This window comes from Dermacentor albipictus, chromosome 1, assembly GCF_038994185.2.
Source record: "Dermacentor albipictus isolate Rhodes 1998 colony chromosome 1, USDA_Dalb.pri_finalv2, whole genome shotgun sequence".
In the NCBI taxonomy this organism is placed as follows: Eukaryota; Metazoa; Arthropoda; class Arachnida; order Ixodida; family Ixodidae; genus Dermacentor; species Dermacentor albipictus.
This window is the reverse complement of record NC_091821.1, coordinates 477,146,752-477,217,967: the sequence shown is the minus strand read 5'-3', so window position 1 is coordinate 477,217,967 and position 71,216 is coordinate 477,146,752. Positions and strand designations below refer to the sequence as shown.

The 71,216-nt window shown below is 45.7% G+C and overlaps 4 protein-coding genes across 6 annotated transcripts; 2 read left to right on the top strand and 2 right to left on the bottom strand.

Moving 5' to 3' along the window:
* The first annotated feature begins 15,723 nt into the window (after nt 1-15,723).
* On the top strand, nt 15,724-19,818 carry LOC135900325 (uncharacterized). The gene is made up of 2 exons (XM_065429811.2): nt 15,724-16,240; nt 18,145-19,818. The coding sequence occupies exons 1-2, from the start codon at nt 15,782-15,784 to the stop codon at nt 18,670-18,672; spliced, it is 987 nt and encodes a 328-aa protein (XP_065285883.2). The 5' UTR covers nt 15,724-15,781; the 3' UTR covers nt 18,673-19,818.
* A 10,761-nt stretch (nt 19,819-30,579) lies between these two features.
* Nucleotides 30,580-44,447, bottom strand: LOC135900229 (prisilkin-39-like). Its single transcript, XM_070537957.1, has 4 exons — nt 44,310-44,447; nt 34,496-34,655; nt 32,317-32,466; nt 30,580-31,190 (listed from the first exon to the last, which is right to left on the bottom strand). Exons 1-4 carry the CDS (start codon nt 44,378-44,380, stop codon nt 30,606-30,608), a joined length of 966 nt encoding a protein of 321 aa, XP_070394058.1. The 5' UTR covers nt 44,381-44,447; the 3' UTR covers nt 30,580-30,605.
* A 174-nt stretch (nt 44,448-44,621) lies between these two features.
* Nucleotides 44,622-70,934, top strand: LOC139059540 (uncharacterized). Of its 3 annotated transcripts, none has more exons than XM_070537964.1 (3): nt 44,622-44,760; nt 59,070-59,636; nt 70,817-70,934. In XM_070537964.1, exon 2 carries the CDS (start codon nt 59,178-59,180, stop codon nt 59,622-59,624), a length of 447 nt encoding a protein of 148 aa, XP_070394065.1. In that variant the 5' UTR covers nt 44,622-44,760; nt 59,070-59,177; the 3' UTR covers nt 59,625-59,636; nt 70,817-70,934. The 3 variants fall into 3 exon arrangements, with proteins under 3 accessions (XP_070394065.1, XP_070394068.1, XP_070394069.1); XM_070537967.1 differs by lacking the exon at nt 70,817-70,934 and adding an exon at nt 67,823-68,575; XM_070537968.1 differs by lacking the exon at nt 70,817-70,934 and adding an exon at nt 62,223-62,351.
* LOC139054523 (prisilkin-39-like) lies at nt 48,389-57,919 on the bottom strand. The gene is made up of 4 exons (XM_070531613.1): nt 57,859-57,919; nt 54,075-54,139; nt 50,032-50,181; nt 48,389-48,916 (listed from the first exon to the last, which is right to left on the bottom strand). The coding sequence occupies exons 1-4, from the start codon at nt 57,917-57,919 to the stop codon at nt 48,389-48,391; spliced, it is 804 nt and encodes a 267-aa protein (XP_070387714.1).
* Nucleotides 70,935-71,216: the final 282 nt, after the last annotated feature.

Sequence of the window (71,216 nt, the reverse complement as noted above, 5' to 3'; positions counted from 1 at the left end):
ACAAAGGTCACAATGTTGACTGCCAACTTGAACTATCTGAACGAAGACCAGAAGACAGCTCTAGAAAGGCAGGATAGAACATGTCGCACGTGGAGTGCCGACACAGTAAAAAAGGCACTGCAACTCAAGTTCGCCTGTGGAGGTACAGGTTATGACCTCCTCATAGAGCAAGGCTACCCCCTGCCATCACGGCGCACACTATGTAGAAGATTGCAGCATCTGTCTTTCAAGCCTGGCGTGCTGCATGAAATATTGTCTGCAATGCAAACAAAAATGTCTTCAATGAAAGATATTGAAAAAGATTGCATACTATTTCTTGATGAGATGGAAATCCGGAGTGGGATAGAACTTGACCGTGGCAACGATATTCTGCTTGGAATGATAACATTGCCTTCATCTGACCAGCCAGCAAAGCATGCGCTTGTCTTTATGGTGGGTGGCACAAATACCCGTTGGAAACAAGTAATTGCTTTTCATTACACAGGTGCTTACGTCAGTGGAGATGTGCTCAAGGACTTCGTATTCCACCTTATCAAGCTCTGCACAGACATTGGCCTTCGTGTGCGGTGTGTCACTTCTGACATGGGAAGCTCCAACCGCGCGATGTGGAGGTCACTGAACTTAAGCAGCTCTCGCAACGCTGTTACAGTGTCCAGTGTGCCGCATCCCTTCATAAGCAACGAGACACTACATTTTACGCCAGACCCTGCCCATGTGCTGAAGAACGTGAGGGGACATTTTGTTCGGAAAGATCCGATGCACCTGAGTAGCGAGATAGTTTCACGGTTCAACTTACCGACAACTGAAATAACAGTCGAACACGTTGAGGCTCTTTTGAACTTAGATAGCGATCAGCTACAAGTTGCACCTAATTTAACCCATGTGCATGTGTCCACTGGGCACTTTACAAAAATGAAAGTAGGAATAGCTGTACAATTATTTAGAGAGTCGCCTGCAGCTATTCGGTATTATATCGAGCAGCGGCTACTACCACCTGAAGCTGAGACAACTGCGTGGTTCCTTGAACTGATCTCAAAGTGGTACTCCCTGATGACAGCTCGCCACCCAGTTGTGGCTCTTAGCTTCATGAATGAAGAGAAATACAGCGAAGCAATTTCAGTGCTAAACCTCACTGTTGAGGTCATTAATAGCCTAAGCATTGGTGTGAAGAAGGTATGGAAGCCATGCCAGGCAGGTGTTGTTATGTCGACGAATGTTATTTTGCAGCTGCACATTTTTCTCCTGAAGGAATGTGGATACAAGTTTGTATTAGCAGGACGGTTTGCACAGGACTGCCTGGAGAACTTATTCTCTGTCATAAGAATGCTGAAACCAGTCCCGAGTCCATATGACGTGAAAAATGCCATAAAGATTCTTTCCGTGAGCCAGTTCTTGAAAGTGCCAAAATCCACCAGTTATGACATTGATGACAGTGAGTACCTCGTAGACATTTTTTCTGCGGAAATTAGGCACGTACAGCAAGAAGTCCCAGTTGACGTAAATGATTTTGATTTTGAAGATCTTCAGCCTCTTTCTCATATTGAAAGCAACATTGTGGCCCATCTAGCAGGGTTTCTGGTGAGGCCACTGCTGTCATCTGTAACTTCTTGTGCTGTGTGCACAAATGCGCTTACTGCAGAAGAAGTAGGAGAGGAACATGCTCTTGTACAAATGAAGGAATATGTGAGTGGTGGAAGGAACCTTACTTACGTTAGTCGAGGAGTACTGAGCCTCGTTGAAAGCTGGGAGAGTGCCTTCAAAAAGTTTTCTGAGGAAAGTGACATATGCCGATTGAAAAGCCCCATGAAAACTTTGAGGCGCATCCTGGAAGAATGTGTACCTCCTTTTTCGGTGCACTGCAGTGACCACCCCACTCTGAACAAAAGACTACTTGAGCGCTTTGTAACGCTGAGGCTACGCATCTATTTGCGTTGGCTGATGCAGCCTGATGATTCATGTGACGGATATGGCAGCAAGACAGCCGCTGGTGCTAACCTTGAATAAAATTTATGTTGCAAAGTCTATATACATTTTCGCAAGCTACCTGTTTTCTGTAAACCTCACTGAGTGCATGAAACGACCGCTGTCATTAAAAACACATTTAAACCTCCGCATTTGCTTTAGAGATATGCTTATGCAGAGTGCTATTATGCCACCAATACACTAATTGGAAGCTCAAAATTGTAGCTCATGTGTAATCTAGACTCATCGTGTACAGGATCACTGTGAAATAAAAATACGGCTGGGACTCTGTGATATAAGGCCGTGAACTGCTGTTAAACGCAGCAAACGAAACATGTGCTTCAAAGTTTCGAGGGAGCCTACCAACACGTGAACAGATAAGCGTTGTGTAATTTCTCAAACGGTTTTGTCAAAAAATTTTCCACCGTCCAAACGAAATAATATTGCGACAGTGAAAACTCAATTAACATTCCGACTCGCCAATCGCCTCTCCTTGTAACACCGCAGCGCTCTGCCAACATGACTACTGTGCTTTTTTACAACAGAATATGAGCTCTGTATTTCAGCACGAAAGCATAATTCCACACATGCCAGAAATGTTCAGCTTCCGATGCGATTGGTGAGAATCCTGCCCTCTGCAACGATAGCTCGGCGGGCGCGCGAGGCGCTTCTTCAAACCAATATGGCGGCTCCGCGGGGCTGTCACCACCCTACAGCTCACCGTCGCACGCCTTCACTAGCACACGCAGCGTACGGCGCGCGAAGACGATGTTATCACGAGACAAATCAGGTGCGTACATGGATCGCAAAGAAAACCTGTAGCAACCACAGAACACCTACATAAACTTAGAGAAAGGAAACTGTACCTTCCGCAGTGCAACGGAAACAAAAGCATCGGTGGCATTGTGAACCAAAACATGCGACCGAGAGATGGCGCTATCAAAATCGAAACTAATATCATCATTATTATGTGGTGAGCAATATGGCCGCTACGGTACTGGCTAGTGGGCTCGCTCTCTGGTTTTGAGCGCGTTGTTACCGCTTTCGGGTCGGTTATAGTGTGTACGATACTCTAACATGACTACAGATATCTTTATTATCTCGCCAGCTGACAGAGGGTCCTCAACTGGCAAAAGAAAAAAAAAGCGCTTCAAACAAGTAAGCTCATAATGTTTAGTGTCAATGGTGACTGAAGCAGCCGTTCCTGCTAGCATAATTGGTGGGCCTCCTAATCAAAACAAGGCTCCAGGGCCCGCAGCGAGCTCTTCGTGGTAGGCCAGCCACAACTGAGTTGTATTCCAATCGCTAATTTTTGAAAGCACCACAAATCAAGTTTTTCTGCACATGTGTGTGTTGTGACAGTGGTATAGTTGTTGCAGCCATCATTTAGGCAAAATAAGTTATTTACAACACTGTTTACAAGAAAGATTTGTTCCAGAGAAAATTGCGAATGTACCTTTTTTAAGTTCACATTTCCGTCCTAGTCGTAGCCTGTTCTTTCTCTGCGCTGCATGCTTTATTTGAAACTCAAGCGTACTACTTTAACTTATGCTCTGAAAAAAAAAAGATAATTACCCGTCTATCCGTTTGATAACTGCATTATTTACCAGTGTAATTAAGAAAATTTGACTTTTCTTTCATTAATAATTAATATCTTTAAGTCCTCTTTAAAGGGGTTGCATTTACTAAGGACTCAATGTATTATTCATGCTCGTGGCAACCAAGCTAAATCACATTTGCATTTATGAAATAGATTGCATTTCTTACGGCTCCCTTAAATGTGTGAGCCATTATGCAAAGTTGTGTCTGTGCAGAGACAGGAAACAGCCTTTCTGCACGCAGTTTCATATTGCTCAATACGTAGCCTCCACACACGTCCGCTCACTTCTGCGGCTATTAGTACTGAATGCAACCATTTTGAGTGCAGTTTACGTGAGGCGATAGTGGTATTGATTGGCTGTACTCATTCGTGGAAATGGCGTGTGTGACTTTTGCATATGATCCATGCATTTTATACCGGTACAAGTCTACTAGTACATAAGATGGGCATGCAGTGCAATCTACTCGTGATCTGTAGAACAAGGGAAATAGAAATTAACGTCCATATGTTGCAACATTTCAGACAGACATGCTTATTGAGTGCACTGCTACAACTAGAATTCGTGGTTGAGAATGTTATTACTGATATCACAACACAATGGTTCTTTCTGACTGAAACTGTATTGAAATTTATAGGTACCGGGCTCGAACATTAAGAATGGCTCAATAAAATGAGTGCACTGCACCGTATTATCTGCACTCAGTGTGTGCATAGGCTGAACAGCAACACCTGTTTAAACTGTATCTTAAATCCTTAAAAATTAAGGGGCGTAACTAAAGGCTGATCTTTCTTCCACACATGCATAGCGGTAGACGTCAGACTTTGGCTACTAAGCAGAAGGTAGCCGGAGCAAATCCCGGCCACGGCGACCATATTTCGATAGGGCGAAATGCGAAAACACCCGTGTACTTAAATTTAGGTGCGCGTTAGAGAACTCCAGGAGGCTCAAGTTATTCCGGAGTCCCCCACTACAGCGTGCCTCATAATCAGATGGTGGCTTTTCCTTGCATTTCATTTTATTACCTTAAAGGCCCCAATAAATGTGGTGTCACACAATGAGTGGCAAGAATAAAAATACGTAGTCACAATACCAGGATTTTTTTTTTACATTTTCGACGAACTTCGTTGGGCACATGATGACAGCATCGTCGTTAGGAAGGCCGTTCCTATCTGCAGCTGTGCGAGGAAAAAAAGAATTTGAAAAAGTGACAGTGCGGGAGCGTGGACGGGCAACCTGTAGCTGATGGCTGGTGCAGTGAGACATGCGTGTAGGGGGAAGGATATGAGGTGCGATGCGCACAGGGCTATGAAAGAATTTGTGAATCAAATATAGGCTGGGAGCGCGACGACGGAGCGATAAGCGGGATACTGCTTATGTAGTTTTTATGGAGGAAACGCTGTTATCAAAAGAATAGGACGAGTGAATGAAACGAGCGGCGCGATTTTGTACAGATTCGATATCATTAATAAGGTATGCTTGATGAGAATTACAAATAGGTGAGGCAAATTCTAGTTTGGACCTGACAAATGATTTGTAGGCTAATAATTTTGGATGTTGAGGAGCATGACATAGATGGCGTTTCAAAAATCCTATCATCCTGTTCGCGGATGATATTATGTTAGTAACATGAGAATTCCAAGAACGATCGATCGAAAGTGTTACTCCTAAATACTTCCTATGTGGCATCTAAAACGCTATAATTTGTTTTTTAGATGTGAGGCTTTCTATGAAAACGTCCAATAATATTTCATTGCCAGTTTTGGCACACAATAATGTTGATGAGGGCCGATGCTATTTGATCACTAGAAATACTTATGCTAGAGCCAGCTTAGGCAAAAGTAGGTTGTCTTGCAGCTTAAAAGGATTGTGAGGGAGAACAATATGTACAGGAGAAATACACTTCTTTGTGAATGTTGGGATAATTATATGGTGCTGGTGATATTTATTGACAATAAGTATTTAGTTGCACTGTATATATTACTTCTTTAAATGAATATTAATGTATTATTTGCACAATATTGCATTGGCAATAACCACCAAGGGCTTTAAAACAACTTATCTGGTTGGAAATTGTCACAAGAAGGACACTGACCACAGTAAAAGTGAACTTTTTACTGTGGTCGTTTCCTTTCTTGTGGTTTTGTAGTGACAGGTAAAATAATAATTCAACCTTGCAGTACGTAATCATGGTAAGTAAAGTTAACTGTACCACCCGCGAAGCTCAAACAAGCCTAAACTTTTAATGTCTGCACTGCATATACAGCAATGCTTTCCAAGGCGGCTACAGTCGTAGGTGGAGGGAACATTAGCTGAGCTACCAGCTGGCTTGCTGAGGTCTATGGCTACAGTACAGCTTACAAAAGGCGACTACTAGCTGTGGCCTTAGCTACATAAAGCTGGAAGGTAGACGACTACTAGCTAAGTACTTGCTTCTTGGGCCTGTTTTGCGCTAGCTGATTCCAACTTCTTCCTGCGAATTTCTTAATTTCTTCATTCAACCTAATTTTTTGCCGATTTGGACTGCGCTTCCCTTCCTTTGGCACCTATTCTGAAGCTCTAGTAATCCACCGTTACATAGCTTGTCCAGCTCTATTTTTTTCTGTTGTTGTCAACTAAAATATTGATTATGCCCGTTTGCTCTCATTCACATCGGTCTCTTAAAGTTACGCCTAACATTTTTCATTCCATCGTTCTTTGCTCATTCCTCAACTTATGCTGGAGCATTTTGCTAACCTCCAAGTTTCTGTCGCATCTTTTCGCACCGGTAGAATTCAATGATGGTTCATTTTTCGTTTTAACAGTAGTGGTAAGCTCCGAGTCAGGATTTCATAATACCTACCCTATGCACTTCAACCCGCTTTTATTCTCCTGTAAATTTGCTTCTTTTGATCAGGGTTCTCAGAGAGTGACGGACGGATATATGTATTCCTGTACACACTCTACAGGCTTACTGTCGATCATGAATTCTTGTATTCTTACCAGGCCATTTAAGAATACATCTGTCTTCTGCATATTAGTCTGCAACCCTACTCAGTTTCAGTTATTTTCAGCTAGGGTCCTTAATCATTTGTTGTAATACATCGCCAGTGCTGCTGAGCAGGACAATGTCATCAGCAAACCGAAGGTTGTTGAGATATTCGCCGTTGTTCCTCACTCCTGAGCCTACCCAATTTAATAGCTTGAATTGGGGGTGAGCACCACCACTGGAAAAGCTGGCGCTGTGGTCGGCGTGACGTGGTATGAGGGATCACGTGGGCACAGCGGCCGCATCGGCTGCTTCGGAAGCTCCGAGGCAAGCTGAAAACGTAAGTTTAAGGTCTCACTGTGCAGCGGTTCTCATTAGGTAGGGAGGTTTTCCTGGTTCGGGTGTCTACTTCACAACTCTTTCAAGCACTATAATAAGTAGTGGCTGCCTTTGAAGGCGTCCAACATGGTGCCACAGTGTCGGACGTAGTGAACGGAGCCTGGTGTCAATCTTGACTCGTAACCGCGGGACAAGAAGCTGCGTGAAGCTTGGATCGTGAAACTTAGAACCGGCAAGCAGCCATTGGCTACAACTCGGGTGCGCAGCAAGTACTTCCGCGAGGAAGATTGCCCGCTTTGTGCTACTCTGGCGAGTAGCAGAAAGCGGGCACTGCCCAGCTAACGTCTGATGAACTTCTTGATGTTAGGTAGTGGCAAGTTCACTGGAATGGAAAGGCAATAGTAAGAAGCACATTATAAAAAGGCATATGCTCATGTTTATGTTAGCACCAAACAATGAATGTAGTGGATTAAGAACAACCTGCAAGAAATTGCTCGCTGATGAGACGGATAAACACACAGTGCGAAGCAACCTGAGGAATAATGATACTGAAACGTCCAATAATTTAGAAGGAAAAAATATAAGATTGAATCATCCAAACGGCACATCACAAGCCGCCTTAGGTATTGAAGTTTCTAGTTATAATGAAATTCGTTTTGAACTGCTCTGATGGTCCACGCAACAATGGTTGCATGTGTACTGTTGATCAAATGCTCGTATGTTGCAGCCTAAATGTCACGGTACGAAGCGAAACATTGTGCGCGGACATGTATGCATACGCGCAGTCGGTCGCTCAGGACCCTTGCGATCGCTGCATTGAGGCTTCATACTTTATGCTCCGTTTGGTTATACAGATAACCCCCTATAAGAGCACATTTTACATAGTTTGCTCTCAGTGACTGCCTACCTTTCACGCAAGAACCTGGTTCGGGAGACTCCTTCGCGGTGACCGCGCAGGGTGTGCCTGCACTGTACGTATACGGTAAAGAGATAGCGTCTATGAACCATTATGTGTTTTCTGTTTTCCGAAAATTATTATTTTGACAGTAAAAAACTTTCCTTGTTTCGATAGTAATTACAGAAATGTCCAGGAGTACTCCTGTGTGTTTATATTGAGCGCCGACAGCCAAACCTACGAGGAGCGTGCCGCGTTATGCCTCTTACTACGCAAGGGAGGCGCTTCCGACAGACGGCGACTCCCCAAGTCCTCGGCCGCACTACTTCTAAGCATGAAGGGAATGTCATTGGAGAGACTGTGCCTTTTCACCTGACTGCTTTCTTGATAGGTGATCTACTTTTCTTGTGGAGAAACAACGTACCTGTGGAATGTTTTTAGATATATTTCCCAAGATATTTCCCAAGATATTCACGCATGCTACCTGTACTCCTTGATTCCGCAATGACTCCATGAATGCTGGTATCTACTGAATCAAATACCTTTTTATTTTCAATCATCTCTATATATAGAGGTTAATTGTACTCCGCAGATTTCTCGATTACCTGAATGATGACATGGACATGATTCATTGAAGAAGCATTCTTCCTGAAGCCAAGCTGTTCTCTTCTTTAGGTCAAGTGCAGATTCTTTTAGAAATTGACGTGGTAAATTATTTATACAATACTGAAAGCAAGCTAATGGGCCTATATCGCTTCACTTCGTCACTGCCTCCCTTCTTATAGATTCGCATAATATTGGCATTCTTCCATATTTCTAGTATATTTGACGTCGTAAGGCATTGCGAATAAAGAACCGCAAGCTTTTCAAGCATAATATCTCCTTCATATTTGATTAAATTAAGTTAATGTTATTCCGCGCTCTCCTGCCGCTTTTCGCCGAAACATGCCTTGCAAGGCCCATCAAACTTAATCTCTAGATATTGAATGAGCCTCTGTATTCTTTTTATCACTTCTTGCAATAACCGTTGTGAGGCTGCTCTAGGTATTGTGCCAGTTAGTATATAATTCTACTGGTTTTATCATATCATCAGAATTCCTGATAAGATTACCCTGCATATCTTTCTCTTCGTACTTCCTGGGCTGTTCTATACCATGTTTTTTTTATCACTTATTTCATGCTATTGCCATTTTTACTGCTTCCGCAACCTTTCCAATGTCTAACTGTGATTATCACTTACTTTCTTGTTGTTTATCAGCTTTGACAGTTCAGCGAATTTTATCTGGTCTCTTGAGTTGCAATCCTTCATGCTTTGTCGATTTTTTATCAAGTCCTTTGTTATTTGAGAGAATTTACCAGCTCGTTGCCACGGTGCGTTACCTCTCACTTCCAATTTCTGCGTCTGAAATCAGCCTAGTTATGGTTTTATTCATCAGCTCTATGTTATCTTTATCTTCCTTTTCTAGATCTGCATATTTGTTTGCGAGCACCAGCCTGAATTCGTGTGCTTTTACCCCTACTGCGTCCAGGTTGACCTGTTTCTTTGAACTTTCTCTCTTCAAACTGCGAGTACTCGAACTGCGATTGCCAAATTCTTGGCCGTACTAACCTACGATGACTACAATTTCCGTGCCACATCTCCGGCACTAGGCTGAGGTAGGCAGAATGTATAAAATCTATTTAATTTCTTTTTTCTCCATTAGAGCTTTTCCAGGTCAACTTTCTGCTCCTGCGCTTTCTGGAGAAGGTGTTCACTATTCGGAAACTATTCGTTTTCCCGAATTCTACCAACATCTCTCCTGTACTATTTTTAGAGTCGATGCCGCAGTTTTTAATTGCTTGTTCTCCAGGCTGCTTTTCCCCTCACTTTTCATTGAGGTCGCCCTCGAATACAGTACACTGACTTGGATGGATGGAGTAACTTTATAGAAAGGTCCTGCGAGCTGTGGGGCGCAAGGTCCCATAGAGCGGGCTACTCCCACGTTGGGACCGGGAGTTGTAACTCCCTGGCCGCATCGTGGGCTCGCTGGACGGCCCAGAGCTGCTCCGACAGGTCCGTGCTGCGTAATGCGTCTTGTAGCCTGGTGGAGTCTTGATCCTTGTTTGCGTGGGTCCGACCACACGGCCAGAGGAAGTGATGTACGTCTAGTGTGCTATGGCAATTTTCGCAATATGATGTTTTGTATAGGTCAGGCATGTAGTGATGCAGTCTACACTGACTTCACACCTTTCTCATTGTCTTGTCTTGTCTTGTATGCTAAACAGTGGCGCATATCCACTATGGGGGATTGGCCAAGAAGTAGGCGGTTTTTCGTATGCTTATAAGTAAAACCAAACTAAGTTTAAATAGTGGAGCGTGGGACTGTAGAACTGTAATTTAGACGTGTAATGAAAATATTGTTAAGAATTTTTATAAAGTAGGTTACCGTAAATAAATGACATAATAATAATTATTGATAATTTTAGAAATTCAGCAAGGTACTCTTTTTGTCCGTCTAATAAAATTGTAAACTGCAAGAAAAGCATCCCTGTGGCTGTATTCCAGTGAAGTCGCCCCAAAAGAAAGAATGGTTGGTCAGGTTAGGGATATAACAAATTTCAGAAATGAGTAGTCTAGTAGTTTTCTTTGTCTGAGAAAGCGGCGGCACGAGAGAAAATAATGTTCGATAGTTTCAGGTGCGCTGCAAAAAGTACATAGAGAGGACATAACGAGACTAGACCTGTGTAAGTAAAAATTTAGAGGAGGTATACGACATCTCAATTCTGTAAAACAAACTTCCAGTTGCCTTGAAGGACACCAATTATTATTCCATGTGAAGTGAAGATGGTGGAATTCAGAAGACGATGTTAGCATGGATATTGCAGAGTTTTGAGTTATAGAGAAATGCCTGTACCTAGCCGCGGTGATATAAGCTGATGTCGGCAACACAGATATGATAGGGCCGTTCAGGGATGCTTGTGCGAGTGAATCAGCCATTTCATTCAAGTGCAACCCACGATGTACTGGTACCCAAACAAACATACTTTCCGTAAGTACAAAGTTACCATCGAACGAAATGTTCTTTGAATTCTCGAATTTAAAGATGCAGTAAGGGCTGTACATACACATAGTGAGTCGGTCACAATAACAGCTAATGGGTCGTTTTGGGGGAGTTTTCGTAAATGCTAATGTAATCTCTAATAAATCTGCCGGAAATATAGGTGTGAAGTAGGGAAGGCAAAGGGAGTCAGACCATTGAAGAGATTCAGAAAAGATCTCCATACCTGCCTTCTCATTGCACACAGAATCATCAGCAGCTATTACATTGTCAGTGATTAGCTGGTGTAGGTGGCCGTGTAAGATAATAATTAAATCTCGCCTTGGTAATAGTTTAGCATGATTTCGAAATATGATATGAAAATATGTCCTCGAACTCAATTTTGAGGTCTGTTAAGGCATCATTTGCATGGCAAACTTGGCGTTGGACACATCCAATTTTTGTAACTGTGCTTGCACAAATATCTGAGGAGTGTGGAATCTCGACCGCGATACTTGAAAAAAGTCAGACGGTTCAATGATAAATGCATATTGCGTACGTCTTTTTGAAAAGTCATAAATTTTTAAAAATGTCTGAATCGTAAGCATATGGAATCTGCAATCTAGGGTAGGTATATGAGCTTCCTGATATAGAACAGCACTGGCAACAAATCTAGGTAGCCCGAGGCATGATCGTAGAGCTTCTCTTTCTAAAAGTATGAGATATTTAATTTTGTAGGTTGGGCTCCCGGAAAATATTACCGAATTCTAATATGGGCCTAACATACATTTAAATATCTTCAGTAAGGTATTCCTGCGTAGCCCAGAGCGACGGTGACTGAGCTGGCGGAGCATAGCTACGGCACGTTCTGCCTTTATTTAAATATGTTCAATGTGACTGCGCCAGGTGAGCTTGCAATCGTAAATAACACCAAGGTACTTGATTTCGGCAACTAGAGGAATGATTTCATGTCGGTATTGTAAAGATATATGCACCTGTGCAGTTAATGAGAATACTAATACCGCACTTTTGCTAATATTTAACGACATGCATAAACCCTCTAGCCATGTCTCCAGCATTCCTAAGTAATCCTGCAACGACTGTTGTGGTGAATGCATATTATTTGCGGATGTAAAAAATGCGCCATCGTCCGCATAAACATGAACATGTACTTCCGGAGACAAAGGAATTGTGCTTAGCAAAATGCTAAATAATATAGGGGTAAGAACGGCACCTCGTGGTACACCTCTTGTCTGCTTGTGTTTGGACGTCGAAATACCGTGTTGCTAACAATAAAACTCTCTATCCTTTATAAATTCATAGATCCAAGCGGTTATATATCTTGGGAAATTCGTAGACTGAATCTTATCGAATATAATACAGTGTTCTACAGAGTCGTATGCTTTTGATACATCTAGTGTCACCAAAGCTGCGTACTCTCGTTTGCGGTGGGCAAGATTAATGCGGCTCTCTAAATCTACATGGGCGCACCATATGGAGTGCCCGGGACGAAATACAATCTGACAAGGACTGAGAAGGGTATCATCCTGCTAAAATTTGTTATACGGCCATGAAGGACTCCTTTTATTACATTGACGACATTGGAAGTAAGAGAAATTAGTCTTATTCTGTCTAAGTGAAGTCCAGCTGATTTTTTCTTCAGTAGTGGAACAATTTTAGCTACTCTCCACTCTCCAGGAACCCATGAATTCTTGAGAGAGAAATTTATATTTAGCAGGTCTTCAGGCGCATAACCAAATAAAAATTTTAGCATTCCTGTTGTAATTCCATCTGGACCTCGGGCTGACGCCGGTAACGAACTAATAATGCCTTCAAGCTCTGTCGCTGTTACTGTTACAAAGTCGTCTCCCAAGGGAGGTTGCTTTAGTCCTATCGGAAATTTGTGTTTGAAACATTGCGAAATTCCTTGAGCAATAATTTTCTCAAGTGATTTTGATCATTATTTCGTTGATAGAACGACAGAGCCGACATTCACGGGTGCCGGTATGCCTTACGATATCGAAGCAATTTAAACAGGGCTTTTTTATTGCTAGACTTCGAAATGTATGTGTAGTGCTTGGAATCATAATCCTCCTTAGCTTTTTAGACTGTTCGTTGAAATGTGGTAGCTATATATGTATAATCAGCCCAACAGGACATTGGTTCTGTAAAAGCTTTTTCTATGCAGCTTTTCTACGTCTGAAATCTCGCTCGCAGTCATAATTCCACCAGGGTCATTATTATACACTCTTAGTAGATTACACAACAAATTGAGCTTTTTTTGATGATTGTTTCAGAATTGAACATAGGCATATTGCTTTATTATTCCTCTCCATGCCCTCCTGAGCGTGGAAAGGTGGTTCTAACCCATTTTCAGATTTTTCGTAATTAACAGAAGTACGTACATGACTATCTAAACTAGTTAACGGGGTAAGCAGTTCAAAAATTATAGGGAGGGGATCACTGTTAGTTCCGGAATCTACAGTCTTCCAGGAGGTTACAGACATGCTCGAGGTAGAGAACGTAAGATCTAGGGCAGATCGCGACTGACCGCGAACGAAAGTGTGTGCTCTCGAATTTAAACAAGAATAATGATTCGTGAAGACCCAATCCCACAAGATTTGGCCCCAAATGCTCGTTCAGAAACCCCACGATACAAGATGAGAATTAAAATCTCCCACTAGTATGATATTCTTCTGACTGCAAGCAATAGAGGTGTCTAGATAACGGGTATCTTGCACTAAAGCGGCGAAGTACGTGCTAATTATAGAGAAAGGTGTGCAGCCAGGAAGTATCATATCCAGTGCAAAGATTGCACAGTTTGGGGAGATTATCTGGTATGCTGTAGTAGCTATATGGCAGATTTTTGATGAGACAAACAAAACTAAACCACCGCCTCGTGATAGGCGATCCAATCGAAAACATCGGAAATTTTTTAGATGAAAAGTCTGGCCAGCAGCAAGCCAAGTTTCCTAAAATAGTAATACCTGGAGAAAACTTAGAAATAAGAGATAATAAATCTGTTGCAGCGGAAAGTATGGAACGACAGTTACACTGAATGACTGTTAAAGTTCCTATGGTGAATAAATCATAGCAGCAGAGACTGCTCGGTCTAAAACGCTGTTTTAAGAAGTCCTTCTTAGTCAGAATTTCTTTAACGTGCTTTTTTGCCTTGGAGTTGGTGGGAGAGCTAGATATTTTCTTTGTCGGTGACCTTGTTCGTTTGAGAGATCGGAGGTCCATATCTACATCTTGATTTTCCATGCGATCTGTGTTGGAGAGACAGATGTGATCGAGTTTCTCAGAAGTTGATGGCTTTGATGAATCGTTATTCGTGAATGGCTGCGCGGTCGATATTTCGATAGGTGGATTCCGCGGTAGACTCGACACCGGAACCTCAATATTGGCTTTATTAGTTAGTTGAAGCTACGGAGCTAGTTGTGAGGACAGCACCTGAACAAGGGTGCCGGTGAGATTTGTCACAATGCGCTCTATTGCTTTCTCCAACGACTTTTCTACGGAAGCTGCCACAGCCTCAGAGATTGAGTTTTTCATACACAGTGTTTGACGGGCCGTTATACCAGCATACCCTTGAGTCCTGCTCTGAATTTCCCCAATGGCCTCACGACGAGAGCATCGACGTCTATCAATTATTTCAATGATATGCACTTCTTTCGGCCTTGCAGGGCAACTAGGCTCATCTGCAGGTAGGGACCACTACAAAGGCAGCAGGACTTATTTTGGGAAGAACAGGCATTTGAATTATGGCCTTCTCCACCAATTCGGCATCGTGTGTTGGACCTGCAACCTTTTACGGAGTGCCCGAACCTCCAGCACTTTATACACTGAAGGACACGAGGTTATAGAGGCTCTACTCGGTATATAAGTGGCCATGCTTTGACTTCCGATGAGTGGTTGATTCCGGCAAAAGTGGCAATAACTGTTTCTGTGTGCATGCACTTATTATCAACGACACAGCTGCAGCAATACACAGAAATCGCGCCTGCCATTGAAAACATTTCCAATATTTCTGCTGGACATATACTTATGTCGACACCGCGAACAAGGCCTTTGGTACATGCAAGGTGACGAGAAATGAAACTGCTCACCGGATGTGTCGCAAAAATATCGCACTTCAGTAAATCTTGAACACAAGCTGGTCTGACGAGCAGCAAAGAATGCCCCCTCGGCCAAACTTTCAAACCTAGATGATTTGTTGAAAATTGGCCGAGGCCATCCGGAGTGCGGTTTGAATTGTCCTGGGATTCTTCATGCCAATCACTCCGTCATCAGTCGGAATCAAAACCACAGGTACGCTGCTCGTTCCACTGCGTAAGAAAAGCTCCACCGGAAAATCAGAGTTAGGAACAGAAACAGGCCAGGTGGAAGCCGCCTGGCCTGGCGATGAGAGTGTCGTTGTAGAGAAATAGGAAATTACTGTGGCAAGTTAACATATATTGAAACAAAAGGCCAAATACAATTACGTTAAAGATACAGATGAAAAGAAAACCGCCAGCTACTTGACCAGAACCAGTGTTCGGGAGCTCAGGCACAGGCACGCTTCGAACGTCCTCACGCAGGAGTTCGCAAGGTCATTCCTAATTAAACATCCTCACCAAACTGTTCTTTTTCTTCATCACCATGACTAGAGGTTTAAACTTAAGCTTGTGCTAACTGTAATCTATATCTCCTACTTAACTTTATTACGACGACTGCTACCTTCCAATTATTGATGTAGAACGTTGCCCATTAGGTCATTGTGGATGAGAATTATGGCGAAAGTGGCTTTTTGTGAATGCAGGTCGCAGAGGTTTATTGTAAACTCTTTATACCCTCCCTGTCTTCATTCTACTTACTGACCGAGTTTCGAAGCACACCGATATCATGCCAGCCATCATAAATTTCCTTCGTGTGCTCGTGGCATTCGGGACAGAGGAAGAAGAAGCCAGCAATCTTGCAGGACCGCCGTTCCTGAAGACAAGTGTTAATCATCTGTAGCGAGATGGCTGGAAAGCAAGGCCCCACAGGTGCAGGAGTGCGGCCTCCACACCCTGCCATCCTCGCTGCAAGAGGCGAGAGGCAAGAGTCTCCACCGCCAGTGCTGCAGCATGGGGCGGCAGCGGTGCCAGATATTCCCGGTCCGGGACTGCTTGCCCAAGATGCTGGCGCAGGATCTGCAGCTCCAGCGGTGCCCAAACTTACAGACGCGCTTCTCGCGCCGCCGCTGCATGAGCATGCCCACCTGCCGGCGGGTGCAGCAGGCACCATGGCCGCTGCGCACCGGGCCAAGACTTCGAAGCACAAGACTGCAGGCCGGGAGCACCGGGCGGGGGCCAAGCAGATTAGGGCAATAGCAATCGTTCCTGAAGAGGTCGAGCAGACGGACGAGCACCTACGCGTGTTGCCTGTGACTTTCGAGTCGCACCACGCGGTCGCTGCTGAAGACCAGCCTCAGGCAGGGGTGAGTGAGCTGGCTGGTTTACTTAAAATTTGATGCAGGTATATTTCGTCCTGGACAGCCTGATCCATTAAGCGCTGTTTACGAAGCCCATAAGTTCGGCAGTGTGAAAAAACTCTATGACAATACTGAACAGCGCCAAATAAAGAAAAAGCAAGAGTTGAATGTGCAAGCATTTACCTCTCAATTACTTTTCTGATGAATTAGCTGAACTTTCTGGAATGCACGTAGGCAGCAGCGTTTCGTGTACGTTGCGCAGAAATCCGTCACACTTTCTTTACACTTGAAGCAACGAGAGCAAGGCAGCTGTTGCATTGCTTCAGAGCACATTGTCTTGTTATTTTGGAATTTATTGACAATTACTTTCTCAGCAAGTTACCGCACCTTTCCATATCGGGTTACTGGACAGCCCAGCTCGAGGATAGCGCAGTCTAAACATGTCGGCCCATCCCTATGATAGTGCATTCGGAAAATGTGCGCTGTTCCTGTGAGTATGCGCATTCTAAATATGAGAGGGGAGTCAGACGACGACGAAAAAGAAAAAAACGCGGTTTTGAATTTCCAGCCCACAGAAACGTCAGAAACATAGCGATTAATGGCTGTTAGTACAGTTACAAAACCTCTCGCGGCTCGTACTCTGATAGCAGACAGCGTGTGCGCTCGTGTATAGTTAAGGAACGGGGGGAGTGTCGGATGAAAGTGGTTTCTTCCCGCTAGAAACAGGCTTCAGCGCATAACAATCTTCTACAGCCGCGAAGTTGACCCAAAAAACTGTCATTATGCAACGCACTCTCCAACGCAGCTGTCGATCTGAAGCGAATTGCGTTAGACCTGCACTGTACCTATACCGGCCGCGCATTCAACTCTCACTTCGGCTAGCTTCCTAGTTTATAAAAAGGATTAGATGCGGCTGTGCTGCATGACGCTGTTCCTTTTTATTATTTTTTTGCGTATGATATGGGGTAATCTTCGGGAGGGTTATGGCCGTTTCCTTGGAATGGGGAGTATTGGTTGAGTTCGGGAGTGTCACTGACAAATAGACAGAGTTGTCAGGTATGGGGCTATGAGCTACGTGGTAGTGCACTGCGTCGGTGTAGTTTATACCACTTGCAGTTGTTTAAACTGCCCACAAATTCAAGTGCACGAGTGTTTCTTACATTTACATAAAGTTTCAAGATTAACCCGGTTTCCAACTATCGCAGCAGGCAGCTGAACGCGCCACCTCGTGCTCAGTAGCGGAACCCAATATGCACCAAGCCGCACCATGGCGTGTATCTCTGTGGACCATTACTGAACTTATACGCACACCGCGGACATTGGCAGAAAGGCGGAGACTTGGAAGTAATCAACACTCGTCGAACACGACATCGCCTCTGGAGGCAGTGTTACCAAAAGAGAGCTTGTTTTCGTCGCTGCTCTCGCGAAGGCAAAGCTCGTTGTCGAAACGCTGGTTGCGGATCACATACCTTATTCGATCGCTGTTCTTCACTTCGACGCACGTTGTCACATTTACATGCCGGCTTTATCGCTAGTGCATTAACGCAAACATTTGGGTTTGTTGGTGTGATTCGTATAGGTAGTTTAGCACCTAACACGGAATCAGGGACTTCCAAGAGAGAAATTTTATTTCTGATCGACTCTTAGTCTGAGCAATCGCTGCGCGATTCCAGCCGGGCCTTGAGCTCGTTCGATCCCGTTCATCTGTTTTGTGTGGGCCACGGACATTGGCTATAGTGTAAGCTGGGCCTAGCTATTGGGATGGAGCCGTCCAGAGAGAAAAGACGCGTGGCTTGTTTCTCGTTGTAGTCACTCGTTTCGTATAGCTAAATTGCCAGATCATTCTGTGTAAGGCATGCTAGCAATCTCTGCTTTCTACTACATCCATCGGCGGACAATTATTCTCGCAGCAACAGCAGCCGCCACGCCAAAGCCACGGCCGCGGCCCGTACGCTCGTCCTCGTGCCCCGCCTCCAGTGTGGCGGCCTTGGCTACCGCTGCAACGTCGGCCACCGTCGTTGTGGGCACCCGCAATGAGGGCGCCACTGGAGAAGCCAACCCTGTACTCGGGCAGCGCCAGCGCGGTCGTGGTGCATGACTACATACAGCCGCCTCCCCAGCAGCAGCAGCAGCAGCAGCAGCGCGCAGGCGTAGTTCGTGTAGAGGAAAGTGCCGTGGACCTTTTCTGCGCTGTTTACATGATCGCCGTGCTCATATTCCTTCTGCTCTGGCTCTACCTGGCCATTAGCGCCACCTTCCGGAGAGGGCGAAGCGTGGCCGCCATCGCGGAATTCTCGACGACGGACGCTGACGAGCGGGAACTGGAGATGTTGCTCGGTGCCGAGGAGGCCGCTGCCACGACCGAGTCCGTGGCTCGTCACAACGTGTCGAATGCGTCGGACCAACACAGCAGCGCCGTCATAACTGCCACTATTTAGACTTGTTGTACGAAGTTATACCGGAACTCAGTCTTTACTCGACGCTCTTACGGAGCAATATATCTGGAGCAGCGCATCGTACCACTCTTTACTACTCCTATTCTTATCTAACCTTTCTGCTTAATTTGGTGTTGACTTACTTTGTCCTCTCTTCTCTTCTCCATTGACGTTTGTCCTCTTTCTTGACGTTTGTCCTCTTTCTCCATTGACGTTTGTCCGCCGACCGGTAGGACAGTCGCAAAGACCGCGGGCTGCACTCCTCTATTCATTCACTTAAAACAATAAAGGACGTGGGTCCATCTGGTTAATTTGTGGTCTACGTGATGCGTAGCAATATTTACATACAAAATGAAGGAGGAGACGCGTTCTTCATTGCGTACTTGAATTCAAGCCCAGAGATTAAACAATTTCGATGTTTTCTTCTATTTTGTCAGCGCTAGGAGCTCAAAGTTAGTTTTCCAGTGATCGGTCTTAACTTGTTCAGTAAGCTCATGGTGTAGAGGCTATAGCTTTTTAGAGGTAGGCTTGGACTTCCCAGTGTAGGTACCTATTTGAGACTCCGTCTTTTGCTGCAATAATGTCGGCAGTCTTAAGCTTTAATAATTATTCCGGCCAAATGTAGGCGAAATATTGTTATTGTAGTTAATCTTGGCTATTCTTTAGAGCAGCAAGTGTATTCGCGTAGGGCCGCAGCCGCAACTATTGCGCCTCAATAATGATATCGAACACAGTCGCCCGACGAAAGCGACGACGACGAACAGACGCACCGGCAAGCTATGAATAGGGCTGGCCTGCATGTTGATTTGGAGGGACGCATTAAACTTGCTCGACACAGGCCGCTGTATGCAGCGCTGGAAACTCGTGATACAACTACGGCATACGTTACTGTGGAGCGTGTAATTCTCCTGAATATCGCAGAAGAGCATGTAGTTTCCTGTTATAGTTTCATGTTATACAAATTGAATTTGTGATAAGTTCTGAGGAGTTCAGAGGAGTTCAGAGAAATTGATAAGTTCAGAGGAGTTCCGCAAGGTTCCATTCTTACCCCCATTTTGATGCTTATATAATTTTAGCTTCATTGTAGGATCACGTACAAGTGTGTCTTTACGCAGACGGAGTTGCATTCCTTGCGTCAGCGAGTGACATTCGCCCATTGCTTAGAATGCTGTAATCATATATATCAATATATGAAGAGTGGCTTGAACGTTCTCATATGCTAATAAATGTTAGCAAGAGTGCGATGATTGTATTTCTCTTAACTATACCTGGTAATGTCTCCCTCCAATAACGTCAAGAGATAATCCCTCAGCATAACTTTTGGAAATATGTAGGCGTTATATGCGACCCCAAATCTCGCCGGTGCAACAGCATCGAACATGTTACGTCTATCGCAGCGCCCGCTGTTGGCATGATTCGCAAACTCGACCGCCGCTGCTCTAGGCTCTAGGCATGCATTATGGTTTGTAGAATGTATGTTCGATCCGCATGGGAATTTGGGTGCGTTTTATTATCCGGTGGGCAAGCATACAAGATTAAGCTATAGTTATAGAGCGAGAGGCTCTGCATATTTGTCTTGCTGGGCCAAACGTTGTTGCTAATAATACATCCAGAAGACCGATTGTGCACACTTGTTTGCAGATTCCGCTTTCTAACAGCAAAAGGCTACTTAAATATTTACGTATCTTTATTGAAACGATCGTAGTTTGTACTTATTAAGGAAAGATCCGCGTTGTTTGAGAAAGCAGTATCCCCTCTGTACAATACGCTGGTTGCTTTTCGTGCAAGCGCAACTAGGAGAGTACTTTCCCGAAAAAGCCCTTAAATACTCTTAAAATGGAATTTAGTGATATATGTCTTTCAACTACTAATTTGTGGGCCACTAGATATTTACGCGGACGGTTACAAGATCATTTAGCGTAATTGAAAATCAATAGTGTAATAGCGACGGATGCATCCATGTGGTAAGAGATAACGGGTGTGGACATTTTTTTCTTACGAGCTATCCGAGTCTTATTCATTGCGATTTCCCGATGTCACATCCATAGTTGAGGCAGAATTATTAGCAGTTAATTTAGCTTTTGAATAACAGCTGTAATAATGACCGATTCATTGTCAGTGTGCAGAGCACTCACCTCATCCTCAGGCGACACACTTTTTAATGTATTCAACCTCAAACCCTTCGACATTCCGTCTGGAGCGTCTGATATGTGTACCAGGTGACCGTGGTTTACTTATAAAATGAAACGGTTGACACACTTCCGCGTACATCTCTACATGGACCAGTCATGTATGTTCTGCCGACTTGTGCTTTCATCACGGGGCTAGATTTAGAAAATGTTCTTTTTTAGAATACTCTGCAATAGAGATATTATAAACAGCAGGCTTTAACTATTTGCTTTTCATTTGCGATAATAAATGGTGCGCTACACGTGAACAGGAAATGAATCTTACAAAATTACGATATCGTATTCATCCAATCAATATTAATTTCCATGTGCAGGTTTGGCCTGGCGCCGTCCCTCTATGCCATATCTCCAAACATTCTGAAACCATTGATTATGTTGTATTAACCCGCCATTGATGTACAATCAGGAGAAAAAAACACTGAAAACATTCTCTCCTTCAAGGCATCCACATTGAATTTTTGCCACAGGAATGTATGCGTGGCGGTCTGCGAATTCCTTTGTCACACATGGAGAATGTCGGGCCAAATTACTGATTCATTATTTGATGTATCCAAAAACATCAGTTTGAAATTTATTAAAATTTTGTACCTTCTAATTTGCTATCTTTGCATGAAGGATACGTTTTCCTCCAAGAAAAAGAAATGTCTCTAACAGTAGCTTTTCTACTTTCATTCCTTTTGTACAATTTCAGCTTTTTCACTGACATATAATTTTTCTCTCATGCTTCCTCTCCCCCCGCCATTTGACCGCCGGCTACGCGACAAGTCCCCCGTAATGGGTAGGTGCCATAGTATAGTCATTGCTTCCTTCGTGCAATAATACGTTTAGCATAAGTGCTGGATTTTAGAAGGAATATCGAGGAGGAATGCAGGTAATGGTAAATAAATTATGTAACATGAGAAACGCCATAAGGACCGCATTAGGCAGCGTAAGAGCAGATTATTCAACAAAAAATAAAAATTTAGTTAAAAAAAACGAAAAAATAAAATCAAATAAAACAGCACAAGTGCAATATGAGAGATTATTAGTAAATTGATAACCAGAAAAGTCTTTTAATTTATGGCAGAAAAAAATGTTCTCACTGTAGGCTGCCCAGTGAGCCATGTAGGTTAGCACAGAATTCAATGTAACGAATCGAATCTTCAGATCGGTTTGTGTTACAAAACAAATACACAATAAGAAGTAAGTTGGTGCGTTTGACTGTGCGACAAGAATGAACACCGAAGAGAGAGTGGGAAAAGACAAATAAAAAGGCAAGCAGATGGACGAGGGGGCTGTTCTCGTTGGCTATTCTTCACGAGGAGAGGAGGGCAGAAAGAGAGGGAGAGAGAGAGAAAGTGAAGCTGTTCAACTATTGCTTCGATAAAGTCCACGAGTATACCGTCTCGTTGCGTGAAATTCTGATACGCACGTGTGTGTTGTGACGAGCTAAACGATAAATTGTCAGCAACTACGCACGGTGAAATATTGCCGTCGTAACGGTATTAAGTGAATTTCATTCGTTATTTATTATCGTGTGCATACTGAGGAGACCACTCAATGGGTGTACTTCATTGTCCTTCTCATTGTCCAACACCTCTTATGTACGACTGCGCCTATTGTTCTCCACAATGGAATGCAGATCAATTGCTGGCGCGCATATCTAAGTCTATGCCTGCATCACTGCCCTGCTACTTTGTATTGATTTGCGAAAATTGTGCAGATCGACAACCCACATGTTGAAATCCATGTGCAGCGAAGGTTCAGTAAAGCGGCATGTATTAAATCGTATACAACTAGCGGCGGTGCGTGCAGTTTTTTGACGTGCACGCTATACAGCGTGCAACTCGCGCGATGTTTACCCGCAACAAAGGGCACCTCTTTATTTTCGATATTTTTTACGATTATTACCTACACCGATCATAATCTACACGGTAGTGGAAGCCCTGTATCTGGTGGATCCACAGACTGGCATGCCCACGGAGCGATGCCACGAGGGGGATAGCGTTGTATGACAATTGACGAAGGAGAAATGGTGGTTACAAGTGTATGGCGCATTTAACTGTCACAAATGACTTGCTACATTTAAGCATTCTGTACATCTTATGTCACAGTGGCGCAAACTCGTTGTAGAGGGTTGGTCAAGAATGTGCGCGCAGCCATCGCTACATACCAAATGGCTAAATGAAGGAAAATTATGTAAAGCAAATAATCCCATTAATATATGGCGCATGACTATTCTATGGAGCGGTCAGTGTGCTTTAGAGGATACCGTAAGTTTTATGTAGGAATTATTGTTTTATTACGCAGAACAGAGCTGCGCTTAGTTGCACTACTATGTCGGTCAGCATATGGAGGTTATGTACATTTGGTCGTACTTGCATTCGCCGCACATGTAGCCTTCCTATATATTGTGACACGCTGATGAAGGAGACGTTTTTAGCTTGCTCGGTAAAAGACGACTCTCTGGAATTTGCACGCTGTCTACTATCTTGTCAGCTGCTACAGTTATTGTAAATATCCTGTATATATACACCTGACTGTTTTTAATCCCCTAACAATATGTCTAGAAATATATCCTCCGAGATACCAACCAACCCAGCAGCAGGAAGCAGCGACTCGAAACCTGGGAGGCTAGGCAAAGAAAGTGCAGCTGAAAAAAAAAAATAGTAGGCAGTGTTATGTGGCGCAGCTGCAATGGTGTGCGTCAAACGCCTCGGGCGTGCTGTTATTGGCGTACGGGTGCTAAGGCGCAGAAATTACGCATAACCGCATAAAGAAGTGACATTTATTCGGGCGTTACGAAGCTTCGTTACGATGCTTAATTTAAGATACGCCTAGTAGTGGGGGTCCTACGATCTAGCCTTGCAATCGAGCTCGCTCCCTATTTGTTGTGCGCCCACCTTAGCAGAAATACTGAGCGCGGACTGGCATCGCTCTTTCTTGCTTCCCGAGACTTTTCGCGCCATTTCTGGTACCTACGAGTGGAACGCGCGGGGGAGGGGGGCGCTATAGTCGGGCAACGTAAAATTTGTGCAACCAATGGCGCAATTGTAAGCCTTATAACCCCCAATGAGCACAGGTTTGAGATTGGTGGATACTACCTAGTACGGCAGAGCGAGCTCTCTGAAGCGCGACTGCTAACGCTCGGGTCGATTAACGCAGTGCCGTGCTACACCTCCTCATACGCCGAGTAAGAGGCCAAATTTAGCTCCCACTGCATCATGCGTGGTGAGACCACAACGCCACCTGTGCACGCGACACATGGATGATTAAGTAATACCTTTTTTTCCTTCTACACAGCAATACGAAGGTAAGTCACGTGGCTGGTACGGTTGCAAAGACATAGGCGACATTTGTATCGCATGTTTTGTTTATACTTTGTTACAAACATGTAGCCTTACATGCGGCTACATGCGATGGTCGGCCTTCGTGTACTTAGCGCTGCGTACTGTGCAGCCATTACCTGTACGAGCACTCAGCGGCCACGTAATGTATCGGCATTCTTGCAACAGTTCAAATCACCAGCGGCACAACTCGCAAAAGATGAGCAAGCGATGCGCCTCGCGGCCTAGGCGCAACATAGCGCAACTGAGAGATAACTAATTGCGTAAGCGTCATCAATATTCGCCATGTCCGCATCGCTACCGCTTTCCCGCCTGGTGCACGCGTCGTTTGCATAGGCGCTACTTGCAGGGGGCATAAGCGTCGATAGGTTACGTCAGGAGATTCTCGAAGCATTGGAAGTAAGCCATACAGCAGTAGGGTGTGTAAACACACCGTCAGTGGCCTTGACAAGAAAAGCAGGCCTTTTTTGAGAGAAGCCCCAAGAAGTTAGAAGGGAAGAGATTTGGCGACGACATAAAAAGCACGGGAACTTCAATGGACAAAGCAGGTGCCAGTGAGTGAGTGAAGAAACTTTATTGTAGGTCCTGCGAGGACGCGAACTCGTCGCGCACCCGTCTAGCCTCACGTCGGGACCGGCAGGTCTAGTCCACCGGCCCGGTCGCGGGCACATCGGACACGCAGGATTTGCTTTTTCCGGAGCGGAGCTAAGCAGAAGCGAGTCTCACTTTTCCTTGATGAACTTGGGTTATGTCAACCCGCACTCCCAGAGCATGTGTGCTAGAGTGGAGGTCTACCCGCAGGAGGGGCAGGCGTCGTCGCGATACACGTCCGGGTAAGCCTCGTGGAGAACGGATAGACACGGATAAGTGCTGGTCTGCAGACGTCTAAGCGAAACAGCTTGCGCCCTATTCAACTTGGAGTGAGGGGGTGGAAAGAACCTCCTAGACATGTAGAAGAATTTTATAATCTCGTTGTGAGTAGGGGAGCGTCTCTGTGGGCGTAGGGAGGAGGGGAGTCGGTGCTTTTTGCAGAGGAAGCGCGGTCGGTGAGGTCACGCGCAGCCTCGTGAGCAGACTCATTGAGGTACAAGGGAGCACCCTCGACCGATCTTACGTGAGCGGGAAACCAGTGGATTGAATGATGCGTTAGAGCTTATCGACTCGAGCTGCAAAGAACACGAGCAGCTTGCTTGTCGATGCGACCCTTCTGAAAAGCCCTAACTGCCGTTTTGGAATCGCTATATACCTCGGACCCACGACCGTCTAGCAGGGCGAGGGTGATGGCGGCTTGCTCGGCGACTCCGGGGTCTGAAGTGCGAATGGAGGCGCTATTGGAAGTCTTGCCGCTGGAATCGACCACAACGATGACAAAGGTCTTCCCATCGCTGTACTCCGTAGCGTCGACGAAGCTTGCTGTAATATCTCGTTGCTTGATCTGTTTGAGGATGGCTGCTGCTCTGGCCTTGCATCTGCCCTCGTTATGGACGGGATGGACGTTTCGGGGCACAGGGGCCACTTCGAACTTCTCTCGAATGCATCTAGGGATCGGGGTACTGACCATCGGGAATCCCGCAGGGTGGTAACCCAGCTCTGCAAGGATGTGTTTCACTGCCGCTGTGGTGCTCAGACGAGTGAGTTGCGCGTGTTCTTGGGCTTCAGCGATCTCCTCGGCAGCGTTATGCACCCTCAGCTTGATGAGATCCTCGGTATGGGTCCTGATGGGTAGCCCGAGAGCCCTCTTGACCACTTCACGGATGAGAGCGTTGTCTCGCTCCGTTCTGAGCCAGTTGTGCAGGAAATTTTGGACGTAAAGTGACATAGTGCGAAGGCATTGATAAACCAGAGGAGATTGTTTTTCTTTATTCCTCGGTGTCGGTTTGCTATTCTGGGAACGAGGCGGAAAGCGTTGTCCGTCTTTGCGATGATCTTGCGGATAGCCGTTCCGTTCCCGCGTTTGAATTCGACAAAGATGCCCAGTACCCGAATAACGTCGGCCCTGGGTATCACCCCCTCGTCACAAATGAGAAGACTGATGCTGCTTTCGGAGACTGGCTTCCAATCTTTCGGTCTGCCTCCCTTCTCTTTTCTGTAAAGCAGAAGCTCGGACTTGGCGGCGGAGCATCGAAGTCCGTTGGAGCGGAGATACTCCTCGATCACGTCGATCGCCTCCTGCATGGTTTCTTCGACTCTGCCCTCGCAGCCGCCGGAGCACTATAAGGTGATGTCGTCGGCGTATATGGTGTGCTTGACACCCTCTACGCGTGCCAACCTCTCGGAAAGACCAATCATACAGATGTTAAACAGTGTGGGTGAGATGACGGGGCCCTGAGTAGTGCCCCGCCCTCCGAGGGCCACATCGTCGGAACGGAAGTACCCAATGCGAAGCTTGGCCTTCCTGTCCGTTAGAAAAGAGCTGACGTAGCTATGGAATCTGGAACCGAGACCCAGGTCTAAAATGGTCTTTACTATGAAGCTGCGGAGCACGTTGTCGAAAGCTTTCTCAAGGTCCAGGCCGAGCAAAGCCTTGCCGTCTCTGGAACGGCCATCAACAATATGATGCTTTATTACCTTTATTGCATCCTGCGTCGTGAGTCCGGCGCGGAAGCCGATCATGTTGTGCGTGTAAAACTCGTTGTCTTCGAGGTACCCGTTGACCCTATTGAGGACGACGCGCTCCATGACTTTGCCGACGCAGGAGGTTAGAGAAATCGACCTGAGGTTCTTGATGTTCGGGGCCTTGCCGGGCTTGAGAATGAGCACCATGCAGACCATCTTACATTCTGCAGGAACAACGCCGCTATTCCAGGTTTCGCTGATTTTGTCGGTCAGAAAGACGATCTTCGTGTCCTCGAGGTTTCTCAATATTCTGTTGGTGACTCCGTCCGGACCCGGCGCAGACTTGCGGTTGAGCGCGAAGATGGCCTGTCTGACCTTTGCAATGCAGAAGCCTTCGCCGAGCTCGGGGCGTGGAGGGCCTCGGTAGTCCGGGAGCAGGGTCACCGGATCTTCATCGTGACGGACGGGCAAGTACTTCTATACGAGTTTTGAGACGAGATCATCAACAGTGTGAGACCTGGTGGCTTCGTGAAGGGCCCGCGCCAACGTATGCCTCTGATTTGACTTTGAGCCGCTTTCGTCGAGAAGGTGCTTCAGCATATCCCAGGATTTGCCGTTGCGCATCTGTCCGTCAATGGATTCGCAGAGCACGTCCCACTGCTGCTGGCCTAGCGTCTTGCAGTAGTCATCGATGACCTTGTTGAGCTCCGAGACCTTTTCCAAATCTGCGATTTAGCCTTTGACCCTTCCATCGGCGGAGCAGGGTGTTTTCGGCCTCGATCAGGTGGACAAGTCTGCTGTCGATCCGCTCGACGTCGAGATCGGTTTCCACTTTCTTGGTAGCCGCGGAAGCGCCGTTTCGGACGCCTTCGCACCATTCTTCGAGAGTGGCGGTTGCCCTGGCTCTGCCGGGTTCTTCGCGAATCTCGCGAAAGTGGTCCCAATCTATGAACGTGATTTCTTTGATCCTACTCCGAGACACTTTGAAGTTGGTCTCGAGAATGTAGTGGTCGCTGCCGAACTCCATGGCGGTGTTCTCCCAGCCCATGTCCTCGCCGTTCCTGACGAACGCGAGGTCGGGCGTCGTGTCTCGCCTGACGGAGTTGCCGATGCGCGTAGGAAAATCCTTGTCAGTGACCAGAGTGAGATCCATCGTGTAGGCGTCTTGCCACAGGTTGCGCCCCTTGGTAGTGTCGTTGACGTAACCCCAGATGTCGTACGGTGCGTTGAAGTCACCGATGACGACCAAGGGTCGAGGGCCGGCCAAGTCGGTCGCTTTCTGCAGGATAGTCTTGAACTGCTGGTGCGAGTCCCTGGGGTTGCTGTAGATATTGAGGATGAACACGCTGTTTCTGCGGTGATTCCGCTGCTGTACGTCGACCAGGATCTCAACCATGACGTATTCAATTCTACCACTCGCCAGCTTGATGTCGTGGGTGAGATGAGTCAGCCTTTTATAAATCAAGGTGCAAATCCCTCGCCCCCGGGCCGGCCCGACACGGCCCTGTAGCCCTGGAGTGAGGCAGCGGAGACTAATGCTTCCTGGAGAGCAATGACGTGAGGTTTGATAGCGAAAGACCTGAAAAACTGCGGCCGAGGGGCTTTTTGTTACAATACCACGTGCAGTTCCATTGCCAAATGCGAAAACGCTCTTTGGACCTATATATTATAGCGGACCGGACAGACTAGCACATAGCGGGGCAGTTAGGGCTGCGCAGAGACTGGGACCTCCTGCCGCCGCCCTGGTGGGATATTGATGTCTAGCTTCCTTTAGCACGGCGGGAACGGTTAGCGGTTGTACGACGGAGGCGGATGAAGCCATTCGCGCCTCAATAACTTCGATGCGATCAGCGAGAGCTCTGAGGCCCCTGTTGGGATCTCCGAGTGCAACCTGAATTTGGCTAACGTTACCGGTGAGACAACTGACGCTAGCGGTGACCTGTTTGAGGCCATCCTCCAGCCAAAAGAGAGTTTGCTTAATCTCGCTGACTTCTGCGGACAACGCTCCCGGTGACAGTGCAGCTACGTCAACGTCTGTTCATTACTTTCTGTGTTCTACAACTTCTCCTGCTACAACCCTCGAAGAATGAACCAACTACCTCTGTTAAGTACGCTTTTGATTCTGTAATTCCTCACTGTCTCATACAACACCGACGTGCAACGCACTACGGGATACTGTCCATTTTTTCCTCCTGTATCGCGGTCAACCGATCACTCTGTTCGACATACTTTTCTTTCGTGTGCCGGGGCTCTCGTCGACATCAGTGTGTGAGCAGTTAGTTTCGGGCAATGCCCGGTGTCACTACCGCACCCGCCACAACACCGATGCCAGTCAACAAGGCCGCAAAGCTCCCTATGATGCATCACATTGACATACGATACCTGACATCACCTGACAGACGTGATAAAACCGGTCGTTGGAAGAAGGATCAGCACAGGGCCGCTGATAGAAGCCTTGGCCAAGCTGTCTGCAGCTTCATTCATAAATATGCTTATGTGCCTGCAGCACGTACTCATATTAAACATAAACTACGCAAATGACTTGGAGCCGGTGTAGTGTGAGCATTATATTCACCCTTCATCTTGTTCACCTCTACATATTCATCATCATGGCCAGCTTCTTCTGCTTCAGCGCGTGGCCTGTTGTATAAGGCGTCTAGGTATAAAAGCTGCCTCGCAATATACATACACGCATATAATCAGGTAACTATAATTTAGCTAAAAAAGAAGATCAGGCGGCTGTAGGCAATATGGCATAGATTTCATTTATCTATAAAGTGTGACCATTTAAAGTTCGGTACAAACTGTTTGAAACACCTGTTATGAGGGCTGTACCCATCTTGGCACCCTTCATAGTGGGTTTTAAGTCAGAAAAAATAAATGAAGGGTATTGGTGAACGCTTTGGCTTGGCGCTTTTTTCAGTGTTTCAACATAAGCACCATTGTTGTAATCTCTTAAAAAAGCTGGCACCTATTGGGGCTTATCTTGATCCACGCAATAGCCGTCGTCTGCCGGTATTGCGATTCCTTTCTTGAAAACTCTGCGCTCCCTAACTTCCTGTCCAGAATTATGTGTCACGGTGATAACGCGCATTCCTTTCGTAGCCTGGAAACACCAGGCTGACGACGTTAAGCAAAGGAAACGGAAGCAAGGCAGACGGCGATTATTGTTGTGGGACAAGATAACAATAAAAGGTAGCAAACTTTTTGAAGAGTGTAGGGCGCGCCTAAAAGTGCCTATTTTAATAGGTGCCAGTTTACACGTTCAGGGTGTCGTTGTTGCAAAAAGCTCATTTACCCGCCTTGTGATGTAAAAACTTACCGTGTACGATTATTTGTAGCACCCAGCCATGCTGCGCGTAAGACCTTATGTTTATGCAGACTTTTCGTTGCGTTGTATAGCTTATATTTAAGCTATATTATAGCTTATGTATATATATATTTGAATATAGTTCAAATATAAGCGATGCTACCCATTCACTGTGGTACACGGAGCTAAGAAAGTGCTGATCCAGAGATAAACATTTACTCGCCTCAGAACTCAAGAAACGTATACCTTGATTTTCACCAGTAAGTTTTGCCTTAGTGCGAAATAAATCATTCGGAACGCGCAAGAGACAATCTCACCACTAAAGATATATGGTAATGGTCACGTGTTGCTTGTAGAAAGGAGGTAATGGTTTCTTGAAGATAATCTCTTGTGATCTTTTTTTTACATGCAGAATGTTAGACACCTGACTTTGAGATTCGCCTTCTGTTCTCACCTATTATCTCTAGTTTGGGACAAGCATTTTGGCCGTAATGTTCCCACTTTATTTAGAAAAGAACACCTTGTTTTTAGCGCATAGTTCTGCAGATCGGTTCATTAACGACGGCGGCGGTACCCGCGGTGAGCGGAAGGCCAACTTCCGTATCCAGCAGGGGTTCCGTAGACACCCGGTGAGTTGAGCGCAGCGTAGCCGGTGGCACCGTAGCCGTAAGGTGGTTGGCCGCCGTAAGCGTATCCGCCGAGCGCTGGGCTACTGGCAACGTAACCCTGACGTCCGTACGGGGTGTATCCGTAGCCTCCAGCAGTGCCTCCGTAGGGGTTGTATCCGTATCCGCCGTAACCGCTGTAGCCACCAGCGTTGTAAGGCCCCGCCGCCCTAGCGACATAGGCTCCTGATGGACCAACCTGTCCACCTCCCGAGGGAACCGGAGGGACGACTGGCGCAGCTTTGAAGACCGCGTCGGCGCTGGCACCAGGGGCGGTGCCCGGCTCGTTGGTGTCTATGGTAGCACGGAAGCCGTTCGCATCGGCCACATAATTTACCCGGCGGTAGAGGCCGTTGACGTCACGGTAGCCGTACGAGCCTGTCTTGGCGTTGTTGGAGTCACCTTGCTCGGTGCGGAACTGCCGATTACCGTACTCGTCCACGTTGTCGTAGCCGAAACTATACGGCTGAGGTGGCTGCAAGCCAGAAGAAGAACGAGATTTTTTCGCTTGCAACCCTTACGCAAAGAGAGAGAGAGAGAAAACGAGAGGAAAGACAGGGAGGTTAACCATTGTAAGTACCGACTGGCTGCCCTGTGCTGGGTGGCCAGGCAGTATACACTTATGCAAAAGTGTAGTACATAAAATTGTAGAGAGGAACTGGAAAAGCAATTATTGCCTGTTTTGTGACGAAAGCCTAGCAGCATAATCCTGAACCCATAAAATCATCTAAGCCTCCCAGGCATGGGTTTGTCACTAACATTGTTATGAAGGACGAAAAGAAAGAATGCTAAAATTCGCACCGCACAGTTGTACCAGAAACTCTATTAAGAGCCTGCTCGCGAAATTAGCCTTGTGAAGAAGGCTTGTTCCTTCCGGCAGAATGTTTGGCAGGTAACAGGTGCATTCTTTACACTGTGCCGTCTTTTTTTACAGAGTAACAACGTCCTCGAACAACGTATTCGTGATAGCGGAGTTCTCGAAAAATTTATCAGCGCAATACGTACTGTCGCCCGTCGTCAGGCTTGCTGCACCAAGCTTTAGCAAAATGTGTTCACAGTTTCTTGATTACGGATGGCTAGTTTAATATATGCAGAACAATGTCGATATTATGCAAACAATTCTGATTTTATAGTGCAAGGTAACGCGCTTTTATGGACACGCCAGGTGAGCCCGCGTAAATAGCCGCGGGAGATTTTCAGGATGCAGTTGTTTCCTCGATAAAGTAATGATTGAAGGGGCAAAGCGCACAAAGCAAAATATTCGGCTAAATTCAGCTGGCAACATCGAGAGGGAAGATTCAATCAGAGAAATAGCGGCGAGGTTGTCTCAGCAAGAAGTAGACTTGCTTTGAGTAGTAGCCTCCTCGCCAGAACTTCTGACGTTAATTTAAAGTACTAGCTGCGAGTAGGGGCAAGCCAGAACGTAGCCCAATATGGGACAGACATAAGCACAAAGCAAAAGACGTTGTGATTTCATAAAGCGAACTATATCATTGTTACCGTGCGTGAGAAAACATATGCACTCATATTCACACCAGTGTCAACCTCCAGGGCAAGTGACCGGAAGTATTGCATGCGTACAGAGAGCAAGTGGTACCCACAGGGGCATAGGCATCGTATCCTCCGTAAGGTGTCTCCACAGCAGCGTAGCCACCGAAGCCGGCGCCCCCGTATCCGGCTTGTGTCGGCTGCTGGTGGTGGTGGCCTAGGCCGTAGGCTTCAACGGCGATGTACACCACCAGCACTTGCAACTGGGATTAAGAAAAATAACGTTTGTAATCTACAAAAGCACGAAAACCTTCGAGCACACTTCACGTTGGGCCTCGCCTCAGCGTGGTACCTGCTCACCTGTTAAACGCACTGTGAAACAGCCGTATGTTAGCTAATCTTCGAGCGGGCGATATGCTACAGGGGCCCTGAAGCACTTTTCTATCATAAAAAGATTTCACTTGTCAAGCACGTCTTTTCACGTATTTCATGTTTAATAATTTTTAAAATTCTTCGACTAGATTGTAATACGCCGGTTCGATTTCGGAGGCCATGCGCAGATGACAGCTATGCACCGCGAAAAGATGAAATGATTTTGATGGCTTTTTCATATCCCATGTACGTGTGTTTTTCATTGATTTACCTCAAAATTAGCAACATGTGCTGCTAAGACTGCTCTGACAATCACTAAATCAACCAATAGCGTCTGTAGGTTTTAGGTCCTTTTGATGACGCTGCATGACGGCATTGTGGCAGCCATACCAAGCTAATTTTCGATTTTTTTCAGACGGAACTCTAGATTACCTGCTGCATGGACTGTAGTAATATTTATCCAACATGTACAGTGTAGCCTCTGCGAGAGATCGGATACGTTTTCTTAAATTGTTCAGAAAGCTTTTAACGGACACTTTAGAGGGCAATTAATATTCGTTTTCTCTTTCGTCTTTAAACCAGGAAGGGGCTCTAACTGCTTTATTGGTGCTGTGAACGCTTCTTTCAACTTTTCTTTATGCGTACACAGAGTACTCACCTGTAGCTTCCAAACAGAATCATGTGTCAAGTGAAGAATTTGTACCTGTTATCTTGATAAGATAAGAGTTTGCAATTGTATTCCGGAATCATCTTGTGCTCAATGGCTTGGTGTAGCCGTACTTTATGCTTTGACGATTAGGCTCTCATTTTCGCGAAAAACCGAATCTGTTTGTTTCAAGTGAAGAGATCACCTTTCTCTAAGCCCTCTACATATATAGATGGAGTTAGCAAAAGTGAATTGAATATCTGTTGATACAAAGAGCCCTTTAAGCCTTGAAATAAAGTACGCGCGAGTTCTTCATTCGGGGGTTTCGAAAAAGAGTGGCTCCGTGCAACTCGCAAGGATTGTTGACAGCGCTCGTCCATGTTGAGGGAACTCGAGATGGTTGACACGTAAGACCTTCTACTTTTTTTAAGATTTATGTCTCCGTTGTGCAGCTGCTAGTTATTGATTTCAACTTTCAATCCTCGGCGGCTGCATTTCACTTAAAGTGAAATGTAGCCTAATTTAAGGCCGAAATTAATTTGCAGCTGCCCACTGCGGCGCCCTTCATATCCGCAATGCTTCTTTGGGACGTGAAATCTGATTATGCATGAGCCAATCAGTTTGATAATCTAATGGTGCATCAGTTATGGTAATGATGGACGTAGGAGGAGGAAGTAAAAAGTACAACCATAGATATAAGATGAACATTATAAACAAAACTGGAAAAGATAACTAATGAAATTAAAACACCACAGAGAGAAAACGAACGGGAATATAATGTTGTGCACTAGCACCCTGCTGACTGTCTTGATAGGCACGATCAGCAGAGTGAACAGCGCGAAATCTGTTCACCATGCTCGCATAAACATTTGTCATAATTAGACCTAATCGAAGATGGAAGGACCCTTCAGGCATCAAAATGCGCATATAACAGATTTACAGCTGCTACGAAAGCAATAAATTTGCACGCAACAAGACGTTTAGTTAATCTAGCCGGTTCCTAATGCCGAATAAATTAATACAGCGCAGGAAACAAAGTACGGACAAGACGGGGAGCACTTTTGGCGCTACCTGCCCTTCCCACATATTTTATGAGCTCATTTAATGTATTCTGCAACATGAACATCATCACATGTAGTAATTGTTTCACATGCAGCTATATATTGAACAAGCTCTCCCACCACATTGCATAATTCATCAGAAAGGGAAAAATAAGGTAGGATTCTCTAAATGAAAGTGATGTGCACTGAAATTACTGCCATATAAATTCTCACCGTTGCAAACATTTTTCCTTTTACGGAGATCCCGCAGGTTAAGCCAAGATCGCTCCTGTCCACCGAGCGACGTTGAAGAGACAGCAAATTTGTTCTGGCCGCTTCTCTCGGGCAGCTGGCTTTTATACACCAGCCAGCGACACTTGTCCGAATGTTGCGTCTGCGTGACACGTAGTCGCAACTTATTTTGTTGGTTTGCACTCGTCGCTTTGCTTTCGCATCTTGCAAAACTGCACTGTCGTGCGGGATGGCACCATGAGTCCTCCTTCTACGTAAAAGGCGTGACTGCTCTGAAGCAATTCTCGACGTCCATGTCAAGAGGGACTGCATTATTTCGAGCGACGTTTGGAAGCAAGGATTCAAATGTTTGAATGTTTTAACTGTCTGGAATTGATTACAGATGCATTGCTGGAAATTTATGCATTTCGTTAGCCTACTCATTAACGTGCAGCAATCTTCGATTGGCAGTTGACCATAATAAGCAGTATTTAGAGCTCTGTGGCAGTTAAGTATATGTTACCTGCAAGAAAAGCCACTCGAAAACTTTAGCCGCAGGAGATGCCCAGGTGCCAGAAATTATAATTCCAGTTATTCTGAATCCATGCGTTCTTTCTTAACATTGGGTAGCTCATAAATTATATGAAAGTATTGAGACGCTCGTGCTGCAAACGCTTATTTTGATCTCGTGTTTCGGTATAATTGAATATCCGTATTCGGTTCTATTTCGAAATTTCATCATTCGAACAATGCACAAATTGGAAACGGGAGGTAAGTCGGAATCGAACCTAATAATGGAGGTCAGTGCTCAACTGGTCGGACTGGTTGCAGTGATACAAAGGAAGCCCCACGTAGCACCTGAAAGTTATTGTTATATGAATGACTGGACGATTTGCTTCACTTCATTTCATTTATTTTCTCTCAGGGTTTGCAACATCACAGATTCATGAGTGTAAAATGGTGTAATTACATGAAGTGAGTGGAAATGGTGGTCTTAAAATTCTTGTCATTGATGGCGGAGGTGATGTCGGCGAGAATGTGGTTCGTGTACGTGCTTGTGGTGGGTACAAAAGAATGAAAATGCATATTACTACAATGAGACGCAGCAACTTGGAACTCATGGTCGTTGCGTAAAGAAGTAAAACAGGGTGCTGTCAAGAGTGAGTTACTTAGGACAAGGTTGAGACGGTGTATTTTATGAAAAAGAAAGAGTTCAAGCAAATTTACGTCGAAGTGAAATGTCAGGCAAATTAAAACATGAGTTTACTGATGTGACACTTGCAGTGCGGTAATGCCTACGTAAAATTAAACGAGCAGAACGGTTTTGTATGACTTCTATGTAGAGCGATAACTACTGAACGTGTTGGTCCCAGATGGAGTAGTCATATGGAAGTTTTGAAGGGACTGGTGTGTTATGCAAAAGTACTTTTGGGCTGGTAGGCGCGATCGAGTAGTTGCACTTTATGTAAGCAATGGAACGATTAGAATTAATGACTATCTGTTAAATCAGGGTTTCTCATGAAAGGTTCTCGGGGATCTAAACACCAGAGTACTTATTGTCGCTGACTTGGAAAAGGGGAGCGTTTGTGCGCTACAAGAAGCGTTGCCCCTTCACATTTGAAGACGTATCTTTTTCTTTTTTGATCTCCATTGACCGTCTGGCGCGCCAACAACATTTAAAGTCTCGCTGCAAGCCTGCAATGTGGCGCTGTTGGTTGCCCGCATACTTTGGCGTAGCCGGCAACTTGAAAGCAACAGCTTGCCATGGCTCCAGTTAGCCATTCCTCACACCTGAATACACTTCTAGACTGACGGTTCGGTCTCATTTACCAGCTCTACAGGTGCCGTTGTCATTCCGGCTAGGAAAACCACAATCAAATTCATACTATCCCACATGACAACATCAACGGCGGGAGAGCTTGCTGCCCTGCGTGCTGCTGTCGAATATCTCCTGCAAGACACACCTCAGAAAGGGGTCATTTTTTGCGAGTCTCACCTGGCACTTCAGAGTCTGCATTTTGCCCTATATCATAAGACTCATGAGCATAAGACTCATAGGAGAAGACCACCATCAAGCTACTGCTAAAGGGCACGGAATTATATTCCAATGGATACGTGGACATACCGGCATTGCTGGCAATGACCTCGCCGATGAAGCCACCCGGTCTGCCCATCTGGATGCCTGACTAGTTTCAATCCTCTTATAAAGAACCGACGCTGAAAGAAAGCTTCATATTGTGGCTAAAGGTGCGACACATAAATACTGGTCTTCTTCCAACCTCCAGGAATGTCATCTTCATAGGCATCCATCCTTAAAGCTACAAGGGCCATCAAATGTTTACCGCATTGAGAGGACAGTATTGTGGCACCTCTGGATCGGGGTTGCATTTACGAAGGCCAACTTGTTACACATCGCAATGGGAAATACGCCGATGGGCGACCCTTGTGGAACCACAGAAACGATTGAACGCATCCTGTGTATTTGTCCGCAATACGACGTCGAGCGCTTCGTCACGTTCTCCGTACAGGAATGAACCAGCTGGACTCTAGACCACTTTCCGTAATGAATATCCTTGGACCCTGGGCGGACGCGGCGATGGCACAGAAAGCCACGAAAGCGCTCTTGAAATACCTGAAGTCAACAGGTTTTGGGATGCGTGCGTAGACTCGGTGCGAACCTTTCGATGTGCGCGACACTGTGCTCGCTCGCTCTCTCCTCTCCTTCTCTTCATCCCCATAGCCCCTTCCCCTAATGCAGGGTAGCAAACTGGGCGTGTGTCTGGTTTACCTCCCCGCCTTACCTTTCTTCCATTTGTCCCTCTTTCTCTCCTCACATCCTTTTCCAGGCGTGGCGATGCGGTTGTTGTGTCTGCTGCCTTGTCGAGCACACAGCGTTTACTCTGAAATGGCGGCACGCTGCCATACGAGCCCCTTTCCTAAATGTTCCTCTGAAAATTGATTTGTGTCAAACGTGCCTGAGCATGGTTCCCTCTGAAGCTGGGCTAAATGTCACCTCCCCATTCGGTTGCTATTTAAGCTCTGCAATATTGCGCACGTAAAGTTAATGCGAAGACATGGCTTATGTAATTAAACTTGAGCTTTACAGGCTCTCACCTTCGAGGTCCCCCTAAATGAGTTTCTTAAAGCTGCCTCCAGATGAAAGCCTGGAACCGCTAGGTGCAATCATACTTTGGGGAGGGCTGCTTCAGGTTTCACAATAAAAGGCACTTCGAATTATTTTACAAGACACTGGCCTCAATCAATTACTGCTACACGTCATATTGTCCGTGTCATCGCAGTACTAAGAACATTTTTTTAGCCTGTTCTTAGTGTTCAATCTACAATAGTATTTTTCAATCTTCTTTTTTTTCAACCTTTCCTTTGACCATCTGGAATAGTAGTAGTACAAAATTTCTGCTAAGCTAGCTAGTCCCCTTTCCAGCTGTCGATAAACCTTCTCCATCTCTCTCTCATTGCCACTTGCTCTCAAGATGGTGATCTAGTATTGGCGGTCCTGTGGGGGTTTTTTACGCTCCTCTTCTTCATCGCCATAATATCACCATCATCCTACGGTGATCGATCCTCATCTTCAGTTAAGAGTGTGATCATGATTATCGGGTGTGCGCCTTGGCTGGTTCGACGCCGAGTACTCGGGTCAAATAAACGTCGATCGAACAGAGACGTCCTACAAGGTGGAGGTGAGTTTTCGATCCTCAGTCCTCTACTCGCTCAGCCTCCCCCCGGGAGTTTCGTTCAGGCCGGCACTCAAGTTTACGGTCCGCTAGCATGTCTCAGGCCGACTCAACCTCCACTTCTAGCGCTACCGTTTCGACACCGCAAGCCACCCCTTATATCTTAAGGGGCCACCAACTTGACCCCCATCTTTTCGCTGGTTTTCGGAGGGAAAATGTGCAGGACTGGTTGGACGATTACGAGCAAGTTCCTCTAATTGTTGCGATGATCCCTCAAGCTCCGCAGTGCCTTCTTGTACTTGACGGGTGTGACGATGACATGGTTCTTCAAACACGAGATATATTTTACTGGCTCGGCTGCCTTTACTCAGTGTGAGGATTGGGAGGCCAATCTCACCGTTCGTAACAAGTTGTCAAGATTGGAGTCGGGCATGAATTAGAATTTAGCTGGCCCATGCCGTCGTGCAACTTATCCACGCTGAGGACGTTGATGAAGGGAAGGACTGCTTCTCATAGAGAACAAGGAATATGGGTTTATTTACAGTATCTACATCAGGACGTTGCAGTTCATCAGTCTAGCATGACTGCGAGAGAAATTTCACTCGAGTAGCCGCACAACAGCGGCTTTTAAACACTCGGTCTTCCCTCGATCAGAAGGTGAGGGAAATGTTCGACCAGTCATCGTAAACGAGTCGCCTCTCTACACGAGGCATTACACACACACACATCCGCACATGTTCATGGTCTTCAACCAAGGTGAGGCGGTGTTCGCCGAACTCGGGGCTTACGTCAGTAAAGGTGCGTTTTATTCCCCGAGCTGGCCCTCGCGGCGCGGCCGGTTGCCCATTGTCTTGCGTCTCGAACGGCGCGTGGGAAGGGGCCTTGAACTACGTTCCCTCAGGGACTCACTTGTTCACAGCAGACCAGGTTGGTGGTGCCGGGTTCAGGTACAAAGCTTGCTTCGTCGCACTCATCTTGGCTTAAGCGATGGAGAGTAGAGGACGCGCGTATTGTTCCCACACACAGTCGACCTAGTCACGCCGTCGCTAGAGGTTTGCGGTGGCGTTCCCGGAGGAGTTGACACCCACTGTCGCAACTGGCTGGCGAAACTTGCACGTCAGTGGGCTGTTCTTAACAGTGCCTCCATGGCCCAGAAAATCTCGAATGTCCAGTGCTGACAACCGCTGGGCAGGAAGAGAACGGCTGGTGGCCGTGCAGTGATGCCTTAGCTCACAGCGACCACTTGTGTAATGATGTCACCGCCGCAAAACACCCAACAAGGACAGGCAACTCCAAAACGAACCCCACAACACGGCTCTGCGCCGAGATGACGTACCTTGGATCTCACTTTAGACTCGCTCGGCTTCAAAGAAAACATAAGTGCAGAAACAAAATTGCTGCATTTCGCAATGCCAATTTTTAATGCAATCATGGAGGGAATCCTGCTAAATGAGAGGGGATCTTCTTGGCTTAACAAAATTAGCAATAATAACCCTAAAATTTAGGCGGGACCCTTAAACGCAGAATTCAAATTAGCCTGCTCAAACCATCCGCATTGCTATGCAACTTTCCCTTCTTATATCTAACGGAGAAGTTGTACTCCTGGAGAGTGAGACTCCGTCGGAGCAAGCGGCCATTTTTGTGTGACATTTGATTGAGCCACGTCAGAGGACAGTGGTCGGTCTCGAAGATGAAATTCGCTCCGTACAAGTAGGACGACAACTTCTGGACAGCCCATACTAAACAAGCGCATTCCTTCTCTGAAGCGCTGTAGGCTTCCTCTCTTACATTTAGTTTACGGCTGGCATAGAGGATAGGATGCAATCGTTATCGTCGCCGACCTAAGTACCACGCCCATACCTCTGTCGCTTGCGTCGCATTGAACTATGAATTCCTTTGTGTAGTCTGACGCGCGAAGCACAGGACGAGAAACCAATAACATTTTCAAACTTTGGAAAGCGTTCTTTTTGTCCTTATCCCAGTGTACGCTCTCGGTGCTTCCTTTCGAAGGGCGTCCGTTAATGGACTTGCCAAAGACTCAAAAGGTCCTCCCTGTACTTAGTAGGTACGACTAACTGATCTAAAATCCTACCCTTTCGATCTCTGTAGGGCGGGTACAACAATCCTTCTCTCTCATGTATCGTCACTTTGCGCCTAGCAATGTCTTTTTAGCTGTGTCATGTAATTTAGCTAAGCTGTCGTCATTCTTTTGCTCTGCTTCCAATGACTCTGTTCACAAGTAAGAGCTGATCGAAGTACCTTGAGGCCGGTGATAGTGATGACCCTGTCTCGCTTGCGAGTGCATCAGCGGGCTCTTTCTGCAGGCGCGAACTTTGACAACCTAGTGATACGCTCTCATAGAGCTGGTCAGCTGGCAGACCTTCCTCAACCGTATTTTTCTCCCTCGAGCCTAGCTCGGGTTCAGTTATTGAAGTTATCGCCTTTGCTACTTCTTCTGGAGCGGCTTGTGCATTTTCAGCCGAAAGCGACGCGATTTTACGAACTTGGCCTCGCGTCAATGCCTTTACTATGCCCTCTCCCAGTTTAAGCCCTTTGTCACGCAGTAACTGATTCGAACGATTCGAACAAATGTAAGGGTACTGCAGTGACAAAGATTTGGGAACTGCAGCCTCGGTCTCTAACTCGCCGAATGGTCCACTGATGTTTACGTTGGCTGTGGGCAGACACAAGCTGTGTTCTTCTACAACCTGTTTGATCCATGCTACTTCTCCGATGAAGTCATCTACCATCACGTAAGACGGATGGACAATGTCCATCGTGACGGCACTGTCTCTTAGCACCCGGCATGGTTTGCCAATAAACTTGCAGGTCGTGAGGATATGGGCTTCAAAGTTCCATATTCTCGTCTTTTTCATCTACGTAGGACAAAACTACGCTAGGCTTTCCTCAGTTCACAGCGATACGTCCCTGTTTGTGGCACTTATAGCAGCGGATCGGTCTAAATGATTGGAATTTTCTATTCTGCTCTTTTTGTACAGTTTCGCCGTTATGTTTCTCCTCGATCTTTTCTTCGGGCTTTTCCTCCAGGCCTACAGGCTCCGATCGTCTAGTCTGCGAACCCTTTTTGAACGGAAATGGTTTCCTTGGTCCATTTCGACCATTCCAATTTCCGTCCTCGGCGTTCAACTTTCTACGAGTTGCGTACTCTTCGGCATATTCAGCCGCCCTTTCCACAGTGTTTCCTCCCTCTGTCTCCCTCTGTATCCCTCTGTCTGTCCCTCTGTCCCTCTGTCTTGCACCCACAGCTTCACAGATGCTGGGATACTTTTGTAAAACTGCTCTAGACACATGCATTCAATGATCCTGTGTCTGCTCTCGTACGCTTCCGCGCTTTTGAGCCACTCGACTAGTTTTGCCGTTAAGCTATATGCAAACTCCGGATACCTCTCGCTATATTTCTTGATGATGATGTATGGGGTTTTATGGCGCAAGGGACAGGTGTGGCCAAAGAGCGCCATGTCTGTGCTATCTTTCTTTTTGTGCTTCTAAAGCTTTGCCGAAAAGCTTCGGCTGAAAGGCAGTATTTCTTCAGGAGACTAGCCTTAACTTTCGCATGATCATATGCATCCTGTGCACTGAGTCTGACGATTACTTCCGCCGCCTCACACGACAACATAGAGAGCAACCGCTGTGGCCATGTACTCGGACCGAAGTTCATCTTCTCGCAAGTCCTTTCAAAGTTACTTAGGAATAAGCCTATCCTGGTCCTCACGTCAAATGGCTTTAATAGCCTGTCGATGCGGTATGATTCTGCCTCACTTGATCGCCGCAGAGCCCTTTCACTTCCTTGAAACAACTCCAAACGTTTGCTTTCAAGTTCAAATTGCATTTTTTTTCACTCGCGATCTTTATCGCGTTCCTCTTTCTTTCTGTCCTGTTCTTCTCTGTCCCGTTCTTCTCTTTTTCTTTTCCGTTTTTCTCTCTTATTTAGAAGTTCCAATGCCATTTCAATTTCTTCCTCACTGGCCTGTTCGGAAATTAGCTCCAATAATTCCGATTTTAGCATTTCTTTGCGTACTTCCAGGCCCACTTCCTCACCAACAATCAACAATCCGTCTCTCTGCAGTGTCCTTAACTCCATGATTGCTGCTTTACTGCCTTGGTCCTGCTCGCTAAATCTACCTAGGAAAAAAAAAAACCTAGCTAAGACTCAACAATCTAGCTTCCCTACAGAACAAGCACAAAATGAAGCCTAGAGAATCAAAGCAAGGGCCAAGCACTAACCGCAGACACAGCACCACGTCGCAAAGTTCACCTCCCCGCTGTCAGCCAGTCGGGAGATTTGGGAGGTCAATCTCGCCGTTCGTAACCAGTTGTCAAGATTGGAGTCGGGCATGATTTGGAAAGTAGCTGGCCCATGCCGTCGTCCAACTTATCCACGCTGAGGACGTTGATGAAGGGAAGGACTGCTTCTCATCGAGAACGAGGAATATGGGTTTATTTACAGTATCTACATCAGGACGTTGCCGTCCTTCAGTCTAGCATGACTGCGACAGAAAGTACACTCGAGCAGCCGCACAACAGCGGTTTATAAACACTCGGTCCTCCCTCGATGCAAAGGTGAGGGAAACTTGCGACCAGTCATCGTAAACGAGTCGCCTCTCTGCACGAGGGATTACACACACACACACTTCCGCACATGTTCATGGTCCTCAATCGAGGTAAGGCGTTCTTCGCCGAACTCGGGGCTTACGTCAGTAAAGGTGCCTTTTATTCCCCGAGCTGACCCCCGCGGCACGGCCGGTTGCCCATTGTCTTACGTCTGGAACGGCGCGTGGGAAGGGGCCTTTGAACTACGTTCCCTCGGGACTCCCTTGTTCACAGCAGACCAGGTTGGCGGTGACGGGTTCAGGCACAAAGCCTGCTTCATCGCACTAATCTTGGCTCCAGCGACGGAGAGTCGAGGACGCGCGTATTGTTCTCCACACACAGTCGACTTAGTCACCCGTTGCCTAGAGGTTTGCGGTGGCTTTCGAGGAAAAGTTCACGCCCGCTGTCGCAAGTGGCTGGCAAAACTTGCACGTCAGCGGGCCGTTCTTAACATCAGCAACTCCGCCACGGATTTGGTACCCCAGCGGTACGTTCTACCATCGCAACGCAAACCCTCGATCCTCGCTAAAAACATCCAGGTGAGTCTTACACATCGTATATCGAGCATGTATTTGCGCTCTTCCGCCGTGTGAGTTCATCTATGCCAGAGTCAAAGTAATCGACAATATGAAAGGCAGTAGAACAGTCGCCTTCAATGCCCTCGTATCTAAGAAGTCCCCTACTATCGTTGACATCGTCACAAAGTGTGAGCGCCTGTACGAACTTGAGCCTGTTCGGCTTCAGCCGGACGTTGGGGAATATTCTCCCATGGCTGACCCACAACTACGTTTCATGATAAGATCAATAATACGCGAAGAATTACAATAAATGGGCTTGTCGATGCCGTCGGTGTGCCCTAGTTCACCTTCTGGCGCAGCCTTGCGTGACGTCATCCTGAACTTGTCCTTGACCTACTCAGCGCGCGTGCAACCATCGGTATCTCGTCCGCTACCGACGCATGCGCAAGTTGTTGCCTCGCCTACAGGGAACGCCAACTCAACGGTGCCATTAAGATCGTACGCGTCCGTTGCTTCAGCACCTCCACAGAACATCCCGTCCATGCCGCCTGAGCCCTCATCGGCCCATCTGACTGCACTGCCTCCGGGAGTACATAGCACTCTGTACTACCCGCCTTGGAGTCCGCCACGTCGCGCGTGCTATTATTGCGGCTATCGCGGCCATATTTCACTTTTCTGCCGCAAGCGCCAGCAGGACCAGCGTCGGGGCTACGAAATGTCTGAGCGCAACTTTTCCGTTGGAGCCTCTTCCCAAAGCCGGCGCTTCTCTTCCCCTCTGCTCCGCTCTACATCTCCGTCCGCATCGACTGAAGACCGAAGTACTGACCGTTCAGCCATACGCCAATCCCCTTGGCCATTCCGTCGCTCCACGTCGCCACTACGGCCCGTCTCACTCAAGTCTACCGTACGTCCAGAAAACTAAGCGATGTAGTTTTGGAGGAAGAACTGCACACTTCAGCAGGACTGAAATTTATCGAGCGCGCCCGTTCAACATACCTTCGGTGTTTGTCCAAGGGGTGCCCGTAGATGCTTTGGTGGACGCAGATGCGACAATTTGCATTATTCATGCTGATTTATGTTCCCACCTCAGAAAAGTGATGACGCTTTACGATGCACCGACGCTACAGACAACAGGCATTTGGCAGTGGCGACGAGCGCGTCAGAAGCATCCTAATCTCGTCTTGCCTTCATCGCAGGGAACACCCACGCAGCCGCACTGGGCGCCAACCTTGATTCATCCTGTAGCCTGCCACTGTAAAAACACAGACTACGCTGAACCCACCTGGTTCGGGAAGGTGCCAACGTCGGCTGCGCAGTGGGCTGCTACTTTGGCTCCCACGCGACCTTTAACACTTACAAAAGTGGCACCTTAGTCTACTTTAGCGGCATTTGGCAGTGACGACGAGGGCGTCGGAAGCATCCTAATCTCGTCTTGCCTTCATCGCAGGTTAGTGCAAAGGACACATTCATTATACGTATTGCTATTAGTCGCTTGTTACTGCTGCCAAGTGTTTCGCCAACTTTTGCTGTTTTGTGCGCCAACTTATTGAGTGTGTTTCTTTGGCTGTAGGGGGAGGGGACACAAGTCTAAAATGACTGGCAAGGAAGTGGCAAAAATGAAAGTGGATTTCAAAGCTGATTTGGCAAAGTTCAAAGTAGAAACCAAAGCTGAAATCAAGCTATTTCGTGAAATGATAGAGCGGGAAGTGCGAAATGAAATTCGAGAACTAAAGAGTGTGAAAAGCAAGGCTTAGTTAAAAGCCTCTAGTTTGCACATGACTCTATTAAAGAGCTTGAGGGAAAACTAAACGTGGCAATCGCTAAAAGCAACAACCTTGCTGCTGAAAATGAGACGCTGCGATCAATGCACATTGTAGCGCCGTGGTTTTAAAGCGCGCCCGTGGTAGAGAAGCGGAAGGCGATATAAGCGTGCGTGGCCATGATACGCACACGACAAACTGCCTTAACATATTTAGACTTGAGGGAAAGCTTCGTTAACAAACGATAGCACAGCAATCAGCAGTCGAATATAATTATAACCCTAATAATAGCTGTAAATATTCATCTCATCTATGGCATCTAATACGCACGCTGTTGCTTTGTCTCTGCGTGTAGTAGTTAAGAGAGCCGGTTTAATGGCGGAGAAGAAGGAAGGAAAGGAAAGTCTCTGAAGCAAAATTTCAGCGCCGTGGTTTTAAAGCGCAACCGTGGCAGAGAAACGGAAGGCGATATAAGCGTGCGTGGCGATGATACGCACACGACAAACTGGTTTAAAATATTTAGACTTGAGGGAAAACTTCGTTAAAAAATATCACACGGAAATCAGCTCTCGAATACGACGAGAGAAATTATTGAGACTTGGAAAATTCCTTTGAAATAAATATGGTTTGCGAGACAAATGCTCGTAAGTATCGAACCTCTTCAAAGATGCGGGGGAATATGCGCTCACCGAGAGGGCATCGTCCGCACGAGACCACCACCAGGCACCTTACTGATATACCTTATATATATATATATATATATATATATATATATATATATATTCATCTCATCTGTGGGATCGCATGCGCGCGCTGTTGCTTTTGTCTCTGCGTGTAGTAGTTAAGAGAGCCAGTTTAAGGGCGGAGAAGAAGGAAGGAAAGGAAAGTCTCTGAAGCAAAATTGCAGCGCCATGGTATTGATAATTTTCTATATATATATATATATATATATATATATATATATATATATATATATATATATATATATATATATATATATGTATATATGTATATTCATATATTCATCTCATCTATGGGATCGCATGCGCGCGCTGTTGCTTTGTCTCTGCGTGTAGCAGTTAAGAGAGCTAGTTTAAGGGCGGAGAAGAAGGAAGGAAAGGAAAGCCTCTGATGGAAATTTAAAGCGCACTTAAAGCGTAGTATTAAAGCGCACTCGTGGTATAGAAACGGAAGGCGATATAATCGTGCGTGGCCATGATACGCACACGACAAACTGCCATAAAATATTTCGACTTGAGGGAAAGCTTCGTCAACAAACGATAGCACGGCAATCAGCACTCGACTATAATTATAACCCTAATATTAATTGTAAATATTCATCTCATCTATGGGATATGATGCGCGCGTTGTTGCTGTAACGGAGTGTTCAATAGCTGGCCGAGCTGTCGCACTGCAATTTCCGAAGTCCTTCTTCTCAAGGAGGAGAAACGTGGGTATTCCAGTAAATAGTGATCGATCATTTCTAATGAGTTGCGAAAATAATACCAAGGGAAAATTACCAGACCAAATCGGTGCATCTATAAATTTGGGGCGGGACTCAGCAACGCAGTCTCGTTAGTGTCGCTTTCGTCTGTCTAGTTTTGGAAAATTTCCATCTCCGAGGGAACAGTAAGGGGTGTAGTCCTGAGGGTAATGTAAGATTTCATTTTGATGTTAAAAGGATATATCTTCTAAACCTGACAGACGTGATAAAACCGGTCGTTGGAAGAAGGATCAGCACAGGGCCGCTGATAGAAGCCTTGGCCAAGCTGTCTGCAGCTTCATTAATAAGTATGCTTATGTGCTTGCACCATGTACCTATATTAAACGTAAACTACGCAAATGACTTGGAGCCAGTGTAGTGTAAGCATTATATTCACCCTTCATCTTGTTCACCTCTACATATTCATCATCATGGGGAGCGTCTTCTGCTTCAGCGCGTGGCCTGCTGTATAAGGCGTCTAGGTATAAAAGCTCCCTCGCAGTATGCATACACGCATATAATCAGGTAACTATCAGAGGGCTGAGGAAATATGAGATTAGAGGGCTGTAGGCAATATTCCATAGATTTCATTTATCTATAAAGTGTGACCATATAAAGTTCGGTACAATCTGTTTGAAATACCTGTTATGAGGGCTGTACACATCTTGGCACCCTTCATAGTGGGTGGTAAGTCAGAAAAAACAAATGAAGGGTATAGGTGAACGCTTTGGCTTGGCGCTTTTTTTCAGTGTTTCAACATAAGCACGATTGTTGTAATCTCTTCAAAAAGCTGGCACCTATTGGGGCTTACCTTGATCCACGCAATAGTCGTCGTCTGCCGGTATTGTGATTCCTGTCTTGAAAACTCTGCGCTCCGTAACTGCCTGTCCAGAATTATGTGTCACGGTGATAACGCGCATTCCTTTCGTAGCCTGGAAACACCGGGCTCACGACGTTAAGCAAAGGAAACGGTAGCAAGGCAGACGGCGATTATTGTTGTGGGACAAGATAACAATAAAAGGTTGCAAACTTTTATAAGAGTGTAGGGCGTGCCTAAAAGTGCCTATTTTAATAGGTGCCAGTTTACACGTTCAGGGTGTCGTTGTTGCAAAATGCTTATTTACCCGCCTTGTGATGTAAAAACTTGCTGTGTACGATTATTTGTACCACCCAGCCATGCTGAGCACAAGACCTAATGTTTATGCAGACTTTTCGTTGCGTTGTATACGTAAAAAAAGAAATGTCAGTCTCAATTTAAAAAGCCGTTAATAAGCAGACTTTTCGTGTTTTGCTTGCAGCGGCAAGTTGGTACAGCACCACATTTATACGTTTTTGGAACATAATTGTGTTCAAATATAAGCTATATATATAGCTTATATTTAAGCTATATTATAGCTTATGTATATATATTTGAATATAGTTCAAATATAAGCGATTCTACCCATTCACTGTGGTACACGGAGCTAACAAAGTGCTGATCCTGAGATAAACATTTACTCGCCTTAGAACTCAAGAAAGGTATACCTTGATTTCCACCAGTAAGTTTTGCCTTAGTGCGAAACAAGTAATTCGGAATGCGCAAGAGATAATCTCACCACTAAAGATATATGGTAATGGTCACGTGTTGCTTGTGGAAAGAAGGTAATGGTTTCTTGAAGATAATCTCTTGTGATCTTTTTTTACATGCAGAATGTTAGACATCTGACTTTGAGATTCGCCTTCTGTTCTCAGCTATTATCTCTAGTTTGGGACAAGCATTTTGGCCGTAATGTTCCCACTTTATTTAGAAAATAACACCTTGTTTTTAGCGCATAGTTCTGCAGATCAGTTCATTAACGACGGCGGCGGTACCCGCGGTGAGCGGAAGGCCAACTTCCGTATCCAGCAGGGGTTCCGTAGACACCCGGTGAGTTGAGCGCAGCGTAGCCGGTGGCACCATAGCCGTAAGGTGGTTGGCCGCCGTAAGCGTATCCGCCGAGTGCTGGGCTACTGGCAACGTAACCCTGACGTCCGTACGGGGTGTATCCGTAGCCTCCAGGAGCGCCTCCGTAGGGATTGTATCCGTATCCGCCGTAAGCTCTGTAGCCTCCAGCGTTGTAAGGCCCCGCCGCCCTAGCGACATAGGCACCAGGTGCACCAATCTGTCCACGTCCTGAGGGAACCGGAGGGACGACTGGCGCAGCGTTGAAGACGGCGTCGGCGCTGGCACCAGGGGCGGTGCCCGGCTCGTTGGTGTCCACGGTAGCACGGAAGCCGTTCGCATCGGCCACGTAATTTATCCGACGGTAGAGGCCGTTGACGTCACGGTAGCCGTACGAGCCTGTCCTGGCGTTGTTGGAGTCACCTTGCTCGGTGCGGAACTGCTGATTTCCGTACTCGTCCACGTTATCGTAGCCGAATATTTACGGCTGAGGTGGCTGCAAGCCAGAAGAAGAACGAGATTTTTTCGCTTGCAACACTTACGCAAAGAGAGAGAGAGAGAGAGAGAGAGAGAGAGAGAGAGAGAGAGAGAGAGAGAGAGAGAGAGAGAGAGAAAACGTAAAGCAATTGTTGCCTGTTTTGTGACGAAAGCTTAGCAGCATAATCCTGAACCCATAAAATCATCTAAGCCTCCCAGGCATGGGTTTGTCACTAACATCATTATGAAGGACGAAAAGAAAGAATGCTAAAATTCGTACCGCACAGTTGTACCAGAAACTCTATTAAGAGCCTGCTCGCGAAATTAGCCTTGTGAAGAAGGCTTGTTCCTTCCGGCAGAATGTTTGGCAGGTAACAGGTGCATTCTTTACAATATGCCGTCTTTGCTTACAGAGAACCACAGTCCTCGAACAACGTATTCGTGGGAGCGGAGTTCTCGAATAATTTATCAGCGCAATACGTACTGTCACCCATCGTTAAGCTTGCTGTACCGAGCTTTATCAAAATGTGCTCACAGTTTCTTGATCACGGCCGGCTAGGTTAAGATATGCAGGACAATGTCGATATTATGCAAAAAATTGTGATTTTAATGTTCAAGATAACGCGCTTTTATGCGCATGTCAGGTGAGCCCGCGCAAATAGCCTGGGGAGACTTTGAGGCATCAGTTGTTTTCTATATAAAGTAATGAATGAAGGGGCAAAGCACACAAAGCAAAATATTACGCTCTATTTAGCTGGCAACAGCGAGAGGGAAGATTCAATCAGGGAAAAAGCGGTGAGGTTGTCTCGGCAAGAAGTAGAGCTGCTTTCAGCAGTAGCCTCCCGCGCCAGCAATTCTGACGGTAATTTAACGCACTAGTAGCTAGTCAGGCGAGCCAGATCATGGCCCAATATGGTACAGACAGAAGTACAATGTAAAAGACGTGATTTCATAAAGCGAGATATATCGTTGTTACCGTGCGTGAGAAAATATATGCACTCATATTGACACCAGCGTCAACCTCCAGAGCAAGTGACCGGAAGTATTGCATGCGTACAGAGAGCAAGTGACACTCACAGAGGCATAGACATCGTATCCTCCGTAAGGTGTCCCCACAGCAGCGTAGCCACCGAAGCCGGCGCCCCTGTATCCGGCTTGTGTCGGCTGCTGGTAATGGTGGTGTAGGCCGTAGGCTTCCACGGCGATGTACACCAGCAGCACTTGCAACTGGGATTAAGAAAAACAACGTTTGTAATCTACAAAAGCTCACGTTGGGCCTCGCCCCAGCTTGATACCTGCTCACCTGTTAAACGCACTGTGAAACAGCGGTATGTTAGCTAAACTTCGAGCGGGCGATATGCTACAGGGGCCCTGAAGCACTTTTCTATCATAGAAAGATTTCACTTGTCAAGCACGTCTTTTCACGTATTTCATGTTTAATCATTTTTAAAATTCTTCGACTAGAGTGTAATACGCCGGTTCGATTTCGGAGGCCATGCGCAGATGACAGCTAAGCACCACGAAAAGGTGAAATGATTTTGATGGCTTTTTTATATCCCATGCGCGTGTGTTTTTCATTGATTTACGTCAAAATTAGCAACATGTGCTGCTCAGACTGCTCTGACAATCACTAAATCAACCAATAGCGTTGGAAGGTTTTAGGTGCTTTTGATGACGCTGCATGACGGCATTGTGGCAGCCATTCCAAGCGATTTTTCGATTTATTTCAGACGGTACTCTAGATTACCTGCTGCATGGACTGTAGTAATATTTATCCAACATGTACACAGTAGCGTCTGCGAGACATGGGATACGTTTTCAGAAAGCTTTTAACGGCCACTTTAGAGGGCAATTATTATTCGTTTTCTCTTTCGTCTTTAGACCAGAAAGGGGCTCTGACTGCTTGATTGGTGCTGTAAATGGTGCTTTCAACTTTTTTTTATGCGTACACAGAGTACCCACCTGTAGCTTCCAAACAGAATCATGTGTCAAGTGAAGAACTTGTACCTGTTATCTTGATAAGATAAGTGTTTGCAATTGCATTCCGGAGGCTTCTTGTGCTCAACGGCTTGGTGCAGCCGTACTTTATGCTTTGACGTTTAGGCTCTCATTTTTCGCGAAAAACCGAATCTGTTTGTTTCAAGGGAAGAGATCACCTTTCTCTAAGACCTCTACATTTGTTGATGGAGTTAGCAAAAGTGAATTGAATATCTGTTGATACAAAGAGCCCTTTAAGCCTTGAAATAAACCACGCGCGAATTCTTCATTCGGGGCTTATGAAACAGAGTGGCTCCGTGCAATCCGCAAGCATTGTTGACAGCGCTCGTCCATGTTGAGGGAAATCGAGATGGTTGATATGTAAGACCTTCTACTTTTTTAAAGATTTATTTCTCCGTTGTGCAGCTGCTAGCTATTAATTTAAACTTTCAATCCTCGGCGGCTGCATTTCACTTAAAGTGAAATGTAGCCTAATTTAAGGCCGAAATTAAGCTGCAGCTGCCCACTGCAGCGTATTTCATATCCGCAATGATTCTTTGGGACGTGAAATCTGATTATGCATGAGCCAATCAGTTTGAACATCTAATGGTGCATAAGTTATGGTAATGATGGACATACCAGGAGGAGGTAAAAAGTACAACCATAGGTATAACATGAACATTACAAACAAAACTGGAAAAGATAACTAATGAAATTAGAACACCACAGAGAGAAAATGAACGGGAATATAATGCAATGCACTAGCACCCTGCTGACTTTCTTGATAGGCATGATCAGCAGAGTGAACAGCGCGAAATCTGTTCACCCTGTTCGCATAAACATTTGTCATAATTAGACCTAATCGAAGATGGAAGGACCCTTCAGGCATCAAAATGCGCATATAAGAGATTTACAGCTGCTACGAAAGCAACAAATTTGTACGCAACAAGGCGTTTTGTTAGGCTAGCTGGTTCATAATGCCGAATAAATTATTGCAGCGCAGGAAAGAAAATGCGGACAAGACAGGGAGCACTTCTGCGGCTACCTGCCCTTCCCACATATTTTATGAGCTCATATAATGTATTCTGCAACATGAACATCATCACATGTAGTAATTGTTTCACATGCAACTATATATTGAATAAGCTCTCCCACCACATTGCGTAATTCATCAGAAAGGGAAAAATAAGGTAGCATTCTCTAAATGAAAGTGATGTGCACTGAAATTACTGCCATATAAATTCTCACCGTTGCAAACATTTTTCCTTTTACGGAGATCCCGCAGGTTGAGCCAAGATCGCTCCTGTCCACCGAGCGACGTTGAAGCGACAGCAAATGTTTTCTGGCCGCTTCTCCTTGGCAGCTGGCTTTTATACACCAGCCAGCGACACTTGTCCGAATGCTGCGTCTGCGTGACACGTAGTCGCAACTTATTTTGTTGGTTTGCACTCGTCGCTTTGCTTTCGCATCTTGCAAAACTGCACTGTCGTGCGGGATGGCACCATGAGTCCTCCTTCTACGTAAAAGGCGTGTCTGCTTTGAAGCAATTCTCGACGTCCATGTCAAGAGTGACTGCATTATTTTGAGCCACGTTTGGAAGCAAGGATTCAAATGTTTGAATGTTTTAACTGTCTGGAATGGATTTCAGGTGCATTGCTGCAAACTTATGCATTTCGTTAGCCTACTCATTAACGTGCAGCAATCTTCGATTGGCAGTTGACCATATTAAGCAGAATTTAGAGCTCTGTGGCAGTTAAGTATATGTCACCTGCAAGAAAAGCCGCTCGACAACTCTAGCCGCAGGAGATGTCCAGGTGCTAGAAATTATAATTTCAGTTATTCTGAGCGGTGCTTTCTTTCTTACCATTGGGTAGCTAATAAATTATGTGAAAGAATTGAGACGCTCGTGCTGCAAACCGTTATTTTGACCTCGTGTTTCGGTATAATTTAATATCCGCATTCAATTCTATTTCTAAATTTCATCATTCGAACTATGCACAAATAGGAAACGGGAGGTGAGTCGGAATCGAACGTAATACTGGAGGTCAGTGCTCAACTGGTCGGACTGGTTGCAGTGATACAAAAGAAGCCCCACGTAGCACCTGAAAGTTATTGTTATATGAATGACTGGATGATTTGCTTCACTTCATCTCATTTATTTACTCTCAGGGTTTACAACATTACAGATTCAAGAGCGCAATACTGTGTAATAACATGAAGTGAGTAGAAATGGTGGTCTTAAAATTCTTGTCATTGGTGGCGGCGACGATTTGGGCGAGAATGTGGTTCCAGTACGTGCTTCTGGTGGGTACAAAAGAATGAAAATACATATTACTACAATGAGACGCAGCAACTTTGAACTCATGGTCGTTGCGAAAAGAAGTAAAAGAGGGTGCTGTCAAGATTGAGTTACTTAGGACAAGGTTGAGACGGTATATTTTATGAAAAAGAAAGAGTTGAGTAAATTTACGTCGAAGTGAAATGTGGCGCAAATTAAAACATGAGTCCATTGATGTGACACTTGCAGTGCGGTAATGGCTGGGTAAAATTAAACGAGCAGAACGGTTTTGGATGACTTCTATGTAGAGCGATAACGACATAACGTGTTGGTCCCAGACGGAGTAGTCATAGGGAAGTTTTGACGGACTGGTGTTTTATGCAAAAGTACTTTTGGGCTAGTAGGTTCGATCGAGAATTAGCACTTTATGTAAGCAATGGAACGATTAGAATTAATGACTGTATGTTCAATCAGGGTTTCTGATGAAAAGTTCTCGGAGATCTAAACGCCAGGGTGTTTATAGTCGCTGACTTGGAAAAGGGGATCGTTTGTGCGCTACAAAAATCGTTGCCCCTACACATCTGAAGACGTATCTTTTTCTTTACTGATCTCCATTGACCGTCTGGCGCGCCAACAACATTTGAAGTCTCGCCGCAAGCATGCAATGTGGCGCTGTTGGTTGCCCGCATACTTTGGCGTGGCCGGCACCTTGAAAGCCATTCAAGCTCCTAGAACAGCTTGCAATGGCTCCAGTTAGCCCTTCCTCATACCTGAATACACTTCAAGACTGATGGTTCGGTCTCACTTAGCAGCTCTACAAGTGCCGTTGTCATTCCGGCTACGAAAACCACAATCAAATTCACACTATGCCACATGACAGCTTCAACGGGGGCAGAGCTTGCTGCCCTGTGTGCTGCTGTCGAATATCTCCTGCAAGACACACCTCAGAAATGGGTCATTTTTTGCGAATCTCAGGTAGCACTTCAGAGTCTGCATTTTGCCCTATATCATAAGACTCATGAGCATAGGGCTCATAGGAGAAGACCACCATCAATGCACTGCTATAGGACACGGAATTACGTTCCAGTGGCTACGTGGACACATCGGCATTGCTGGCAATGACCTCGCCGATGAAGCCGCCTGGTCTGCCCATCCGGATGCCTGACTAGTTTCAATCCTCTTATCAAGAACAGATGCTGCAAGAAAGCTTCATATTGTGGCTAAAGCTGCGACACACAAATTCTGGTCTTCTCCCAACCTCCAGGAATGTCATCTTCATAGGCATCCATCCTTAAAGGTACAAGTGCCATCAAATATTTACTGCTTTGAGGGGATATTATTGTGGTGCCTCTGGCTCGGGGTTGCATTTACGAAGGCCAACTCGTTACACATCGCAATAGGGAATACGCCCATGGGCGACACTTGTGGAACCACAGAAACGATTGAACACATCCTATGTATTTGTCCCCAATACGACGTCGAGCGTGTCGTCACGTTCTCCGTACAGCACTGAACCCGCTGGACTCTAGACCACTTTCCGTAATGAATATCCTTGGACCCTGGGCGGACGCGTCGATGGCACAGAAAGCCACGAAAGTGCTCTTAAAATACCTGAAGTCAACAGGTTTTGGGCTCCGTGCGTAGACTCGGTGCGAACCTTTCGATGTGCGCGACACTGTGCTCGCTCGCTCTCTCCTCTCCTTCTCTTCATCCCCATAGCCCCTTCCCCCATTGCAGGATAGCAAACTGGGCGTGTGTCTGGTTAACCTCCCTGCCTTAAACTTTCTTCTATTTTTCCCTCTTCCTCTCCTCACATCCTTTTCTAGGCGTGGCGCTGCGGTTGTTGAGTCTGCTGCGTTGTGGAGCACACAGCCTTTATTCCGATGTGGCGGCGCGCTGCCATACGAGCCCCTTTCGTAAATGTTCCTCTCGAAATTGATTTGTGTCACGCGTGCGTGCACATGGTTCCCTCTCAAGTTCGGCTAAATGTCACTTCCCCATTCGATTGCGATTTAAGCTCTGCAATATTGCGCACGTAGAGTTAATGCGAAGACATGGCTTATGTAATTAAACTTGAGCTTCACAGGCTCACACCTTCGAGGGCCTCCTAAATGAGTTTCTTAGGCTGCGTCCAGATGAAAGCCTGGAACTGCTAGGTGAACTCATACTTTGGGGAGGGCTGCCTCACAAGTGTTTGTGCAGTTTTCCGGCGCGAGTGGATTGCCTGAAAGAGGCTGGTTTTCCGCACTATATCATCACAGCTGTGGCCAAAGGTCTATATAAAACCACAAAACGCGGGCCACAGAATGACCAGTTTTCTTCACCGGAAATTGCGCGAGTGAAGCAGAAACGCGCAATAATATCGTACATGCATGATATATCTCGCATTGACTGAAGAAGATTGTCCATAACGCAAATGTAAGCGTCATCTTTTCAGCGTGAATCAAGCTGTCCAGGTTGTGCAAGGCTAGCTACTGCGGTTCTGAGAAGCCCAGTTGCCGGACAAATCGCAAGGGAGGCTATGTTCATTGTGATAACAATATCGTGCATGAAGTGCCCATTTCGCGCGGCAAAAAATACGTCGGCCAAACGAGAAGGTGCGTAAATGATAGGTTGCGCGTACACGCAAATAATGTGCGAACTAGAGGAGTGGGGCATCTGGCTTTTCAGGGCAGAAAGCATGGGTGCAGTGCTATGTATAATAAGTGCACTGTGATAGGAAGAAACCCAGCGCAAACAACAGGTGAGATTTTTGAAGCGGCGAAGATCGCTAGTTTGGTAAACACTTGTGTTAGCGCGTCTTCAATAGATCTTTCAAAAGAAGAATTCGATTTTTTGAACGTGACACAGAGGCTGGCTTGATGGTTATGGCATTTCAATGTAGCAATTACAAAATTTTTTTGGCTTTGCATGGTCGCTTTTTCATCTTTGATATCATCCTAACTTTCCATTATACATGTCTCGTTGCTGTCTTATTTGATTAGAAACCAGTACATATGCGCATGCGTACGCTGTTGTCTGTTACCTATATATTTGTGTACTGTTTAGTAGAGTAAAACAATTGTTGGAAGTTAGCGCTGTGTCGGCATCGTACCTCTGTCTCTGGTACCTTTTCGTGTGCTAAGAACCTAAAAGTTATGAAATACCAACATGCCCAAACCTACGCTCTTTCAAGGGGTAATTGGACATCGCAGGGAGAGGCCTTCGTCCAGCAGTGGACATAAAACAGGCTGATGATGATGATGTAACCTGTTGACGAGTTCAGTCCCCCTACGCCGGGATGTTCATGTGTATGTCTATGCAGATGGGATCATTTTTTTTTATTTGAGGCAGCAAGAAACATCAATTCTCTTAGCCAGACATCAAATCCCTTTGCCTTGTTTTTGCAAGCATACAGTCGAAAGCTAAAGACGTGGCTTTCGAATCTTCATCTTTGACCAAACCTAAACAAATGTTTATACCTTGCCTTTCCATTTCCGCACCGATACAGTTATCCTTAGTATATCATCGAAGAACCATTCTTCAAGTATTGACGATTAAGTACGTGGGTATCACGTAAGACGGAAGACTTATCTGGTGTTCTCACCTAGTAAATATTGCAATGAAAGGGAGATGAAACGTAGTTATACTACGCAGGATCAGTAAACGTCCCTCTGGTATGTGAAGTGACACACTAATCACGATTTACCGTATGTACGGACCACCGATTCTAGAATTTGTCTGCGCTTTGTTTCCCGGAAGTGCAAAATATAAAGTAAGACCACTTGCTCTTTTAGAGATAGAAGCGCTTGGACTATGTTTGGCTCTCCGTAAATTCGTTGCTAACAGTGTGTTATACCAGGAAACGCGCTTACCTTTTCTTCAGAATAGATTCCGCATGTTTATGGTTGAAACATAGTTAAGAAGCTATGGATATGCTATACGTCGTAAATAATATGCATTTATTTCTGAACCTATTTCACTTTTTCAGACCACATGGCCACGGTTGCATATACCTCAGATTGCCTTTGTGCAGGCACAATTAACACCTTTAACTGTTCATGTTAGGGCAGTGATTACGTTTGATAGGCCCACGTTGTCACTCATGAATGAATAATGAATGAAACACTCTCTTTGAAGAAGTCCTTCTTAGTCGGGAATCTCTTTAACGTGCTTTCTTGCCTTGGAGTTGGTGGGACAGCAAGATATTTTCTCTGTCGGTGACCTTGTTCGTTTAAGAGATCGGGGTTCCATATCTATATCTTGATTTTCCATACCATTTGTGTCGGAGAGATAGATGTGGTAGATTTTTCAGAAGTTGACGGCTTCGATTAATCGTTATTCGTGAATGGTTGCGCGGTTGATGTTTCAATAGCTGGACTCCAGGGTAGACGCAACACCAGATCCTCAATATTGGCTCTATTACTTACTTGAAGCCACGGAGCTAGTTGTGAGCACAGCACCTGAACAAGGGAGTCGCTGAACAACAATGCGCTCCATTGCTTTCTCCAATGCCTTTTCTACGGAAGCTGCGACAACGTCAGATTGAGTTTTCCATACACAACGTTTGACCAGGATACCCTTGAATCCTGCTCTGAATTTTTCTAATGGTCTCCCGACGAGAGCATAGACGTCCATCAAATATTTCAATAATATGCACTTCTTTTTACCTTGCAGGGCAATTAGGCTCATCTGCAGGGTGGGGACTACTGTAAAGGCAGCAGGACTCATTTCGGGAAGAAGTCATTTGAATTATGGCCTTCTCCACAAATTCGGCATCGTGTGTCAGACCTGCATCCTTTGATGCGGTGCCCAAACCGCCAGCATTTTAGACACTGAAGAACTGGAGGGGATAGAGGCTCTACTAGGTATATAAGTGGCCATGATTTGATTTCTGATGGGCGGTTTATTCCAGCAAAAGTAGCAATGACTCTTTCTGTGTTAATGCGCTTAGTATCATCGACGCGGCTGTAACAATACACAGCAATCACGCCTGCCGCTGAAAACATTTCCAAAATTTCTACCGGACATAGACTTATGGCGATACCGCGATCTAGGCCTTTGGTACATGCAAGGTGACAAGGAATGAAACTGCTCACCGGATGTGTCGCAAAAATATCGCGCTTCAGTAAATCTTAACCCAAGCCTGGTCTGACGAGCAGCAAAGAATGCCCTCTCGCCCAAACTGTCCAACCTAGGTGATTTGTTGAAAATTGGCCGAAGCCATCCGGAGTTCAGTTTGAATTGTCCTGGGATTCTTCATGCGAATCACTCCGCCATCACTCGGAATCGAAACCACAGGTACGCTGCTCGTTCCACTGCGTAAGAAAAGCTCCACCGGAAAATCAGAGTTAAGAACAGAAGCCGGCCAGGTGGAAGCCGCCTGGCCTGGCGATGAGAGTGTCATTGTAGAGAAATAGGAAATTACTGTGGCAAGTTAACATATATTGAAACAATAGGTCAAATACAATTACGTTAAAGACGCACATTAACAGAAAACCGCCAGCTACTTGACCAGAACCAGTGTTCTGGAGCTCAGGTACAGGCACGCTTCGAACATCCACACCCTGCAGCTCGCAAGGTCACTGCTAATTAAACATTCGCATCAAACTGTTTTTTTTCTTCATCGCAATGACGAGAGGTTGGAACTTAGGCTTGTGCTATCTTTATTTTATATCACATACTTATCTTTATTGCGACGGCTGCTACCTTCTAATTATTGATGTTGAGTGTTGCCCATTATGTATTTGTGTATGAGAATTATGTCGAAAGTGGCTTTTTGTGGATGCAGGCTGCAGTGGTTTATTATAAACTCTTTATACTCTCCTTGTTTTCATTGTACTTACTGACCGATTTTCCAAGCACACCAATGTCTTTCCAGCCATCATCAATTTCCTTGATGTGCGCGTGGCACTCGGTACAGTGGAAGAAGCCAGCAATCTTGCAGGACCGCCGTTTTTGAAGACAAGTGTTAATCATCTGCAGCGAGATGACTTCAAAGCAAGGCCCCACAGGTGCAGGAGTACGGCCTCCACACCCTGCCATCCTCGCTGCAAGAGGCGAGAGGCAAGAGTCTCCACTGCCAGTGCTGCAGCATGGGGCGGTAGCGGTGCCAGATATTCCCGGTCCGGGACTGCTTGCCCAAGATGCTGGCGCAGGATCTGCAGCTCCAGCTGTGCCCCAACCTACAGAGGCGCTTTTCACGCCGCCGCAGCAACAGCATGCCCACCTGCCGGCGGGTGCAGCAGGCACCATGGCCGCTGCACACCGGGCCAAGATTTCGAAGCACAAGACCGCAGACCCGGAGCACCGGGTGGGGGCCAAGCAGATTAGGGCAATAGCAATTGTCCCCGAAGAGGTCGAGCTGACGGACGTGCACCTACGCGTGTTGCCTGTGACTTTCGAGTCGCACCACGCGGTCGCTGTCGAAGACTAGCCTCAGGCAGGGGTGAGTGAGCTGGCTGGTCTATATAAAATTTGATGCAGGTAGCTTTTGTTTTGGACAGCCTGATCCGTTAAGGGCTGTTTATGAAGTCCATAATCCCAGCGTTGTGCAAAAACTCTATGACGATACTGAACAGCGCCAAATAGAGACGAAAAAGCATTAGAGTGGAATGTGCAAGCATTTACCTCTCAAGTACTTTTGTGAAGAATTAGCTGAACTTTCTGAAATGCATCTAGGCAGCAGCGTTTCGTGTAGGTTATGCAGAAATCCGTCACACTTCGTTTACGCTTGAAGCAACGAGAACGAGGCCGAGTTTGCGTGGTTTCAAAGCAAATCGTGATGGTATTCGAATTTATTCAGTTCAGTTTCAGTTTCAGTTTATTCATCATTCAAAAAACAATAAGTAAACAACAAATAGTATGCATACGAGGGTCCCAAAGTCAATGACTGCAACGGGACCCTCGATTCTAAAATGAAAAGAAAGTTGTGCACATAACGTGGGTTAAAGCAGCAAATATAAAAAAGTACAAGGAAAACAAATAAATGCGGGTAATGCAACGCATTAGTAAGAGAAAACAAAGAAAAAAGTACACATATCAAAAAGCATAATTCTACAGAGAACATGTTATAGGACCTGAAACTATTTACAAAAAGAAATAAAGCATCTTGACTCATGTTTGAATACATTCAAAGATGGCGTTAGCTTAAGTGAATGGGGTAGGTCATTCCATATTTTTCAAGCGGAAAACGAGGATGCGATTCTCCCATAGTTTGTGGTATATTACAGTACAGCTAATAGGTAATAAAAAGTTGTAATTATGCGCAAACCTAGTGTGGTTGGTATGAGTAATTTGTAGTCCACAAATTCGTAAGGCAGCTGTTTGTTAAGTAATTTAAGAAAGAAAACACTCAGATGATACTTAAACAAGCCTGATACAGGTGGTGTAAAGTTTGCCTGGAGTAATGAAAGAGCAATTGAGTAAAAGGAACTGTTGGTGATTATGCGGATAGCTTGGTTCTGTATCTTTTGAATAGACGAGAGGTGGCAGTTTTACGTTTTTCCCCAGGAAGGAATACCATAGGTGATGTGACTGTGAATGAACGCAAAGTATAAAGATAATGATGCGTGTTCTGAAAAAAATGCAGGTGATTTTATGAGAGCTCTTATGCCGAAAGCTGTTTTCTGTTTAACAAACGCAATATGATTAGTAAATTTCAAGTGAGAATCTAATTTTATGCCAAGGAACAAAACACAGTCAGCTGCAGGAATAAGGTGACGGTCGAGAGTTACTCGGGGGAAAAACGGCACGATCTTCTGCTTTGTTTTAAATAACATGAACTGAGTTTTGACAGTTTTAAATTAAATGATTTTAATGACACTATTCAACAACTTTTGCTAGTTCATTGTTCAGTTTGACGAGTAAGGTTGGTAAAGAGGTATCAGACATGTAAATAGTGGTATCATCAGCATATAAGATGGCATTAGAAAGGTCAAGAACATCGGGTAAGTCGTTAATGCAAATGCAAAACAGCAAGGGTCCCAGTATTGAGCCCAGTGATACCCCTTCATGAACAACTTTCGACTCGGAATAAGCGCTCCCTACACAGACTGTTAGCTCACGGTCATGTAAGTAATCTTTAAGAAAAGTTAAAGCTGGACCTGTTATACCTAAAGATTCTAGTTTGGCAAAGAAAATGGTATGATTCAGAGTGTCAAAAGCTTTAGTAAAATCTAAAAATACTGACCCAACAAATTTACCACTGTCAATAAAACACCTTATGTAATCGGTTAAGGCAATAAGAGCTAAGCTGATCGAACTACCAGGACGGAAACGGAATTGGCAAGATTTCAACAACTTAAACTTTGTTAGGTAACAGTTTACACGTTTCAGAAATAATTTCTCGATAAGTTTACTAATATAGGACAAAATAGAGATTAGGCGATAATGAGACACAAGAGATTTATCACCTTTTTTAAAGACTGGAATTACTTTTGCTTTCTTAAGCCAACTTGGAAAGGTGCCGCATTTAAATATTAGATTAATTATGCTGCATAGTGTTTCCGCAATGCAAGAGGCAACAAGTTTTAAGTGATAGGCAGAGACATTATCTAAACCTGGGAAGTGTTTTTTTAGATTTAATATAGCAGAACAGACCTCATCGGCTGTGACGGGAAAAAGAAAGAATGTATGATTGCAACGGTTACATGGATAGGAAGAGGCTATCGGGCTATTGCTGTACACTTCATGGAATTACAATGACACCATACGTTATCAGAATTAATGGACAGCCAGTCGCCTACGAGAAGACCCACCGCTTTCTAGGGGTAATAATCGACCGAGACCTTTCCTGGAGTCCTCATATCTCCTACCTAAAAAGGAAATTAGTCATGATAACCCACGTGCTCAGATTTCTTGCGGGAAAGTCATGGGGTGCGTCTGTGAGTGCGATGCTCCAACTCTACAACGCACTGTTCCTCGGTCTCCTGCGCTATAGCTTACCTGTACTGGGAGGGACCGGTAAGACCAACCTCCGTGCCCTCCAATCTGTACAAGCTCAAGCTCTGCGAATTTGCCTTGGTCTTCCCAGATGTGCGTCCACGGCAGCAACAACAGCCATCGCGCATGACCACCCCATCAACACGTATCTTCAAGTCGACACTTTAAGGATGCATATCAGGCACTTCGCCCAACTTCCATCGCATCATCTCGCCTCCCTTCCTGCCGCTCGACCTCGTTCAGCGTTTAGCAAGATTATTGCCGCCAACCATGGAACTTTGCCGTCAAACTTCACGCCTGCAGCACGACCATCTCAACCGCTGTGGTGCCTCCATCCACTCCAGGCTCTTCTTGTTATTCCCGGTATCAAAAGGAAAACAGAGATGTCAACTTTCGCCCTCAAACAAACCGTGCTTTCAGTGCTACATGAACAGCACAGAGGACGCATCCACGTTTACACAGACGGTTCTGTATCCTATAATAGTTCAGCTGGAGCAGTGGTGATTCCCACAGAGTGCGTCACCCTCAAGTTCAAGACATCTCACATTACATCTTCGACAGCTGCAGAACTCGCAGCTATCAGTGCTGCTCTGGAGTTTATTGTTCAGAAATCATCACATTCATGGTCCATCTTATGTGACTCAAAGGCAGCTCTTCAGTGTCTGATGTCCCCTTTCAACCATGGACCAAATGAGCAACTAGTAGCAGACATCCGACTACTCCACCATGACGCAATCAACAAGGGACACAACATCATCTACCAGTGGATACCGGGTCACTGTGGAATTTCAGGAAATGACAGTGCGGATGACGCTGCCCGGTCGGCTCATGATGGCGCCCAGATTATACCCATACCGCTGTCAAGGACAGATGCAGCCACAAGTCTTCGCTCCCTCGCCCGCGAGCTTACACAGAATCTGTGGAACGCCAGTGAATTCGCGAACGCACGTCTCCACAAATTGGATCCACGTCTGCAACTCCGCCTACCACCAGGGTTGCCACGAGCGGAAGCAACACTTCTGTGCCGCCTGTGGCTCGGCGTGGCATTCACGAACTCATATTCATTCCGCATTGGAATGGCCGACAGCCCTACTTGTGACACCTGCGGCTGCGAGGAGACGATTGAACACCTCCTTTGTGACTGTCCCCGTTACGCAGTGCGAAGAACAGTGCTCGTGACCGCTCTCGCAAAACTGGACAATCGCCCCTTTACAGAGGAAAAAGCTCTAGGACATTGGTCCAGACGGGCTTCGGCACTCAAGGCCTTAAGGGCTTTGTTGAAGTTTTTAAAGACGTGCGAACTGTGCGACCGCCTTTGAACGTTGTAGAGCGTAGTTTCACGTTTCTGTGCGAATTTTCTTTTTTTTCCCTCTTCTTCTTCTTTCTCCTTTCATTCCCTTTACCCCTTTCCCCAGCACAGGGTAGCCAGCCGGCACTTACACTGGCTAACCTCCCTGTCTTTCCTCTCCTTTGTCTCCTCCTCCTCCTTCATGGAATTAACCACTGAATGAGTTAGCTATGCAAGGCGATTAAGTGCAAGTGTCATGTTTATAAGTTATTTTATCAATGGTTCTACTAGCCTGGGGTGCATTTAAAAAGTCGTTGAAAAGTTGCCATTGTTTCTTAGGATTATCTTTAGCTGTGCAGAATTCTTTCTCATATATAATTTATTTTATTTATTTGTACATACAGCAGCCCCTATATGGGGTTATCGCAGGAGTGGGTTAGACAAAGAAAATCATAAAAAACCAAGTAAACAATAACATTAGAAATTCACAAGAAATAAGGCGGATGACACAAATAATAAAGGCGATTTGATTTTTTGAGTAGGTCGTTCAACATGGTACTCTATTTTTTGTAGCGATGCGCTAGCTTAACATTGAACGGCTGTTTTTTAGTCTTCCTGTAAAGATTATCTTTTTTACGCATGCTGGTTAACAAACCTTTTGTTATCCAGGGATTACGTGGAAATTGAAACTTTTTTTCTGCATTTGACAGTTGTAGTGCTAGGGAGCGCAGCTTTAAAAAGTAATGAGCAGAATTTTTCGAGTGACTCTTCAGGATCACATAGATTACCAATTGATGACCAGTTGGCACTATTTATTGTATTAACAAAGTTGTCCCGGTCGAACCTTGATGTGAAGTAACTAGTGTCATAGCAAGGTTTTTCTGTAACAAAGGTAACGAAAATGGGAAGATGACCTGTGATAGACATGTCAATGACACCCGCACTTGGAGATGGCGTGAAATGGCTTAAGGCGTGATCAAGAAGAGTATTAGTTCCAAAAGCGGAAAATCTAGTAGGAGAAGTAATTAAAGACTCACGCCCGAATCCAACAAAGCAATCTCTATATGATATTACTGAACTATTGTCAGTATCCAGTAAATTGATTTTAATGTCACCAACTAGTAAAATCTATTTATTTTCAGTTGAAACTTTATGAAGAATTTAGGAAATGTTGGGCAAGAAATCAGGAATAGATGAAGATGGGGAGCGATAAATGCAACCAATGATTAGGCCATTGCGATTACTAGAAGGCGACAGGTTAGTTTCGATCCACACTGATTCACATTTAAATACGTTTAAACATAGGTCAAGCCTACGTTAGTACTTGATTTTCGATGATGTGAAGATTGCCGAACCGCCATGCCCATCCAATCTGCGGTGACAGTATTCAGAATGGAATGACCGAAAACCATATATATTACCCTCAGAAGAGTCAAGCCAAGCTTCGGAAATGCACAAAAATGAAAAGGAATGACCAAGTGACTCAATGAAGGCAGTAATGCTATCTTGGTGTTTGCATGAACTTCGCGCATTGATGTGTAGTAATGAGTAGTTAGAACCAGCGAGCAATGATTTTGTTTCTGATGTTGAGAGCAATGCCTTAGAGGAAATGTTGTCAAGAACAGATTATGAAAATGACAAATGTTGCGAATTGATATCTACGTGAAGATGCGCAGATCTGACTGGGAACTTATTCTGAAGACCCTGCTGTCATCAGTCTTGCGCGCCTTGATATGGCGATTCTCGTTCCAAAGGTAACGCCATTTCATTTCATTTTTTTGAGGGAAAGCGCTTTGCGGAATAGTCATTTGTTGTCAATGGTCAGGTGTTCATTGACGTAAATAGCGCTACCGTTGCTTCCTGTCAGACCTATCAGAGACGTACGCAAGCGTGCTTTTCAAGCTTTCTGAAGGAATTCGTTTTTCCTGTCACGAGAACAAAAACGGGCGATGATGCTTTTTTCTGGTGTCTTGCTGGCAACGCGATGAACTGCGTCTATGTCTGTCGATGCAATGGGGCATTCAACAACTTCTGTAATTGTGTTCAAAATGACAGCGAAGTCTTCGCCCTGTGTACAGGGGATGCCTTTGATTTCAATGTTATTTAGCCGGTTGTACTGTTCCATTGCTGCAATCCTCCTGGCGAGCGCTTCGTTTTCGGCTCTCAAATCTTTGTTTGAATTTAGTAATTCATCGACAGTTGTCTCCACTTTATCGTATTGGTCACTCATGTGACGCACACTGTAAGCCAGAGATGTAAGGTTAGGAAGACCCTGGTCATCAAGCTGTTTTGCAATTTTAGAAGCAAGTTCATCAACGAGGTTATCAAGCTTGTTATTAAGGAGTGAGTCAAGTTGCTCATTTCTTTTAGCCAGTACAGCATTTGAAGGCACGTTATATAGCCCAGGCAATAACCAAAGAAACACTAGTGAGCAGCAGCCGCTGCTCACTATGGTAAGAAATAACGTAAAAAAACCAACCTGCAGCGGATAGGTAGATAGTTTTTCAAAAGGTGTCCTAATTCCAGCGACTGCTACTCACAAGTGAACCGCGTGCCTCAGTGGTTCCTTTTATAGCCGTTTCAAGGCAGGCAGTGCAGGCGCAGTGGTGCTCAGGGGGAGGCGCAATAAGGCAGCACGTGCAGGCAGGAGAGCCACAGTCGTGAGTCCCGTAGACCCTTTTTGTCACCCTGAGGCCAGGCAACGCAGGCGCAGTGGCTCCTAGGGGGAAGCGCAGTTAGGCAGCACGTGCAGACAGCAGTGCAGCTGCACGCGGAAGAAGGCTGCGGAAGATGGTGACAGCAGGAACCACGAAGTCGTCAGCGCTGCAGTGGAAATGTATATAGATTTTTAAAAGATGCCCTAATTCCAGCGACTGCTGCTCACCAAGTTACCGCACCTTTCCATATCGGTTTACTGGACTGCCCAGCTCGAGGATAGCGCACTCTAAACATGTCCGCCGATCTCTATGATAGTGCAGTCTGAAAATGCGTGCTCTTCCCCTGAGTATGTGCATTCTAAAGAAGGGAGGGGAGTAAGACGATCGCGACGAAAACAAAGCACTGTTTTTAATTTATATCCACAGAAATGTCAGAAACATAGCGATGAATATCTGTTAGTACAGTTACAAAACCTCTCGCGGCTCATACTCTGATCGCAGACAGCGTGTGCGCTCATGTATAGTTAAGGAACGGGGGCAGTGTCTGGTGACAGTGGCTCCTTCCCGCTAGCAACAGGCTGCAGCGCATAACAATATTCTACAGCCGTGAAGTTGACCCAAAAAACTGTCATTATGCAGCGCACTCCCCAACACAGCTGTCGATCCGAAGCGAATTGAGTCAGGCCTGCACTGCACCTACACCACCGGCGAATTTAAGTCTCACTTCGGCTAGCTTCGCTCATAAAAAGGATTAGATGCGGCTGCGCTGCATGACGCTGTTCTTTCTTGATTATTTTTTGGCGTATGATATGGGGTAATCTTCGGGAGATTTATGGCCCTGTCCATGCAATGGGGAATATTGGTTGGACTTCGGGAGTATCATCGACAAATCGAGAGAGTTGCCAGGTAGTGGTCTTTGAGCTTCGGTATAGTTTATACCACCTGCAGTTGTTTAAACTGCGCACAAATTCAAGTGCACGAACGTTTCTTACATTTACATAGACTTGTTTCAAAATTAACCCGGTTTCAAACTATCGGAGCAGGCAGCTGAACGCGCCACCTCGTGCTCAGTAGCGGAACCCCATATGCACCAAGCCGCACCATGGCGTGTATCTCTGTGGACCATTACTGAACTTATACGCACACCGCGGACATTGGCAGAAAGGCGGAGACTTGGAAGTAATCAACACTCGTCGAACACGACATCGCCTCTGGAGCCAGTGTTCCCAAAAGAGAGCTTGTTTTCGTCGCTGCTCTCGCGAAGGCAAAGCTCGTTGTCGAAACGCTGGTTGCGGATCACATACCTTATTCGATCGCTGTTCTTCACTTCGACGCACGTTGTCACATTTACACGCCGGCTTTATCGCTATTGGATTAACGCAAACGTTTGGGTTTGTTGGTGTGATTCGTATGGGTAGTTTAGCACCTAACACGGAATCAGGGATTTACAAGAGATATATTTTAATTTCTCAACGAGTGTTACTCCTTGTAAGCGCTGCGCGAATCCTGCCGGGCCTTGAGCCCGTTTGAGCGAGCTCACCTGTTTTGTGCGGGCCACGGAAATTGGCTATAGCGTAAGCATGACCCAGCTATTGTAATGGCGCCGTTCAAAGAGACGGGACGCGTGGCTTGTTTCTCACTGCAGTCGCTCGTTACGTATAGCTAAATTGCCTGATCATTCTGTGTAAGGCATGCTAGCAATCTCTGCTTTCTACTACATTCATCGGCGGACAATTATTCGCGCAGCAACAGCAGCCGCCACGCCGAAGCCACGGCCGTGGCCCGTACGCTCGTCCTCGTGCACCGCCTCCAGTGTGGTGGGCTTGGCTACCGCTGCAACGTCGGCCACCGTCGTTGTGGGCACCCGCAATGAGGGCGCCACTGGAGAAGCCCACCCTGTTCTCGGGCAGCGCCAGCGCGGTCGTGGTGCATGGCTAGATACAGCCGCCCCCGCAGCAGCAGCAGCGCGCAGGCGTAGTTCGTGTGGAGGAAGGTGCCGTAGACTTTTTCTGCGCCGGTTACACGATAGCCACGCTCATTTTCTTGCTGCTCTGGCTATATTTGGCCATTAGCGCCACCTACCGGAGAGGGCGAAGCGTGGCCACCATCGCGGAATTCTCGACGATGGACGCTGACGAGCGGGAACTGGAGATGTTTCTCGGTGCCCAGGAGGCCGCTGCCACGACCCAGTGCGTGGCTCGTCATACCGTGTCGAACGCCTCGGACCAACACAGCGCTGCCATCATAACGGCGGCTGTTTAGGTTTGCGCTACGTACCGGAACTCAATCTCCACATGACGCTTTGACGATGCAAGATACCTGGAGCACTATATTGATCCACTCTCTACTATTCCTATTCTTATCTAACCTTTGTATGTAATTTGGTGTTGACTTAGTTTAGCCTCTTTTCTCTTCTGCATTGACGTTTGTCCTCTTTCTTGGCCACGACACACTTTAGCAGTCAGCCCCGACCGGCGAGACAGTCACAAAGGCCGCGAGCTCCACTCCTCTATTCATTCACTTAAAACAATAAAGGACGCGGGTCCATCTGGTGAATTTGTGGTCTACGTGATGCTTAGCAATATTTACATACAAAATAAAGGAGGAGAAGCGTTGCTGATTGCGTCCATGAATTCAAGCACGCAGACTAAACAATTTTGATGTTTTTTTATTATGTTAACGCTAGTAGCTCAAAGTTAGTTTTCCAGTGATCAGTCTTATGTTGTTCACTAAGCTCATGGTGAAGAGGCTATAGACCTTTAGAGCTGGTCTTGCATTTCCCAGTTAACCTATTTGAGACTCCGTTTTTTCCTGCAGTAAGTTTGGCAGTTTTAAGCTTTCATAATTATTTTTGCCAAATGAGGCCAAATATTCTTATTGTAGCAAATCTTCGCTATTCTTTAGTACTGCAAGTGTATTCGCGTAGCGCCGCAGCCGCCAATATTGCACCTCAATAATGATATCGAACACAGTCGCCCGACGAAAGTGACGACAACGAACAGAGGCACGCGCAAGCTATGAAGAGGACTGGCGTGCATGTGGATTTGCAGGGACGCATTAAACTTGCTCGACACAGGCCGCAGTGTGCAGCTTTGGAAAATCTTAATACAACTAAGGCATACGACAGTATGCAGCATGTCATTCTCCTGAATATCGCAAAGAGCATGAATTTTCCTCCATGTATTACAAATTGAAGTTGTGAATTCCCAAACGATAGAATTTTCTGTTGCTCCCAAAGCGGCGTTTCGACGGCAAACATAAGTTCAGATGAGTTCCACAAGGTTCCATTTTTACACCCACTTTGCCTCTTTGATATTATGACATTCAATGTATGATCACGTACACGTTTATCTTTACACGGACGGCGTTGCATTCTTTGCGTCAGGGAGCGACATTCGCCCATGCTACAAATATATTTATCAATATTTGAAGATTGGCTTGAAGATTCTCATATGCCAATAAGTGTAGGCAAGAGTACCGTGACTGCATTTCACTTAACTATGCCGGCTAATGTTTCCCTCCAATAACGTCAAGAGATAATCCCTCAGCATAACTTCTTGAAATATGTAGGCGTTATATACGACCCGAAACCTCGCTGGCGCAACCGCATCGAACACGTTACGTCTATCGCAGCGCCCGCTGTTGGCATGATTCGCGAACTCGGCCGCCACTTCTTTAGGCTCTAGGCATTACGGTTTGTAGTGTGTATGTTCGACCCGTATTGGAATTTCGGTGCGTTTCGCGGTCCCCTGTGCCAGCATACAAGATTAAGCTATAGTTATAGAGTGAGAGGCTATGCATATTTGTCTCGCTGGGCCAAACGTTGTTGCTAATGACATATCCAGAAGCCCCATTGCCCAATCTTGTTTCCAGATTCCGGTTTCTACCAGTAAAAGGCTACCTAAATATTTACGTTTCTTTATTGAAACGATCGCAGTTTGTACTTATTAAGGGAAGATCTGCGTTGTTTGAGAAAGCAGTGTCCCCTCCGTATAATACGCTGGTTGCTTATCGTGCAAGAGCAACTAGGACCATTAAAAGTTCGGTTACGCGATAGTACTTTCCCCCAAAACGCCGTTAAATACTCTTAACATTGAATTTAACTATATATGTCCTTAAACTACTAATTTCCGACCCATTAGATATCTAAGCGGCCTGTTACAAGATCATTTAGCGTAATTTAAAATCACTAGTGTAATAGCGACGGATGCATCAATGTGGGAAGAGAAAGCGGGTGTGGACCTTATTTCTCGGGTCTTATTCATTGCGATTTCCCGATGTCACATCCATGCTTGCGGCAGCATTAGTACCAGTTAATTTAGCTTTCCAATAACAGCTGTAATAGTGACCGATTCATTGTTAGCGTTCACAGCACTCACCTCATCCTCAGACAATACACTTTTTCATGTATGCTACCTCAATCCCTTCGAGAATCCGTCCGGTGCGCTTGATATTTGTACCAGGTGACCGTGGTTTGCTTATAAAATGAAACGGTCGACACACTTGAGCGCACATCTCTACAAGGGCCAGTAAAGTCCCGACTTGTGCTTTCATCACGGGACTAGATTTAGAAAATGTTCTTTTTCAATATGCTCTGCAATACAGATATTCTAAACAACAGACTTTAACTATTTGCTTTTTATTTGGGAAAATCAATGGTGTGCCACACGTAAATTGGAAATCAGTCTTAGAAGATTAGGATTCCGTATTTCACCAATCAATTTTTATTTCTATCTGCAGGTTTGGTCTGGCACCGTTCCCTCTGTACCATATCTGCAAACGTTCTGAAAACATCGATCATGTTGTATTAACCAGACATTGATGTACAATCAAGAGAAAAAAATAAACTGAAAACATTCTCTTCTTCAAGGCATCCACATTGAATTTTTGCCACAGGAATGTATGCGTGGCTTTCTGCGAGTTCCTTTGTCCCACAAGGCGAATATCGGGTCAAATTACTGATTCATTAATTGATGTACCGAAAAACATCACTTTGAAATTTATTAAAATTTAGTATCTTCGAATTTGCTATCTTTTCACGAAGGATACGTTTTTCTCCAAGATAAGAAAGTCTCTAACAGTAGTTTTTCTAGTTTCATTTCTTTTGTAGAATTCAAACTATTTCCCTGACCTATAATTT

Excerpts from the sequence above, each read along its gene's own strand:
- LOC135900229 (XM_070537957.1), bottom strand. The coding sequence starts at position 44,380 with ATGAATAATGCAAATTGTCGCATCTGCGTCCACCAAAGCATCTACGGG. Across the intron at positions 32,467-34,495 it reads AAGGAAAAATGTTTGCAACG|TTGCAAGTGCTGGTGGTGTA; the intron begins GTGAGAATTTAT and ends TCTTAATCCCAG. Across the intron at positions 31,191-32,316 it reads GATACGATGCCTATGCCCCT|CCACCTCAGCCGTATAGTTT; the intron begins GTGGGTACCACT and ends TCTGGCTTGCAG.
- LOC139059540 (XM_070537964.1), top strand. The coding sequence starts at position 59,178 with ATGACTTCAAAGCAAGGCCCCACAGGTGCAGGAGTACGGCCTCCACAC.
- LOC139054523 (XM_070531613.1), bottom strand. The coding sequence starts at position 57,919 with ATGAGTCCTGCTGCCTTTACAGTAGTCCCCACCCTGCAGATGAGCCTA. Across the intron at positions 54,140-57,858 it reads GAGCCTAATTGCCCTGCAAG|GAGATATTCGACAGCAGCAC; the intron begins GTAAAAAGAAGT and ends TGTGTCTTGCAG. Across the intron at positions 48,917-50,031 it reads GATACGATGTCTATGCCTCT|TTCCGCACCGAGCAAGGTGA; the intron begins GTGAGTGTCACT and ends GGAAATCAGCAG.
- LOC135900325 (XM_065429811.2), top strand. The coding sequence starts at position 15,782 with ATGGCTGGAAAGCAAGGCCCCACAGGTGCAGGAGTGCGGCCTCCACAC. Across the intron at positions 16,241-18,144 it reads AAGACCAGCCTCAGGCAGGG|CAACAGCAGCCGCCACGCCA; the intron begins GTGAGTGAGCTG and ends TTATTCTCGCAG.